The sequence below is a fragment of the Lygodium microphyllum genome, chromosome 2 (genome assembly GCF_053477565.2).
Source record: "Lygodium microphyllum isolate KBCC chromosome 2, Lygodium_microphyllum_v1.1.10, whole genome shotgun sequence".
NCBI lineage: Eukaryota > Viridiplantae > Streptophyta > Polypodiopsida > Schizaeales > Lygodiaceae > Lygodium > Lygodium microphyllum.
The window spans coordinates 150963526-151035614 of NC_141136.1; the positions used below are offsets into that span (position 1 = coordinate 150963526).

The 72089-nt window shown below is 39.6% G+C and overlaps 1 protein-coding gene across 1 annotated transcript; it reads right to left on the reverse strand.

The window, feature by feature from the left end:
- Positions 1–27282: 27282 nt before the first annotated feature.
- Positions 27283–31164, reverse strand: RNS1 (ribonuclease 1). The gene is made up of 4 exons (XM_087666586.1): positions 30997–31164; positions 30711–30860; positions 28418–28610; positions 27283–27774 (listed from the first exon to the last, which is right to left on the reverse strand). Exons 1-4 carry the CDS (start codon positions 31099–31101, stop codon positions 27551–27553), a joined length of 672 nt encoding a protein of 223 aa, XP_087522712.1. The 5' UTR covers positions 31102–31164; the 3' UTR covers positions 27283–27550.
- Between the last annotated feature and the right edge of the window lie 40925 nt (positions 31165–72089).

Below are 72089 nucleotides of genomic sequence, written 5' to 3' on the forward strand. Positions count from 1 at the left end.
AATTCGATTCAAGCCCAAACATCTGCCATATTGTAGTCGAACCCAAAAACATCCACATCCGACATTAATCCCATAATGGGTAGCATGGGGCATAAACCTTGTCAAGTGAAATGCCAGCTGCAAGGAAAATGACAATGAACCAAGAATTGAGCTCTACTCTTTGCTCAAGAAGCATCCGGGAGCATAAAAATCAAAGTGGCATCATCTAAATACATCAGCATGTCATCCCGAGTAGTCAGGAGGACCTGTAGACCATAGGCATAACCAGATTGGAGGTAAAATAACTTGTCAACCAAGGTAGCATGAATCCCAACCAACAATGAAGTGTCCACATCCAAATCAAGGCTCAATAGCTCTCAAATAGCATATCCGGGCATAAACCATGATGACCAAGCATCAATACATCCAACAGGACACCCGAATGTCAACAAAGAGCATTATGCATAAGCCATCCCTGATAAAACCTTGCTGCCCAAACAATGTACAGCAGTAAATCCCTACATAAATCGAGCTATGGAAGCTCAAACCAAGTCCCAAAGCATCTCAAAAAATTGGGCAAACATCCCCAAATCATTTGGGCATCAAATACCAAGCCTCGGGAGCATCACATAAGCTAAGAGCATGACATTTTCTTGCTGTAAATCAACTCAGATCTGTTACAAAAAATTTGATGATCAGAATGTGGCAGATCTAACATCACCATTGCGTCCGAACCATGCCAAAAGCCCAAGTTAGACTCTTAGCTTGCCTAAATCGGGTTCCGGATGTCCGAGATATGATAAAAAATGGGATTTTTGAGCCAGATTTTGAAATAGGCGCAAAAAAACGTGAGCTGCTATTGTGGGGCTTGTTGGTTATGCTAAGGATAAGGGGGAAAATGGAGGCATACAAGGTTCCCAATGAAGCTAAGAAACACCTGGAAAGGGCCTATGAGGGTCGGGGAGATGCGGGAGATGAAATGTTACCTCGAGGGGAAGAAGCCATGGCTGGCATTGAATCTCCAAGCTCTAGGTCTTCAATCCGAGCTGAAGTAATACTAGGCCAAGCTCCACAATCAAGCTTTGATCCAAAGCTCTAATACCAGTTGAAGGGGATGCAATGGCAGTGGGGAAGGAGAAGAGGAAGATGCGGGAGAGAAGAGCACACACAATGTAGGTGCTATCCAACTAAACTGACAGTCTTATTGCACTATCATATTATATATGAATAAAGAATGGACGGTCACAGTGTACATGGGTAGGTCCAGAGGCCTTTTACCCCAACAAGAATGCTATGGAGGCACACTTATATATAGAGCATGATCTTTACAAATGTGGTCCTTAAAGTCTTTCCAAGTAATATGTTCTCAATAGGCCTTTATTACTTGGTAGTGCTCTTGGTAATTCTTCGAGGGGATGTATTAAGATGGCAAGCTCAACATGTGCGAATATTGATAGTGGACTACGTGGTTAAATGGGTTTACATATCTATACTTAGCACATTGATGGTCATTATGATCCTCACATGGCCATTGACTTATCACTTTTTAATGATAGTCATTATGATCCTCACATGGCCATTGACTTATCCCTTATTATATTTAGTTTGTTGCACCTACCTACAACTAGTATAGTTATAGCACCAAACAATTAGTATAGTTAGTTATGCAATGTTTGACTTAGTAGGCCACTTTTCTTTATATTGTATCTTATCTATACTTTGTGTACATTGTATTGTGTGAAAGAAAAAAAAGAAATCAACAAGAAAATGTTTTGGCTTCCATCTCTCTTCTTGTGTTCTTGAGTGAGCTTCCTATTATACGTATAGTGTGTGTTTGGCACACAGCAACTCAAGCAAGTCCCCCCACCATACAATTCATGACATGGTATCAGAGTGGTAATAAGTTGTCTCATTCCACTACTCCTTCTCTTGGATAGTGCCTGGGGAGACCTAGATTGCATACACCAACACATAGCAATTATCTTCATATTGATTGAGTGTGTGAGGAAACTTAAGTTGTCTACATATGAGGTTCACAAGGGTTAAGTAGTGAGCGACATGCCAATCTCTCAGTGGATCAGTACACTCATGGAGATTTGGTGTGCAAACAGAGCACTATACATTATGTAGATGTGCCCTTTAGGATTTTCTACTACTTTTTTGGTGATCTGAGATTGTCTTAGGCCCCTTTCAGATCCACAATGTTACAAATAACAATTTAAGGGTATATTGTGATTTCAAATGTGTCAATTGAAAGTGGATGCGCAATTTACAATTTTTGAATTTGTAAGTTCTAAGGTGTTTTCAAAGAAAGAAACACAAGTTTTATTCACAAATAGCTTGTAGATTACATGTATTGTTGATTAGTTAATGAAAGAGGCTTCTTAGTGTGTTGCTATGGACTTGTTGTAAAAGGTTTCAAAAGACTTGCTTGTTGTTTTTGTATCAATTTTGTGATACTACTAGAGAATAGTGAAAATCCCATCATTGAGAAGTTGGACAAGAATAATTACACATCATGGAAGTTTCATATGAGGAACTTCTTTATTGGAAAAGGCCTTTACAAGTTAATTTCAAATGAAGAAAATGAGCTAGAGCTAAGTAATCCTATGACTACAGTAGAATTAAAGGCATGGAAAAAATGTAATTAAAAAGACAAAAAGATAATGTACTTGATATCTGCAATCATTGATAATGCTATGCTGGGATATATAAAAAATGTAGAAACTTTACATGCAGCTTGGACAATTTTTGAGAACATGTTTTCAGTAAATACAAAGGTATAAAAGATTCAACTCAAACAAGAGTTGAATACTTTGAAAAAAGTGAGGATGTCTGTAAATGAGTATGTTTTAAAAGTGAGAAGCATTGCAAATGCCTTAGCAACTATTGATGCAAATCGTGATGATGATGATTTGGTTTCATTTGCCTTGGGTAGCCTTAATAATGAGAAGGCCTAGAAATCATTTGTCACTTTTGTATATGTATGGAAGCCATTTCTAGTTTTTGATGAGTTGGTCTCTCATGATAATTAAAGAGATCAATATGTAGGGTGAATCATCTAAAAGAAGTAGTGAACATTTACTCTTATTGCATTCAAGATCAGAGTTTTTGAGTGAATTCATCTTCGTGTTGGTATTCTAATGGTGTTGTATCCTATTCAAACTAAGTGCAATCTAAATGCAATGTGTAGGTACTCTTGTGTGGCCTAGTTGCCCTTAATGGCTAGCATGGCACCTTTGAGTTCTATGGTCTTTGCTTTTAGCCGTTATTTGTGGGCTTCCTTGTGTTACACTATTATTTGACCTTTTGCAGTTTGCCTAAGCTCTTAAACCTATTCTAGGTTCATTTGATTTTATTGAGCTATAAAATTGCTTCTCCCACAATAATATCTTTCAAAAAGCACATGATCTAGCAAAAGAACTCACCCACAAGCCAAGATTGAATAGAAAATAATCTTATGATAGTAAATAATTATCTTCAATTATGTTTTCATCATTCTCTTCTCTCACAATATTACATCGATACAATAAACTAATCACAAAAATGGCTCTCTCTCTCTCTCTCTCTCTCTCTCTCTCTCTCTCTCTCTCTCTCTCTCTCTCTCTCTCTCTCTCTCTCTCTCTCTCTCTCTCTCTCTCTCTCTCTCTCTCTCTCTCTCTCTCTCTCTCTCTCTCTCTCTCTCTCTCTCTCTCTCGCAATCACTCTCTCACAAAAACATAATAGAATAATTATCCATAACTCTCTCTTGGTTATGAAGCTACCCTCCAAAGGATATATCTAATTTAAAGAGGTACCAGGATCCCCAGGGAGTTCACGGTGTGTAACTTATGGAATCATGTAAGTGGAGGGAAGGGTTTTTTTTTTTTGAAAAGTGCATAAGTGTATACATTAGGGGTAGTCTCCCATTAGTTTCCCCATCTAATCGTGAAAGGGAGGGAGGGGCAAGGGAAGGGATGTGGGGGGAGGGGGGAGAAGAAGGTATAGAAAAGATAATTTATTTGTTATATTTTTGAAATACTACCTTTTCCATATTCAAGATAATACACTATTAGAAAATACTACCTTTGGAGTGACACAACAACATATCACCTTTAAAGTACAACATGTAATTATTGCGTTAGAAATGTTGTAGTCTTTTAATCTTAATCAATACAAGCATTTGAACAGAATACAAAATCTCATATCTAAAAAAGGGACTACATAATATTTTTAAAAAAATACATCATATAAGTTTAAAAAGGGGGATCATATGACTCTTTCATGAGCCATAGATAGGGGGTTTTCTAGGATTCTTTGATTGTAGATTATGTGTCTCATATACAAAGAATAAACTCTCAAGGACTAGGATCACTAGAGTATCCTTTCATAGCGAACTATTGTTCCTATCACTTCAAATCTTCAACTCCAATCTTCATCTCCTAGTTTCTTGGATCAAACTAGATAGGAAGAGCTTCCATTACCCTATTTTCAAAGAAGGAAAACATTTGAGAGCTTCTTATCCATATAGAGTCCATACATACATACACAAAAGGCTACAAAAGCATATAGGAGCTCACAAAAGCTACAAAGGTAAACAAAAAGTAATAAAATCACATAGTCAATACAAACCCCATATCAACCAATCAAAAGCCATCCAAAGAGTGTCAAATCATATCCAAATACACACTTCCATAACCATAACACCTTAAATAGAACCAATCAAAACCCAACAAGTATCAAATGTAACATGTTAATACATCCTAAACCAAATGAAAACCTCAATTAGTTATTAAAATATATTCAAACTCACCCCAACACTCTCAACATCAATCATGAAAGAGTCAAAACCCAAAAAAGCATGAAAAAATAAGCAATAAAGCTCTAAAAAACTGTGAAAGAGTAGAGTTGCAGCAAGAAAAAAGTGTGCACAAGAGGAAGATAGGAGCTCAAAGTACAAGAACAAAATCTTGTTTACTAAGTTGCTCAAGATACAACTTGGGTACACTCTATCTTCACCTTGATAGTGACCCATAGGCTGTTTATATAGCCTCTACCTAGCTAGGGTTAGGGTTTCCCGTACCCTTCAAGCTATTCACACCCATCTTCCCTCATACACCCTACTTACGGTGTGTTCCTATGCCTATCTTCTAACACCCCCCGTTAATGCCAGGGTGGCATTGAAATACAAATCATGTAAGACATCCCCCCCCCCCCCCCCAAACCAAATGGGATGCCTTTATAGATCAGGCTACAAGAGTGTTTATAGGTAGATGGTTTAGAGGCTCAAAAATATCAATCATCAGATGAATTGGAGGCATAGTTGGCCACCGGTTCTTTGGGTACTTCAGGAATGTTGGGGCATTTACTAGTGATATGTCATGTCTTCTTACATTTGTTACATTTCATTTTTTCAAGATACTTTTTCCAACAGTTGTTTACAATATGCCCTTTTTTCTTACAAAAAGAACATTTAGTGAGAACTGTATGTACCAATACTTGATCATGGGAAGTTGAAGATGCCTAACTACTGGTGCTACCTTCTTTGTGGTTCCTCTTTTCTTCATCCAAATAGGATTGGATGGTACTTTCCAAGGTAGGATTTGGAATGTTGGTAAGAGTGGTTACAAGGGTAGGAAACACCTTTTTCATAGCTTTTAGGAGAATAACAATAGCATCCTCTTCATGGATTGGAGCTTGTACTGAGGCAAGCTATGCCATGAGACCCTTCATGTGAGAAATGAATTTTCCCAAGTCTTCTCGTGATTTATATTCCAAGCTAAAGAATTCAATTTTAAGGAAGATTTTAGTATTTTTACCAGTGGCTCCATAGAGCTTTTCAAGCTCATCCCATTTTTCTTTAGCAGTATTTAGTTGATCAACATGATGAATCAAGGATTCATCTAAGTGTAACATGATGATTGCTTGGGCACGTTGGTCATCCTCTACATCAACCAGATTTGCACAGTTTACAGCTCTAATGCCTTGAATGAGAGGCCAATACCCTCTCTTCATCATCTTGCACTTGATAATTATCTGCCATGGGCAGAAATCTTTGCCATCAAATTTACAAATTTGAGGACGAGCATCAGCATAGGTTGTGGCCATTGGGAAGGTCTTACCACTTGCTAAGAGAAGGGCAGTGTCTAGTCCCTTACAAACTTGCCAATGGAATGCGGAAGCAAATCAAGGACACCCTTACAAACAATTGATATTCAAAATTGTAATGAAGAGAAAGGCTGAAAATCATACATATGTAGTACTTCAAAATATGACTTTGGTGGTCCTTTCTTATGTGCAATCTTCTTACGAGGTTTAATGGTCTTTTTAGGCTTCAATGATGTGAACCTAGACTGGACTTCTGGCTCCTCCTTGTGGTATGGTTTAGTAGATGAACCTTATGTTGGACAAGGATGGTCTATGATTTCAATGCTTGTTGCTGATGACTCCGAGGAGAGTACAATGACACTCATCTCTCTGATTTCATTGACCAAGGTATTTGAAAGAAACCACACATGATATGCAACAAGCAACACAAGTTTAGGATAGGATGGTCTATGTGTTTATAGTTGTACACATAGCCTTACAAAATGAAGTAGAGCACTTAATGATTTTAAATTTCTGATGAAAAAATCAGATTGAGTAAATACCAACAACAAAATGATTGAGCAATGTGCTTTAGTGCTTACAAGCACTCATCTCTAGTTTATGCTACTAGAGATGGTAGATGTCAGTCTTGATGAGCTTGGTGATGCCCTACCAAGTGAAAGAATCTCTGAAATGGAGTTCCCAGATTAGTAACTGACTTTGGAAAAGATAACTCAGTGATTAAAATCACTGTTAGTGACAGCAAAAGATGAAAAAAACCAAGAAGGTCAAGCTTTCAAGCTTGTGGCTATGGCTACAATGAAACCCACAGTTAGGGTTTGATTCTGTGGAAGAAACAGAAGAAGAATTTTAGGAAACCCTCTTGGATGGAGATAGCCTACTTGGGAGGCTATCAAAGCCCCATGGTCGCCATCATCATTGTCAAGATTGTGGGAGAGAAGGAAGGAGTCTCACTTGTAGCTTTCTTGCTTGCACAATAGGGGAATACACACACAGATGGAGGCTGAAAACAATTTTTCTCTTCTTAGTTGTGTAAGCCAAAAGAACTCTCATACAAAAGAAATAAAAGAACCCTATATATGGGTCTCAAACCAAACTCAACTAACTAAGGTGGCATACTAACTGAGCCACGAACTAGAGTAGATAAGGATAGCTGTAATCTAGCTATTATTCATGGGTGGTGTACCAACCGCATCTGCAACTAACAAGTCGGTGACATAAATGCACAATGGTCACCCTGGCATATCACGAGTGGAGCTCGATATCTCAACACTCCCCCTCGAGCTCAATCCTAATTCTTGCACACTAAGGAGGTCTCTGAACTTGCGTAGCTTCTGTGTGCCCAATGCCTTCGTGAATATGTCAGCTACCTGATCCTTTGTACTGACATAAACTAGATCAATAAGACCTAGTAAAACCCTCTCCCGCACATAGTGATAATGCACCTCAATGTGCTTTGTTCTAGCATGGTAACTGGGTTATTTGCCAAGTGTATACTACTCATGTTGTCACAATAAATGACAACTGGCCCATCTGTAGGCTGATGCATATCATAAAGTAGCTTATGCAACCAAGCTACCTCACATGCAGCCATTGCTGCGCCCCTGTACTCAGCCTCTGTGCTCAACAAGGCAACTGTAGGCTGTTTCTTGCTGCTCCAAGTGACTGCAACACTCCCAAAAGAGAACACATATCCACTGGTAGATCGTCTATCAGAAATACTACCATCCCAATCAGCATCAATGTTGTTAAGAAACATGGATCTTGAACTCAGTTTAGCTATGGAGGCTTGAACTCGTAAGCAAGAAACATGAAGAAGACTGATGATTAGATACAAACTTTTACTCAAGTGAATTAGGTTCCAAGATAGATTAGCTTGGACTCATAAACACAATCTTGAGTGGATAGAGTTACAGATTCTAAGTACAAAGTACAATAGCATTCCATCAAAAAAGGTGAACCAAGTACATGCTTTTATAGCTTTCCAACTTCTCCACTGTCCTCACTGTGCATATGGGATTCAGGATAGCTCTTCTTGGAGCCTACATCATTTGTCTATTTCTCAACACCCCCCCTCAAATGATGAGTCCCTACACTTGCTGGCTTTTGCCCCCCCTTCATGATAACATGGCCCGGAAGACTAGCTCATAGGCAGCCTAGTCAAGTTAAAGCTTGAGACTTTACATCTTGGCAAGGGTTGTACAAATCAAATCCACTAAGGAAAAGAAAGATCCACTATAAAAAAAACATATGAAAGGTACAATGAAAGTTCTTCAAAACAATCTGTCAGAGTTGTTGATGGTAGCGGAAGCATATTCTCCTTCTTCTCTTTCTTCCATGTATTGGTTCTGGTGATGATCACTTTGCAATTGTTGGGCTCTCTTCTTGTGGAAACATTCACTGGCTACATGGCCAGTCTTACCACAATAGTGACATGTAATCCGATCCTTGTTGTTGTTGGTGAATCCTCGACCTCTTCCTTTAGGTCCAGCAGCTCCTCTAGTGTATAAGAGGTTTTCCCTTGGGCTAGTTTCTTTTACATCTTTGCTTTTAAACTTGCTTTCTTCATCAAGCAGTGAGTGCTCAATATCTTTGAGTGAGAGACTCGGAACATTACTTAGAGTGGACACAAGGTTCTCATATGGATCCTTGTTTACACTTGCAAGTAGTACGGCTATTGCTTCATCTTCCTCAATATTCTTTTTAAGAGATGCAAGCTGAGTTTTTAAACTCTTAAACTTATTAATATGTATGGTCATAGACGCACTGTCTTTGATATCTAGTTTATAAAACTGCATGAGAAGTTTTACCTTTGAATTCTTTGCTTGAGTACCAAACATTCTATCAAGTTCCTCCCAGGCGGTTCTAGCATTTCTAATGCCAGATATATGATGTAGCACATCATCACTTAATCCCCAGGCAATGATGCCTAGTGCCTTATTATTCATCTTCTTCCATTCTTTGGATTTGAACTGGTCTTCTTCAATGAACCCGTCTTCATCATCTTCCTTCTTGTTATCTGCATCATCTTCAAACAAGTCCCACAAGTCTTTCCGCATAAGATGGTACATGGTCTTCTCCTTCCAAGCATGGAAGCCTTCACCATTAAATTTTGCTATATGTTCTACTTCAGTCATTTTAGAAGGAGGTCTTGCCACGAGAACTCTCGGGCAGTGTCTATCCCTTTACAAGAAGATTGAGATTTACAAGTGATTTGATAATTTTAAAACCATTACATAACTTGAGAATGTTCTTTGAAATTGGAATCAAAAGATGAGTTACTCTTGAGTAACTGAAATATTCAAGTGCCAAGAAGCACTATTTGAGTATCAATAGATACTATATCTTTGAAGATCTTGATATTTTGCTCGATGTTGCTAGGTAATCCTTGAACTTCCTTGGATCCTTCTAGATCTGTAGTAGGCTTCAGAGATAATTTCAGAGTGATCAAGGTCACTATTGATGATGCCAATAAGAAAAAGATAAGGTTGCCAAGCTTTCTAAGTTCTTGGCTATGGCTTCCACTGTTTAGGGTTTCAGACAGCCCTGGTTTTTTTTGCTGTAGTAGGAGCTTGGCGCAACCATTCGAGCTGAAAATTGGATGGGGGATAGGCTATAGTATAGGCTTTAAATGCCCCATACAATCAGGGCGAATCACAGCCTCCAGACGTCGCGCAGGCTGTACGACTGCCACAGGGCGCAGCAGAGACAGCGAAGGCCGATTTCTGTAATGCTGGGCTCTGCGATGGACAATGTCCTGCTGTGATGCGATAGGGAGCTGCGCTGGGAGCAGAGGAAGAGTTTCTCAGTAGACACCTTAAGCTGAGATTGCCTGTATGATGAGATCTGAGAGCTCCACTGAGGATAGGTACAATCTGGCTATGGTGGCCAAGAAGAAGTGTGTGAAGATAGAGTAGGAGATGAACTCAACCAGTTATCTTGAGCTGGGGTTGAGCTATGATAAGCTAGAGAAGTTGGAGAAAGGGCTAAACTGAGCTCACCATAGCTCTGATACCATGTTAAGAAACATGGATCTTGAACTCAGTTTAGCTATGGAGGCTTGAACTCGTAAGCAAGAAACATGAAGAAGACTGATGATTAGATACAAACTTTTACTCAAGTGAATTAGGTTCCAAGATAGATTAGATTGGACTCATAAACACAATCTTGAGTGGATAGAGTTACAGATTCTAAGTACAAAGTACAATAGCATTCCATCAAAAAAGGTGAACCAAGTACATGCTTTTATAGCTTTCCAACTTCTCCACTGTCCTCACTGTGCATATGGGATTCAGGATAGCTCTTCTTGGAGCCTACATCATTTGTCTATTTCTCAACAATGTTGAGAATGTAAGCTTCGGTATTTGCGGGTGTGTATTATGTGAAAGCACTCTTATGTGCTTAAGATTGTATGGTGCATGAATATGGATGAGAGATGTGGAGTAAAGTGTGCCACATAGGGCACACATGTAAAGTGTGGGTTGTATGGTGTCACATGGGGACACACATGGAAAGTGTGAGGCTACATAAATGAGGCCTTATCTCTTCTATAAAAGTATAGCCATTGTATGCAATGAAATAAGAAGAGAACATTTGTTGAGTGTGCATATTGTTTGCCTTCTCTTTGTAGCCATGGAGTTCCTTGTCTATTACAATCCTCCGTGATAATGTATCAATCATTTTGTACACACCATGATCAACCCCACATTGGGATTCTTGACATGGTATCAGAGCCAGGTTCCGATCCTGGGACCTGTGGGTTATGGGCCCACCACGCTTCCGCTGCGCAACTCTGATACCATGTCAAGAATCCCAATGTGGGGTTGATCATGGTGTGTACAAAATGATTGATACATTATCACGGAGGATTGTAAATGTATCCATGCAAGTGTATCTGAATCCCAGTCTCATAAAGTAGTCCATACTGCAATGTGGACTTCACATACCTAAGTATGCGTCTAGCCGCATCCAAATGCGATTTCCTTGGAGCCTGCATAAAGTGACTTACCAATCCAACAGCATAGCTCAAATCTGGCCTGGTAATAGTCATATAAATCAAACTTCCCACTATGCGTCTGTACATAGTGTTGGGGGTAAAGGCGCCTCCGCCGTGCCGCCCCGTGTATTACTACACTGACAGTACCCGCCACTGCACACTGCAGGTGGCGGGCGCCCGTCACGTCACTTTATTCTTTATTCTTTTAGTGACAGTTTGAATAAAGGAAGGCCCGGTCACACATTGTGACTGTTGGAGTTCCCATTTCTTGTCTCTCTCTTTCTTGCTCTTGCTCTCCCGCCATAGCTCGCGTGCAAGCTTCGATCCTTCTCACCTTTCAACTGGTATCAGAGCTTGGCATTCTCTTGCTCGAGCTCGACTCGGTGCTTCCCGACCTTCGCATCGACTCGCTTCACGCATTGGGTCTCCATCCCGGCAGCCATAGCCGACCTCTTGAGCTCCCGACTCTCCCCGGCTTCCCGAGCTCCATCCTGGCCTTCTTGAGCTTCATCAGGGCCTTGCCCTTGAGGTATTGCTTCAGCATTTGCAGGCATTTGAGTGTATTCTCAGATTGAAACAGGGCAGGAACAAAGGGCAGCCACTCTTCTTGAGCTCCATAGCTCATATCTTCCCTCCCCTTTGCATTGGGCCTTCATGGCTTGGTATGTGCCTACCTTGGGCCATCATTGAGCCCCCCATTACCCCCTTTTCAGCCCATGTGGAGCAACAGCAAGTTCAGCACCAACAGGGCAGATTGCATCATTTTTTCCAGGCTGTGAGCACTCATCTACTTCAGCTCCACACTTGGCCATTGCTTCTTGCTCTCTACCTTGATCAAGAGGGCTATAGACTTCATGTTTGATGTCATTCAAGCTTTGGGTATTGGTCTTGATCTTTCGGGGCTGATTTCTTCAGATTTGGGACTGTCATAAACTGTCATAACAGGCTGAAAACAGGGCAGCACCATTGGCATTAGCATTTGTTGCTTATACTCCATTCCGGTTGTGCTTTTTGATGCCCGTATGCGGTCTACATGATGCCTAGTGCCTTGGGAATGTATGCACATGATTATGCCATGATTTTGGCTTGAAATATTGGCTGATTTGGGACTGTTATTTACTGTTATACAGTGCTGGAAACAGGGCAGCCACACTTGGCATTGGCATTTAATGCTTATACTCTACTCCGGTTACCTTGTTTGATGCCCGTATGCGGTCTACTTCCTACCCGGATGTATTGGGGATGTATGCATTTGGTTTGACCATGATTTTGGCTTGAATTTGGGGCTGAAATCTACTGTTTAGAACAGTAAATACATGCTGGAATAACAGTGGGCTGAAGGTACTTTACATGCTTTGGCACTTACCTACCGATACCGGATGTATGCTTTGAGCTTTGGCATGATATCTCTGACATTTGGGGACGACTTGGAGAATATGTATGAGATTATGGGATGCTTTTGAGCTTCGCATTAGCTCCGTCTTCACTGGCATTTGGACCGACTCGGCATGCTCGTGGACCGCCTATGCCTCATGTCTCTGCTTGACAGTTAGGCTTTTGCATTACATGCTTTGGTTCGTGACATATGCTATTTGGTTCGTGTATGCCATACCGACATTTGGAGCTTGGATTTGGATGCATTTGAGCATTCCCGGCTTGATCACTGATCTTGGTTGCTATTTGGATGTCATTGAGTTGACCGAGAGCTTATTTGGTCTTATGTATTGCTTCATGGTTAATACGACCGGTGCTTCATGTATGTCATGCTCTCTCGGATGCGCTTGATGCATTGACAGGGTCACTTATCACTGGTGCTTTCTCTTGGGTTGTTTGAGCTTTTGAGCTCGCTTTGTACGCCTTTTGTGCCAGTGGGAGCATTTTACATGCTTTCTTGACCTTTGACAGTTGCATGCTATTGGAGCACTTACATGTATTTGAAGCAGTTTATGTCTTGAGCAGCTACATACACATTGAGACTTTGGGATCATACTCCGATCTTTATGGATATGCATTGATGTACTCTTGGTTCACAGGATGCTTATGAGCTGAGTCTCATATTTGGATCTTTCTCTTTGAGCAGATACCTATTTGTGTCAGGTTTTGGCAGTTACAGAAACACTTTGCCTAGAGTGTCTGGGGGTGTGCCTTTCACTGGCAGATGTTATTTTGACATGCTTGGTGTTGAGCTCATGTTCTTTTCACTGTCATTGGCCTTGCTTATGTCCGTTTCATGCCGGCTTTGGACCTAGCATTGTTTGCTTGACATTGGATCCTATTTTGGGACAGTTTGCTCTCTAGACTGCATACCTGCAATTTATTACAGCAAGCAGTTATTGGTGGACTGAGGTGTACTTTTCATGCTGAAATATCCTGATTTGGTGTACCGCACCTAGTACTAAGTGGGCAGCAACTTTTGGCACACTTTGCTCACCCTTTGGACCCCGTTTTGGTCATTTTTGGGCAGTTTCTGCAGTAAAACAGCAAGCAGTTTTGGACTGTTTGGGCATTTCCAGCCTGCATAATGGCGTCATCTTCGCATGATAGTGCCATCTTTAACATTACAAAGTTGGATGGTACCAACTACTCTTACTGGAAGAGTCAAATATGGCAGGTTTTGGTGCAGAAATCTCAGATTAAGCCACTTCGGTTGAGTGGGGAGCAGCCTGAAACTATGGACATTGACGACTGGCTTGAACTTGATGAGCTATGCAAGTCCACGATTGTATTGTCTCTCACTGAACAGGTACATTATAATGTATTTGAGGAAGCACAGAGTGCATGGGATCTATGGAATAAGATCAAGAATCTTTATGATAAGAAAAGCCCGGCGAGTCAGATGTACTGGTTGAAGCAGCTTATGGATCTGCGCATGAAGGATAATGCGACTATGTCTGCTCACTTGAGCCAGTTCCATGCTATACTGAAGAACCTGACTTCGCAGGATATCACCTTTGGAGAGGAAGTAACTCCTCTTTTCTTGCTTGGAACTCTGAATGAGTCATGGGATGTATTCCGCACTGCTCTTTGTGCCTCTAGTGCTACTCTAAAATTGGCAGATGTTGAGAGTGCTCTTCTTCAGGAAGAGGTGAATCGCAAAAACTTGGATGCCTCTCGTGGTAGTCATGCTTTGACAGTTAGAGGCAGGAATGACAGGTATGACCGTGGTAATGGCCGAGGCCGTGACTCGCAGAAGGGTCGGTCTAAATCTCGTGGTGGCAAGTCGCGTAGTAAGTCGCGTGGACGCAATGCAAATGTCACTTGTCATCATTGTGGGAAAAAGGGCCATATTAGACCACAGTGTCATGAGTTGCGCAATGAGAAGCGCAAGGATAAGGGGAAAGATAAAGTGCAGGAGAAGTCCTCTGATCGCAGCATAGTACCTGCGAAGTCCAACGTCAAGATTGAGGAAATTAATGTCACGCAGACTGAAGAGTCCGATGGTGGTGATGAGTTTATACTTGCAGCTAGTTCTTCTGATGCTTCACACTTGACTGAGACACCTAGTATGTATGCACAGTGCTGGTTATTGGATTCAGGTGCGTCCTTCCATGTGACGCCTTACCGTGAGTGGTTTCACTCTTACCGTACTGTATCTGGATCAGTCAAACTTGGAGATGACAGGTCTCTTGATATTGTGGGCTGTGGAGATATTCAGTTGCAGTTTTCCACTGGCAGTTCCTTTTTGCTCAGGGATGTACGTCATGTACCTGCGCTTACGCGTAGTCTTATGTCTGCAGGACAGTTGGATGATGCAGGATTTCATGTCTGTTTTGGGGATTCTACCTGGAAGATTACCAAAGGCAGACTTGTGCTTGCTAGAGGCGCCAAGGCTGGCAGCCTCTATCCTCTTGTTGTATCTGGGTCTTCTGTAGACCATGTTTTGGCAGTGGGCTCTATCCCACATGTATCACTTTGGCATGCCCGTTTGGGGCATATGTCTTTGAAAGGAATGAAAATGTTATCTGGTTTGCAGTATCTTCCGCCTTTGGATTATGCATGTTTTGACTCGTGTGATCATTGTCTTTATGGTAAGCAGAATAGGTCTACGCATAAGAAATCGGGTAGGCCACGCATGAGTGAGCCCTTGGCATTGGTGCATTCCGATGTTTGTGGGCCTATGCCTTGCATGTCTATGGGTGGCGCGAAGTACTTCGTTACCTTCATTGATGATTTTTCTAGGAAAGTGTGGGCTTATCCCATAAAGCAGAAGTCCGATGTCTTGGCAGTTTTTCAGAGATGGCTTGCTCTTGTTGAGAACCAGACTGGGTATAGGCTGAAATGCCTTAGGACAGATAATGGGGGAGAATATGTCTCCCATGCTTTTGAGCAGTTTTGTGATGACAGGGGTATTAAGCGTCAGTTGACCGCCCCTTACACCCCACCCCAGAATGGTTTGGCTGAGCGCATGAACAGGACTATTCAGGAGCGTGTGCGCTCTATGCTTAGCCATGCAGGCCTACCCCGGAGTTTTTGGGCTGAGGCAGTTAGTACGTTAGTGCATGTCATAAACCGATCGCCTTCCAGTGGATTGGATTTCCAGGTTGCAGAGGAAGTTTGGGCTGGTAAGCCACCCTCTTATGCGCATCTCCGTGTCTTTGGATGTGAGGCATTCTGCCATGTGCCCAAGGACAAGAGGAGTAAATTGGATCCAAAGAGCATTAAATGCATATTCCTTGGCTATGGTGAGTCAGGAGAGATGGGCTATCGCCTATGGGATCCGCAGGCGCGGAAAATAGTACGCAGCCATGATGTCGTCTTCCATGAAGACAAGATGCACAGGCAGCCTGAGAAGGTGGTTGAGATCCGCAGAGTGATCTTTCAGGAGGAGCCTAAAGCTCCAGCACAGCCAGTAGTACAGCCTGCAGCAGTTCCTCCACAGGGCCAGGATGTTGGACAAGTAGTTAGACAGGCAGCAGAGCCTGCGGTGAGACGGTCTGCTAGAGATAGACGTCCACCTGACAGATTTCAGCCCTCTATGCATTATGTTTTGGTTACAGATGCAGGAGAGCCTTTCACTTATGATGAGGCTATGCGCAGGGGTGACAGTCACTCTTGGGAGAGGGCTATGCAGTCTGAGATAGACTCCCTGCATAAGAATGAGACTTGGAATTTGGTTGCCTTGCCTAAGGGCAAGAAGGCTTTGCCATGCAAGTGGGTGTACAAGCTGAAAAGTACCCCTGGACACCCCAAGCCGGCATACAAGGCTAGATTGGTAGCAAAGGGTTTTAAGCAGGAACATGGTGTGGACTTTGATGAGGTCTTCTCTCCTGTGGTTAAGATGACCACCCTGCGCTTAGTCTTGGCTTTGGTTGCACAGCTTGACTTAGATCTATATCAGATGGATGTCAAGACGGCTTTTCTACATGGGGACTTGCATGATGAGATCTATATGGATCAGCCTAAGGGCTTTGCAGAACCTGGCAGGGAGCACCTAGTGTGCAAGTTGAAGAAGAGCTTGTATGGCTTGAAGCAGGCACCTAGGGAATGGTATCATAAGTTTGATGCCTTTATGCAGTCACAGGGCTACAGCAGGAGTGCTATGGATCCGTGTCTTTACACGAAGAAAGCCCGTGATGGCAGTTTGCTTATCTTGGTACTCTATGTTGATGATATGCTGATAGTAGGGAAAGCTCATGATGAGCTAGATGCTCTTAAATCTCAGCTAAAGAAGAGCTTTGAGATGAAGGATTTGGGACAGGCCTCACATATACTTGGGATGCGCATTAAGCGCGATAGGCATCAGGGACTTTTGTATCTCTCACAGCGGGAGTACATTCATAAAGTCCTTGAGCGCTTCCGCATGCAGGACGTAAAGCCTATTGGCTGTCCATTACCTTCTTATGTGAAGGTATCACAGGCCGATTGTCCGCAGACAGATGAGCAGAGGGCCGAGATGGCCAAGATCCCTTATGCATCAGCCGTGGGCAGTTTGATGTATGCCATGATAGCCACTCGTCCAGATATTGCACATGCAGTTGGTGTTGTGGCACGCTATATGGCTACACCTGGCAGCAGACATTGGGATGCCGTGAAGGGTATCATGAGGTACCTGAAGGGCACAGCAGATATGTGTATTTGCTATGGCAGCCAGGATACAGGGGTCGTGGGGTACACTGACTCCGATTATGCAGGACATGCAGATAGTAGGAAGTCCACTTCTGGCTATGTATTCACCTATGCTGGAGGGGCTATCTCTTGGATGTCCAGGGTTCAGAAGTGTACGGCTTTGTCTACCACTGAGGCCGAGTATGTTGCAGCCACTGAGGCTTGCAAGGAGGCCATATGGTTAGGCCGTCTAGTTGCTGACCTTGGGATTGATGCTACACCTACACTGCATTCGGATTCTATGAGTGCCATTCAGTTAGCTAAGAATCCGGTCTTCCATGCGAAGACGAAACACATTGAGGTGAGGTATCACTTCATACGTGGTGTCATGGAGGACAGGTCTGTTGACCTTGTCAAGATCTCCACTGACGAGAATCCTGCAGATTTGCTCACGAAGAGCCTCACTACTGAGCGCTTTGCCTTCCTCAGGAGGTTGATGGGCGTTGGATGAGATGTCACCTTTCCTCACCTATGTACATTTGTACTGTCTTTTCTTTTTATTTTCTCTCTCACTAGGGCAGATTCGCCTTTAAGTGGGAGGTTGTTGGGGGTAAAGGCGCCTCCGCCGTGCCGCCCCGTGTATTACTACACTGACAGTACCCGCCACTGCACACTGCAGGTGGCGGGCGCCCGTCACGTCACTTTATTCTTTATTCTTTTAGTGACAGTTTGAATAAAGGAAGGCCCGGTCACACATTGTGACTGTTGGAGTTCCCATTTCTTGTCTCTCTCTTTCTTGCTCTTGCTCTCCCGCCATAGCTCGCGTGCAAGCTTCGATCCTTCTCACCTTTCACATAGTAGGGTCTTTCAGAAGCTCACCTACATCTGCGCTCAGCTTCACATTCTGCTCCAAAGGAACTGAAATAGGCTTACAGCCTGTCATCCCATATTTAGACAGCATGTCCAATCCATACTACCTCTGCAAGAGCCGTATCCCACTTGGTGATCTAATCACCTCAATGCCCAAGAAATAACGCAGCTCTCCCAAATCCTTCATCTCAAACTTCTGCTTCAATAGCATTTTCACATGAAGGATATCTTCATCACTATCACCCGTCATAATCAAATCATCAACATATATGACAAGTAGCATAATACCTTTCTCTGTTCTTCTCACATAAAGTGAGAAATCTGCCTTGGAAATCTGACAGCCAATAGTGACAAGATACTGTCCTATCTTGTCAGACCATGCTCTAGGTGCTTGCTTCAAGCCATACAAGGCTTTCTTCAACCTGCAAACAAACTGAGGATGAACAACATGCACATAACCTGGTGGCTGCTCCATATATACCTCTTCTTGCAAATTACCATGCAAGAAGGCATTCTTTACATCCATCTGATGTAAAGACCATTCATTTGATGCAGCCATAGCAATGACTGCTCTTACGGTTGCCATCCTTGCAACCGAACTGAATGTTTCTTCATAATCAATGCCATATGTTTGTGCATACCCCTTGACTACTAATCTTGCCTTGTATCTATTCACAGAACCATCTGCATTGTGTTTCACCTTATAAACCCACTTACAACCATATTTAGGCAAAGGTACCGATTCCCATGTAGCATTTGCTTCCAAGGCATCCATTTCTTCATCCATGGCTTTCTCCCATTTTTCTTTTCCCATGGCTTGCTCAAAAGAAGTGGGTTCTGGTTCCTATATCACTTTGACCATAAAGGCATAGTGAATGGCTATAAATCCATCATATTTCAGCCTATCCACATGATACCTAGGTCTGGTAGACCTGCGCAAAGTAGGTTCACTCCCAGGTGCTCTCAAAACATCCCTTGTCTTCCTTACTCCAGGTGTAACAATAGAAGGAATACCCAACTCATCATCAATGCTCTATTCTGAGCCATTGGATTCACCATCCACATAAGAGTGACCTGCATTCACATCAACCATGGGCTGATCTACCTTCTCTTTTCCTTTTCGTGATACATGCATACCACTATTTGCATTGCTTTGAGAAGATTCTCCTGATCTCAATCTGCCTGTCCATGGCGAAGAATGTGAACCACTTCTAGAGGACGCTCCAGGTCCACTAATATCTTGTGACTACTGCTGTGAATTTTGTGCAGCATTACCATTTTGTGCATCTACATTATCAATCACATTTACTGGTTTATACCAGCTATTCATCTCATCAAAAACAACATCTCTGCTCACTGTAAACTTACGAGTAGAAGGGTTATAGCATCTATACCCTTTTTGCTGCAAAGAGTAACCAATAAAGATGCACTTCTCAGCTTTTGGATCCAACTTGGATCTCAACTCATCTGGCACATGAACATAGGCAATGCAACCAAAAATTTTCAAATGAGAAATATCTGGTTTCCTACCAGTATACCTCTCCTCTGGAGTCATGCCATGTATTGTTGTAGTGGGAGTCCTGTTCATTATGTAGACTGCTGTAGCAACTGCCTCAGCCCAGTAAAAATCTGGCAGGTCTTTTTCATTGAGCATGGCACGAGATACCTCTCCAATATGCCTGTTTTTTCTTTCTGCAATTCCATTTTGCTGTGGAGTATGACTACATGAATATTGCTACTTTATGCCATGCTCCTGTAAGAACCTTGCAAACTCATTTGAGATGTACTCTCCCCCTCCATCTGACCTTAGGCATTTTATTTGCAGGCCTTTTTCTTTTTCAACCATAGCTTTAAGAGTTTTGAAATACCCAAAAACTTCACTTTTCTTTTTCATAAAATACACCTAAACTTTTTTGCTATAGTCATCAATAAAAGTGACAAAATAATGACAGCCTCCAAGAGATGCAGCTTTAGTAGTCCACACATCAGAGTGGATTAATTCCAATGGCTTCTTACTCTCTTGAACATGTCTTGGAAATGGTTTCCTTGCCTGTTTTCCAAATTGACAGGCTTCGCATACCTTATGCATTTCTGCAACCTTGAATTTAGGCAATCCTGCAACAATATTTTGGGCCTGCATTGATTTAAGTCGTTGTACATTAACATGACCAATGCGTTTATGCCAAATATCAATATTTGCAACTACACCGGTCCCATGTGCAAACATTACTGCACTCAATTCAGGCATGTCTGCATCCAACGTAGACATTCTGCCCTTCTTCTTTCCTTTTGCTATCAAGCGACCTTTATTTTTCATATCCTCAACAAAGCATCCATGAGAATTAAATCTGACCTGCAAGCCCTGCTCAACCATTTGACCAACAGAAACTAGGTTTCTTTGGTGATATTCGGGACATGAAATACATCCGACATGTATTTCTTTTTCCTATCCTGCATAGACAAATGAATTTTTCCAATCTGGACTATAGGATGTGCAGTATCATCACCAGTCTCCATAAATCCTGGTTTTTCCATTTTCCTTGCATCCTGCATCCATTCTGCATGACCTGTCATGTGGTTTGATGCACCTGAGTCAACATACCGCACATCATTGCTTTCTTCTACACTTGTCATAGAATTGGTCATGTGCTGTACCATAAACAAATGCTCATTTCTGTCATCACCCTGTCTACTAGAAGATGCATAATTTCCTTGTTGCAATTTTTCATTCATGATGTCATTCTGCTTTTTATAGCAGTCTTTAGCCATATGACCCATTTTACCACAGTAGTAGCATTCAACATTGCTGTTTGCATTTTGGCCTCTTTGCCATCCACCACGACCTCTTTGGCTCCCCCTACCTCTAGAGTTACCACGTCCTCCTCCAAAGGACTGGTTTTCCTGAGTTTGCTGCATATTCTAATTTATACCATGGCCTCCAGATCGGCCTCCTCTACCTCTGCCTCTACCTCTTCCAGCATTTGAGTAGAAGACAGCTTATTTTGAAGTTCCTCTTGAAGAAGATGTACCACCATTTCTCTGCTCCTCAGAAATTAGAAGAGCAATCAACTCCTCAAAATCAGGAAATCTTTCACGGACGGAAATGGATGTTCAGAACTGTGCATAATCCTTTTCTAGACCATTCAAGGTCACAGAAACTAAATCATCACCTTCCACTGGCGACCCAATGGAAGCAAGTGCATCTGCAATCTTCTTCACCTTCATGTGGTAGTCATTGATGCTCATACTTTCTCTTTGCACATTGTGCAACTCTTGCTTGAGTTGCATTTTCCTGGCTTGCATATTTGTGCTATACATTTTTGACAAAGTATCCCATGCCTCCTTTGGCCTACTTACATCTTGAATATGCATAATCATAGAGTCTGAAATGCTGATAGACAGCCAGTACATAACTTTCATGGCTCTCTCATGCCATGCTTTAAATGCCTGCATTTGCTGTTGATTGGGAACATTAGGAAGAACTGGTTCTTCTTCATTTCCTGCAACAAATTCCCAATATCCTTTTCCCATAAGGAAATTCGTCATTCTGAACTTCCATGCTTGGAAGTTGTTCTTGTCAAGCTTTTCAGTGACAATCTGTGAAAGAGAATCAGAAGCCATTACAGAACACTGCAGAAAATTTCTGTCATTGCAAAGAACACAGCTTCAGCCTCACAAGGGCAAACCTGCAAAACTGAGAAAGTGGTATTTGACTACACAGTCACTTCCTAGTGACGATTTTGCATCAACAAGCAACAAGGATGATTCTGTAACACCCAATGTCTTTGCGCACAGGTATACGATGCAATTTCTATAGTAACTTTTCATCGACCTGTAGAACAGTGGTCGCACAGCATAAAACATGGCCTTTTCCTGAGTGCATGCAGAAAACTTTCGCCTCCAAAACAGGCCTCGAAATGGCCTCAAATAAAAAAAACAGAGCAACTAACGGCTATAAGCCTCCCCCCAACATATACTGCCCTCTCGCTACACCGTGAAGGGCATCTCAATCTGAGACAATGCACTCTTGCACTTTCCGGCTGTGCTACCTGTGCAGAGACTTGCTCCCAAAACAGAAAAATGAAAGCAACACTGGTCCTCTTACCAGAACACCGCAAACTTGGCTTGCTTTCTTGAGCTCCTTACCACGAACAAGGCTCTGATACCATGTCAAGATTGTGGGAGAGAAGGAAGGAGTCTCACTTGTAGCTTTCTTGCTTGCACAATAGGGGAATACACACACAGGTGGAGGTTGAAAACAGTTTTCCTCTTCTTAGTTGTGTAAGCCAAAAGAACTCTCATACAAAAGAAATAGAAGAACCCTATATATGGGTCTCAAACCAAACTCAACTAACTAAGGTGACATACTAACTGAGCCACGAACTAGAGTAGATAAGTATAGCTGTCATCTAGCTATTATTCATGGGTGGTGTACCAACCGCATCTGCAACTAACAAGTCGGTGACATAAATGCACAACGGTCACCCTGGCATATCACGAGTGGAGCTCGATATCTCAACAATCATTGCACATGCTACAGGCCGCACCGCCGTATGAACTGCTCGACTGTTCAGAACTACGTTGTTTTGAGAAAACCCGCAATGCCATGCTCCTGGCTGCCCAATGTCGAGCTCTAACTTGCCACCCAGCTGCACCCTGAGGTGGAGAGAAGGTTTCTAGAAGATAGCAGGAGCTGAAATGCCCTCCTATGCATGCAGCAAGTCCACCAAGGTCAGGGGGTCTAGAACAAGCTATGGAGGTAAAGAAGATAGGATGAAAAATGAAGTTCTTCTTGTGCACTTAACTAAGATAGAGCTATGGGAAGCTGAGTAGATTAGAGATGGCTCTAATACCATATGAAAGAGCAAATTTGCAGCAAGAAAAAAAGTGTGCACAAGAGGAAGATAGGAGCTCAAAGTACAAGAACAAAATCTTGTTTACTAAGTTACTCAAGGTACAACTTGGGTACACTCTATCTTCACCTTGATAGTGACCCATAGGCTATTTATATAGCCTCTGCCTAGCTATGGTTAGGGTTTCCCCTGCCCTTAAGGCTATTCACACCCATCTGCCCTCATACACCCTTGCTTACGGTGGGTTCCTATGCCTATCTTCTAACAAAAACAACAAAAAGTGGCCAAAAAATTGAACATTTCAAGCATGCAATATATCCCCACCCTTAGCTAGGGAGCATCCTCATGACCTTGGAAAGAGGAAGAATAAAATACTTTTAGCTAGTCATCCTTCCATCTTTAACTTTATGAACACCAACTCGAACATGATTAAAGACATGATCCCAACCATATGTTCATAGAAAAACTAGGTATTAGAAAATAATGAAAGGAAAATAGAGCGATCCATTAACCAATCATTCATTAGAAGAATATATTAAAATTTTAAAGGACATGAGAATTTTCCACTACATGTCTATCTTCAAAATATCATATACATCTTCTCTTGCATGTACCACCGTAAGCATTACTATATTCAATTGGACCTTCAAATACCAAGATCCTCCATAATATCAACATGTTCAAAGAGGGTAACACAGACACCCACACACATATTACATGTATAAAGAATGCATCCATATATGTACATATACATATATAGAGTTACAATAATGTGAATGGCATCCCAAAAGAGAGAAAATGGGTATTTGCATTATATCTCAACAATCACCTTTGGCTTCCATATCAAAGGTAATTGTTTTAGTAAATTTGTTTACTTTTTTTGAATTTTCTATGTTTATTTGAAACATTAGAATAATTTGACTCCGCATGCATTAGAGGCTTATCTCACAGTCCACAAACATAATTAGATTTTCAAGTTTCTTGTCTATATTATGTTAGAGACTTGTGCTCACACAAAAAGTATAAATTATCAAATATCATTGTCATTTTTATCTAATTTGAGTCTTGCATTTAAGCATGCAGTTCATTCTATGGATGCTTGTATATATTATCAAATATATAGTATATATACATATGAAAATGTTGCTCTGTGCATTTTTTATGTATTAAAGATATTGTGTATATTTTGAGTCCATCAAAAATTTTATGTATATATATACTTGCACATTCAATCTTCCAAAGTTCTATTTTGACTTTTATCACAATGGCAAGCAATAAGATTGTCATTTCCAAGGTGCATAGATGATGCATTAGCAAAGCTATTTACTAATACATGTACAATTACAATGACAATCACCTTTGCATTGTTTTTAATAGTAATGACAAGGCCACCTAGGAGCAATTTACTCAACTTGGCAAGTTGTGTGCATAGAAGTGTCTTTAAGATAGTTTTTTGACACAATAATTTGATATAGCTTTCCACACATCCAATGCCTTATTCTTGGAAATTTGGCGTAGTATGGGTCAAATTACAATGGTGACAAAGACACTGCTCCAACCTTCTCACACTAACCATAATTTTAAGAGAGGGTGTAATTAATGCATCAACTTATACAAATGCATATAGGTAAAGTGCAAGGACAATGCACAACACACAACCGCACACAGGCAATGCAACCAAGCAGTGAAGAGCTAGCAAATGTACACACTATAATTCTCTCATTTTGTACATTTGGTAGTCCTCTAGCATCACCTTTTTGACTGAGTCATAGCTAAAAAGAGGGAATGTTTACTTATTTTTGCGAAATCAAAGTCAACAACAAAGTATTTCCACATGAAAAATGCAAGCAAAGGCATAAAGATAGATGAACATAGCATGTCCACAAGCATGTTTGCAAAAATGGTAGTAGTACTAAAGGAAGCCACTTATATTCCATACAAGCATTTAATTATTATTTGTAGTGTTGGAAGATCATTACTTGTGTTCAAATATTGGAACAGGAGTCATCTACATCAGCTGCTCAATTATCTCAAAGGAGACACAATCAAACCAATGGTAAAGGATTTTGTGATTATAGCAAGAAACCTTCAACTCCTGAAAGAAAACTTATGAGATATCATACGTAGATTACTCCACATAGTACAATTCATGCATAGCAATAAATTTATTATAATGACTTACATGCAAAGAACATTTTGCTACATTTTGGCATTCATGGCAATGCGTATATGTTGGAATAGAGGATTGGGACTATGTGATAAATTTTCCAACAGCATATAGTTATTCCAATCTCCTTGACTTAAACCCTACCACTAGGAGAGACTAGAGCACAAAATATTGATATATAGATCTCTAGAATGCATCTCTACTGGTCCCTTTTCCTCTTACAATAAATGCCAAAAATGTGTTATGTAGCCTATGTATTCAATCATATATTGAATCATTTACCTCCTAGCCCTTACATATACCCTAATTTTGTAAAGAAGCTCAAGTTTTCTATTTAAAAATGCTTAAATAAAGATCTTCAAAAAGGATTATTCTAGAAGAATTATTATCTTTATTTTCCATAGTATCCTATTTGGACCCCGAGGGGAGTGCACCTTATAGAACATGTTAGATACCACGTGAGTTCAAAACAAAGGGTATTTTGTTTAGTACAATTTACAAGATTACATTTACAAAAGGGGTTTTTTAATTTTATTTTGAAAAAAATAATAAGTTTAGTAAAGTAAAAGGGATCGTTTTATTGCCTTATAGCATATAAAGAAATGATGTTTTGTAATATTGTTTGAACAACGTATAGATGATTTCTTATACGTGCACCCTCTGAGATTTGGACATGCTAATCGTAGAATCCAATGGGCTATGCCTAGAACTTGACTAATTGAAATTTTGAAAATAATAAAGTACTTAGAATTCAAAACTATCTCTTTTTTTGTGCTTGTTCAAGATTTTATTCTTGTGACTCTATCTAATGAACAAATTATAATAGACTTGTATTTTAAGGTATCGATCATAACTTTTGTGATGACTTTTGTTGATGGCCTTTAGTTGTATCTAGTGCTAATGAAAAAGAGTAAAATATTACAATAAGAAAATGGTGGCAATGCCTTACATAACAAATTATAAATACCTCTTGATGTATTGATGTTCTTGTGGCACGACAATATTATTTCTTTTTTATTGTGCCTATATAGGTGATAATAAAGATAATTGCACCTTGGACTTTGTTGGATAGGTCAATGAAATATGAAATATTATTACTCATTGATTATGTCTACATGGATGATAGCGAAGCAGATTGTAGCCTCGACTTTGTTGGATAGGTGAATGAAATATATAGTTGATCTATCCAACAAAGAATCTAAGCTATAATTTCCTTTTCTATTTGCTTCCTCGCCCCTACTCCCACACCTTGGATAAGAGCTCCAATCTCAAGGGGTTCATTGTATGTAAATCCTCCATATCATGTGCATTCAAGGTCTATTTCATATAATTTTTAATCTAAACTTATAAATTCATTTAATTATTATTTTTAATTATTTATATTATATAATTTACATATTTTAACTAATTTAAATCATTTTAATTATTTAATTAATTTAATTATTTAACTTTGTACATAAAGTTTTAAATAACCTTTAACACAAAAAGAAAACCAAAAATCCGTTTTTAATTTTCTAATTTCAATGAACCTTACAAGCTTCGTGCAAGTTGAAGCTAAATGCGCAAACATAAGCACTTGTAAAGCTTGTGACAACACAAGGATTTCTTGGGTATATATACATAGCCTTTCAATTGAAAGCCTTATCAAAATGTATTCTACCATCTCTTCAAATGTTGCCATGTCATCCATATGCCTGAATTTTTAGGGCTAATGTTAAAGTCGTCCATTATTTGCAAAATAAAAAGCTTTTCATGTAACATAAAATGTGACATAGGAAAAATTATATAGTTGAAAATCTAGAAATATTCTAGGTGCATGTAATGTTGGTTCCACAAACTGAGCTACAAAAATAGGAAAGTAAAAGATTGGCTTATTACTATACTCCATATTAGCCCATGTCTCATGAAACTATATCCTACATAGTTTGCAAGTATTATTGTAACATAGTAGAAACAATACATTCATTCTAGGATTGGCATGCTAATCAAGTAAATCAACTTGACAAGCTATATGTAAAATAAACTTGATTTTATGAGGCTTCTTAAAATGTAAGCTAGAAAAAACATACCTAATTCAACTAGAGAAAACCCCTGTCTAATGGATTTCAAGATCAATGTTTATTTTTGTTTTCCAATCATGAAAGACTATGGATACCAAAGTAGAATTGGTGTCTTTAGAGGGGTCTAGGAGACAACCTTGAAAATAAAAAAGAGCCCTCTTATGCTATTATCAATACAAAGCTTAAAGTATAGATGATTATGTGCTTTTCACTTAAAATGATACAAATATTATGGTATCGATAATTGAAGAACCCTGTTTACCTAGAGCAACTATATGATTCCATTAGAGAACAAAAGAGATTGTACTAAATATTACTCCTTGAGAGTGCTCTCAAAGCATCAATAGTAAGTTCAAAAAAATTTGAGCTAAAGAGAAGTTAGCAAACCTTGCCTTCCTAGATAGTATCATACATTTGTAATACAACACGAAGCCTCATGTGCAACCAACTTAAAGGCTTTCCAATCATGCATCAAACCCCTCGTATTTGAAAGCTAGAAAGATGGAATCATCACTTCAGATCCACAAGTGGCATCAGGCAACACAGGACATTCTATCAAAGTTTGTGCATCCTTGTCCACGCAAATGTATACTTGATACAATTGTCTTTCGCCTGAAGAATTGAGATTGCATTCAATTCCTGGTGTTTGTCCAATTCCTTGTGCAATAGCTGATACAATGGCACGAAGGCTATATGAACTACCATTAGCTTGTATTCCTGTAAAATAATGTAGGTTATAAACCATTCTAAAAGGGTTATCATAAAAATTGTATTTCACTTTGCATGATGCAACCACTTTTATTGATAGCAATAAGGTGAACATGCAAAAACAAATTATTGTTTATGGAAAACTAACCATGCATATACCCACATTGTTTATATTCAAGGCAACCAACAACTTGATTTTATAAAGGCCTAACCTTTGTCTTTGAACCACTACAATACAATCCAAATCTAGTCAATTAGTTTGATTATTCGAGGTCCGATATGTCTAAGCACGAAGAAGTAAGCCATGTAGCTTTGATCTATAGAAGTTTGATTATCGAAGGATTGGCTAGTCTAGTAGAAGAAACACTATTGGATATATACGAGTGTTTAAAGAAATCTAGTCAACTAGTTTGATTATTGATCTAAGGGTGAAGACGTAAGCCACATAGCTTCAATTTGATTAGCTACTTTAGTAGAAGAAACACTATTGTGTGTGTGTGTGCGTGTGTGTGTGCGTGTGCGTGTGTGCGTGTGCGCGCGTGCGCGCGTGTGCGTGTGTGCGTGTGTCCTATTTAAAGTTCAATATCTTAACTAATTATAAATTCACATGAGAAATACTATATTTCAAAAGATCGAGTGTTGAATGGCCTACCTGCACTTTGCAAAGCCCCCAAAATATCAATGTTTTGCCTTAAGTTGAGAGTTGAGGTAAAGTAGGAATGCTCATTCAACCCAGAACATGTCCCATGCTTAGTCCACTCATGAGACCAAAATTTCTCACCATCACCACTTGGACAAGCAAGTGTCTCCCAAGACTCTTGTAATTCACTTTTCAAATCTGAAATCTACAAATGTAAAGCCACTAAGTTAGAATCTATTGTAGATAAAATATAGTATTTTACTTGTGCTAAATATTTTCAACTAAACAATGTTTGCAAACTTTTTTTTTTCTGCAAGGGATTTGATGAGTTGATGCACATAACACACAAGCAAAAAAATATTGAACTTTCTTAGCCTTCCTAAAGTGAAATTGTGTTCCGTGCATGGGTTTCATGAATATGCATGTGTTTGTATGATTCAACATGTGTTTGTAGCTTTTTCTCATCTCTCTACACGCTTGCATGGTCAAAAAATGATATTATTAGTGAGTATTTAGGCTCATGAAAATAAGAACATTTCTTAGAGTTACTAGGTCAATTTTCTATGATTAGACTTGTGATCATGGACAAAAGAAATGGCACTATTTCATATAGCAAGGAGAGGACCATCCAAATCTTAGCATACATTATTTCCATGCACTACACATATATGTATGTACGAGTCCATGCTTTGTATATTTTATTATGGGTGCCCATTTGAGGTATATAGAAGGTCCAATATCAACACACATTCGTATTGTCAGATGATGTGGAGACTAGCTAATATCACTTCATCACACATTAAAACAACAATGTAACATTAAACGATGTGGAGACTAGCTTTATATCACTTCATTACCCACTAAATCAATGAATCGTTACATTATTGAGCTTCTCTATGATAATTCCATGCCCTTAATTACAACTAGCTTGTAATGACAACCAAAAATTTTCACACAAAGTAAAATCTTATCAAGCATTTGGCTACATGAGCTGAAAACATTACTTTGGCATTTGATGTTTGCACAATTCGGCTTGCTCAAGCATGAGTTGGTGTTGTTGTGTGGTTGGCGTGATTGTGCATATTAATGTAGCATATTGGGTGGGTGTGAATGTGCATTTATGTATGCAAGTGCACATGCTATGGGCTTTGATGTGTCCCTCTTTTGTTACATGAGCATGAAAGTGTGCTCGCTAAAGTCCTTAAAGTCAATCATGTTTGATTGTCACTAGTTGAAAGACATATACAAATACATACACTACTCAAAGGATTGTGACCTTAGGGTCCAAATGTTGTGAAGTTGTGCGAGAGTTGTGCTCAAAGAGTGTGATTCCACCTTTAAATTTTCAAATTTTACATCTTAAACTAAAATCTAAGTCATGAAGAAACCTTCAAAATGTGAAGGCTTTTAGCAGTAAAGACCTTCAAATATGAGCATTTTACCTCTTAAAATTTTCATTGAAAAAGAATTTTGTATTTTAGCTCTTAAAATTTCCAACTGAAAAGGATTTCGCAAAATGCCACCTTTGGGATAAAGGTATTCTCTAGAGAGAAAGATAGACCTACAAACCTGATATTGCTAATGTGGCATGGAATTTACACCTAAGCCACCATGAACTATGGAGCATTGGTTGCCAACTGTATGGTCTCCCAAAGAAGGCATTGGGTATACACTATCCTAGAAATAGGATTGTGACCTTGGGAAGGGGGGTGGGGGTGTAAGGGCTTTGTAGTTATACGATGGTGTTATCAGTGAAAACACTTATATAGGGAATAGTAGTGACTCAAAGCCCTGCCTTGATTCCACTCTATGTGTGATTCCCTATACCCAGTGGTGAACTCTCTTATGTGCGGCGCCATGAGGGTGTAGTCCTGAGATGTGTCTATGTTATACCGTTTCTTTGCTTGAATAATACAAATGTATACCTTGCTCTCACATATCGTGTTACCTATTTGTGCTGTGTTGAGTGCATGACAAATGCAAGTGGATGCATCAAGGGGGAGGAGGGTCTAAAATGCCATTATCCACTCGAGGAAAAGGCTTTCCACACACGTAAAAGGCTGTCTCTTTTATTCATGTTTGTGTGATGGCAAGAAAATAGTCGCGTAAGAACAAAATGGAAGTTACTATGATAGAGAAGCGGTTGAGAGCGGAGACTTCAGGCGAGGTGTTTTAATAAATAGAGAGAGTGTGCTATCTATTTATAAATATAAATATAAATATAAATATAAATAAATAAATATATATATATATATATATATATATATATATAGAGAGAGAGAGAGAGAGAGAGAGAGAGAGAGACCAATGAAGGGTCGTAAGAGCCACCGCAGTTGGTCGGGTAGGAGCCATCGTCGTTGTTGGGCCACAAGCCATGGATAGAGAAGTCAGAGGCGGGCTTTCCAGTGGTCGGGTAGCAGCAGCTCTGCTTGGTGTCGCAGTAAGAGCCAGGCCACTACGAAACCAAGAAACACACACACAAATAACCCTGCCACAATCAGCCCCTGCCCCTACCATTCATGATTCATCCCAAGACAAGCACAGATATCCAGCAGCATTACAACGTCAGCACGCACACAGGCGCCTCATACCTGCTGCACAAAATAGAAGAAATCGAAGCTCTGCGCCTCGCTTTCTGGCAGGACGAAAATGAAGACGCAGAAGAAGGCCGTGGCAAAAGACGAGAAAGCGGCCATGGCGAAGCTTGCAAAGCTCGCTTCGTTCGCTTGTGTGCGTATGTATGTATAGTATGTGGTGCCTCTCCGTCCTGATTTGTTGTAGTCTCCGTCTTGATTTTTGTAGGTGGTGGTTTTTTTTGTGTAGGTGGTGGCCTTGTGCTTGTTTTGACTTTGGGTCCCACCCCGTTCCTCCTACACGGTCTAACATCAGCAAGGGTATATCCCCTTCCACATATTCCTTTCCCTAAGACTTTTGGGTGCACTTTTCCCATTAGCAAAGAGGATCGGCTCATCATGTACCGCTTATATGACATCATATCATAATGCGATTAGGGCACATCATAAGCAATTAGGGCCTCATCATGTCCCATTACAAGGAGCAAGGAAGGATGACGCCCCCCCCCCCCCCCCCCTTAAAACATCATCGCACATGGGAGTAGGGTTTGAGAATTTACACACGAGTAGGGTTAAGATTAAACTCTTAAACCCGGGTAAACATCCTTCAAAAGAGAGTGCTAACAAAGTTTTATCAAGGTTAATGATGTAGCACTCTTCAAGGGGGAGTGCTAACAAAGTGTTAAACAAGGTTAAGCTTAAAGTGTTAAGCAAGGTTAATGATTTTGATTTGTCAATAGTGATGTAAGACTTGTTTTCTAATAAGAAACTATACCATGTAAAGGCATGAATAAAAAATAGTTTTCCATAATATCATGATGCACTTGTCTTCCCTTTGCTCTAGTGCAACACTAATTAGGCACTCTAAAGGCAAATTTACACCAAGGGTAAGTAGGAATAGTGTGAAACTCCTTGCCCATTAGCCCCCAAAAAATTTAAAATAGAACTAAGCCCTAGTCACACCACGTGAGGTATCAAAAGTTTATCAAGGACCAATAAGGTAAAGCTTACCAAGGACCAGTAAGGTAAAGCTTATCAAAAGGACCCTTCCCTCTTTGGACAGTTTTGTCGTATGCTAACTAATGCAAATGTCTTCCACAAATTGCATGATTAAAATGAATATCTATAGGCCAATGCATGCATTTTGAACTACATTATGCATTTTGAAATCCATAATGTAAGTCCCTTTCTACAACCTTTAATTATTATTTGCTTTCATCGAAATGTTAGAGGGACACAGTTTCAATCACCTGTTGTTGCTGGCCAAGCCCACTAGCACAATTGGCATGCATCATTGCAAAGTTGCAATGCTACAACTCACTTGCTTGGCATTTTTGCAAGCAAAGGTTGCTTCCCTTCCACTCGTAAAAATTTCATTAGACAATGCACTTTACACATTATATACAATGCTCTTCTTCCGCTGCAAAAGCATGTGGTGCCAATAATGATTTAATTTTTTAAGCCACTTAAAGCTACAACATGAAGGAGCTCTATAAGGGTCTTAAAGCAACAAGTTGTAAATAGGTAATAGCATTTGTAATTTTGTTGTGCCTAAGCATAGAAATATTTACATGATTAGTGTGTTTTGAGATTCTTCTTTCTTTTTAGTATATCTTGTCTCGCATTTCATAGCACTTAGAAACCTTTTCATATGGCTAAGGAGGTAATGACTCAAATTTGACATCCAAATATTTGCAAGAACATGAGTGATACATCCAAGAGATAGGAAAATGCCTCAATAATATATCCAAAAAAGGATTATAGTAGTTATCAATTTAAAAGCATAAATGGATCATGCCAAAAGAAATAGTTCGGAACCATTGAAAAATGTACACTCATCATGCTTTAAAAAGGACCAAAGAGATATGTACCAATGTGCACATCATAGAGAAAACCTAATGTAAATATGTATATATGTCATAGGTAAGATTTCTAGAGAGATGCATACATCTCACAACGTTGAACATGTATGTTAACTCATATATCTATTACACACATGAACACAATTGGCAATGGCTTAAGGAGACATGTTTCTGAGCGAGAGAGAGAGAGAGAGAGAGAGAGAGAGAGAGAGAGAGAGAGAGAGAGAGAGAGAGAGAGAGAGAGAGAGAGAGAGAGAGAGAGAGAGAGAGAGGGGTCTCCCACCATCCAAACCATGGACCTTTATCTCAAAGAAGAAGTTATTTCATGCAATAGATATGTGAGAGAGGTCTCCCACCATCCAAACAATGGACCTTTATCTCAAAGAAGAAGTTATTTCATGCAATAGATATGTGATTCCTAATGGCTTAGTGCAATGCCAAGAACACTCAAACTTTGCCTAATATCAATCCTTACCTAGTTTCTAGAGCATCTAGATGGGCATAAAGGAGACCAACCACTTCTTCCATAGGCCACAACGCCATTATCCTCCAAGTCCACTACACATAAAAACCCTTCTAGAAGATTTTCATGATTTTGAGCATATGTAACCACCAAAATGTTGGAAAAGTTTGTCAAGACTTGACATCCAAGTTCTCAATTTTAAATCTTAAAAGGTACATCCATTTGTCGCAATTACAAATTAATTCACACACACACACACACACACACACACACACACACACACACACACACACACACAAAGCATAATCCTTGCTGTATTGGTTTTTTGTACGATGTATTTCTCTAGTGTAGATTATAATTTGTATGATGACATTGGCTATATTTTGTATGGCTTTGGCATTATTGCAACACACACACTCACTCTAGGGTATGGTGATGTATGCATGCATGCTCTATACTTCACTCCTACGATTATATTAATTCCCCACCAAGCTTTTTCCATGGCATATGGATTTAAATTGGGGTACTGCAATTATATAAGATATTGCATCCTTCTTCTTTAGCATATCAAGGATTTATGCTCCTCACCCAAATAACATTAAGTTTCCACTACCCTTTTGTCTCGGGCTATCAATCTATGCATGAGCCCTCTCATCCATGGGATTAGTTCAATGGTCTCTTGCCATCGCTAGATACCCCCAAAATAGATTTATACCATCGAGACATAATGGACCTACATTTTTAGCCATTCCAAGCTATGAGGGGAGCTATTTTATGAATGAAATCAAACATCAACGGACTCCTAAAGTGCTTTTATGGCTGAGTTTGTACATGCTACTCTAAAGCAATGCACATCAATGGACAGTCAAGTTGGAATCACTTGTATGGCGGCTAAGTATACATGATACTATGCAAAGATCCTAAGCATGATTAACATCTACTTGAAAAATAAACATAGCATGATTGGTAAATTCTTTGTAAATGGTATGTGGTCTTGTCCATACTTCTCAGTGGCAAGAAGTGCTTGGTAAAGTCTCAATCCCTTAAGTACTTTATCACCCTTATAGCTCATCCTATTCAAATAACAACCATGGCATGTCTGCTTCTTACTCTTGATTGCTAATGTTGGTGATGGTGGATGTAGTCAAGATCATAATGATCCTTATGGTACCTAACCAAATCCCTGGTAGTTGGAAAAATGTGATAACTCTTGATTATTGTATGAGCTCATTTGATCTAATCCTATGCGTGCGTAAGCTACTTGTAAGCATACATTTGGCATACATATGAACTACCCGTTATGCTAGTACCATACAAATCTGTAGTTATTATCTACAGACAACCCCACCACACCAAAGGATTTATAGGAAGCCTCTATTACTGCGATTTTTGCAAATCTGGAACGGCAAAAGGACGCCTACCAATTTGGGTACCAAAAACCATCTATGTGGTTAGTGTGTGGTTTTTTTTTTTCAAAAAGGGGAAAGGCACAATGCATCTGTTCTTGAATATACGAGCTTCCACATCCATGAAATCCCCCTCTTTTTGTCTACATAGGCGGTTTGCTCTGTTGCGCGATATATTGAAGGGGATGGCAACACCAGGTTGCTCTTATGATGCCGGTGACACAAGATAGCATACATTGGTTCTTACAAATCATCTTTCTGGAATGGCTTGTAGGTACCAGGAGAAGCCTCGATAATATATCGTTTAATTATGTGCCAAGTTCTTTCCATTGTGAAATATGCGTTTGACATTGAAATATCATATGGCATGATAGCTTAATATGTAAATTCAAGTGTAGGACTCATTCCCATGCAAATTGTAAATTTAAGATACACTTAATAATGCACAAATATGTGAGTCAATTTTTTCAAAAAAATAAATAGTGACAAATCTCTGGACCTTGAGGGCAGGCTTAAGAGAGGCGACGCGCACTGATGGAAAATTAAGCCCTACCCAATGTTCAAAATTTAAATTTCATATATAAGGTTGACAAACCTTATTGTAAATCATTCCATATGACTAAAAATCAAAGGCTTATCTCTTTTCTTCTACCGTTGCATGTGAGCCAGGTAGAGAGAACTCAGTATTGTTTTGTAGTTGAGCTTGTGAGCTTGTTCTCCTGCTTCTTGTCTCTAACTCCTCCATCTCTTCTTCTCACCTTCCGGGATTTCTCCCTAGTTTGAGAGATAGAGAGACATAAATACTATGACAAAGACTAGAGAGCTTGAGGGGGCTTGAGAGAGAGAGAGAGAGAGAGAGAGAGAGAGAGAGAGAGAGAGAGAGAGAGAGAGAGAGAGAGAGAGAGAGAGAGAGAGGAACTCGTTTCGGCTTGGAGAAACAAGTGAAGGAGATTGACTTCTTGTGTACAAAGAATAGAGGATAAAGAATTGCAAAGCTTGCAAGTGTGATCGATGGGATCGTTTGAGCTTTGGAGCTCATCAATGGACATCTAGACTACAACCTCAAGAGTTCTCTTGATCCAACTATTTTCTTGTTTTGTTCTTCTTGCTTGAGGGGTTGTGGACAGCTATCCATGGCTTTGGAGCTCATCAATGGACATCTAGACTACAACCTCAAGAGTTCTCTTGATCCAACTATTTTCTTGTTTCGTTCTTCTTGCTTGAGGGGTTGTGGACAGCTAGCTATCCATGGCTACTAGAGTGAGTGAGATTAGATTGTAGGAGAGCTTGTGGGGTGAGAGACCACAAGAAAACTCATCTTGAGAGGGCACATAATCAATATGCGTGTTTCCATCTAGATCTGGTATATGGGTGAAGTGGTCTTACATTTTGGTTCTATTATTGGGACATGGTGGAATCTCTTGAGTCAAGTCTCCTATCATCCACTACGAGAAAAATATGCCAAGCTTGAGCAAGATGGGTTTTATTGCCATAAATAGCTTGACGTGGAAACCTCACGCATCCTAGTTAGGAGAGTCAGATTGGAAGGGAACAAATCCATAGTTGTATCACTTTTTGTTTTTAAGAGCAAGATTGGATTGAAAAAGATTGATTGGTTTTACGAAACTCACTTTTTCGATTCAAAAAAATATTAAAAGTTTAAAAATATGATATTAATGCTTGATACAAGCATGGAATAATTTTGCATGATTAGGCATAGATAACCAACCATCGAATCTTGAGTGTAGAAGGGGATTCAAGTTCAATATTTTTTTTATTTTGCTAATTTTTCTTATTTTTCATCTCTCATTTTATGTGGAATCATGGTCATATCATAGGTAAAGCATTAGACGAAAACCTAGGGGAAGTTATTATATATGTATATCCTCTACATCACGTGCATTCATTAAGGCCTATTTATAAATATCTTTATTTACGAGTTTATCTTCAATAAAGCATAGCCATTTTCTATTCAATCTATAAATAACCCCTTTATATTACATCATTCTATATGTAAAAAATGTATACAAATGGTATTTTAAAATCACCTTATTTTGAACCCATGTGATGCACACATATATTCATGAGTAACTTACCCGAGGTGAAAACTAGCTAGTTGCAATCTTGATGGGTATCCCAAAAAGAAAGAATATGAGTGCATGAATAAAACTTTGAGTGATTGTCTTTTATCATTAGAGAACAATGATAAATCTCAATTTTAAGGACCAAGTTTGTATATAAATTGTAATTTCATGATGGTACTCTAGACCCACATAAGAAGGTTACTGACTCTATCAGAAGCATAATGAATATAGTCATGCTATACAGGGGTTGTTTGAGCATGTTTGGTTGAATCAATCATAAGATACATTTTGCTGAAGTTTTAATATGAAATCTACATGAAAATACCAAAATTCCTAAAATTTATTGATTTGGGCGAAGTGGTTGCATAAGGGCTAGTTGGTATGTGACTAGCTAGTCAATAGTAGTCTTAATAGATTGTTTGAGTGTTTTGGCTTATGGATTCTTCAAGAATGTCATTGCTATAGTTTACTATATAGTTTTTGAGAAAAACTTTGAACTTTTGCTAAAGATTGAGTTGGTAGATATCACTTTCAATTGGGACAAAGAGGATGTCAAACTAGCTACAATAGCAGCACCACTAACTAATCTGACCAATTGCTAATGTATTTACGGTTTCAAAGTTACCAAAAATTTTGTTGTGTATAGTCAAAACATGCCATAAACTTGAAAATTTCCTAAATGTTAATGGATTCTAAACATAGGAACTCAAAAAGTTGCATGGCATATAGAGATAGTCTTCTGTAGTGTTGACTAGCTTTTTCTTATGGGGGCAAAACAAGGCATAATTTGAGGAGGTACGTGTTGATTTGCAAAAAATATTTATTCCCATGTTTACATCAATAGGTTTACCATAATTATCATCAAAATATAAATGTTGTATTATTCAGAACTGGGGGTGTCGTTACATATATTTGGTAGGCCTCTCGGGGTACCTCAAAGGCTAGTTTGAGCCCCTAGCAAGACATAGTTTTGCTTGATTTGATGTTCTTCCATTTGCATGATCATTGATAGTTCAAGTTTCATGTTTTTTCTAAAATTTCTCTCACTTTCCATAGCCTTCTCTTACTCATCCACTCAAGGAGATGATTAGCATTTAGGCATCAGAGATGACTAGACATAGTTTAGTGTCAAGCTTATCCTGTCAGTTCTACAGAGGATGACATGCTCTTGATTTGGTGATCTTATCCTTTATGTTGGAGATCGCTAAGTCATCCATAGGGATTCTACTATAAAGTCAAAGGGGGAAGCTTGCAACCATGCGGAATCTCACAGAGATCATGACCTTGAGCTATATCGTAGCACATACCATCATAGTAGATTAGCAAATCACTCATGTGGTTACTTCATCTCCTGAAATAGACCCTTGTATCTTGGGTAAGATTGGATCCCTCTTGGACTTCACAAGAGAAGGGTTCTCCCTCTTGGCATTGAATGTTGGACTTGCTATTGCTACCCACACACTCAAGCTCAACTTGAGTAATGGCTCATAGCTAAGACAAGAATGACTTGGGGTGATCCATCATCACAAACCCTCTTTCAAGACATAGAGACCATTATTTTTGTGTTTCAAGGGGCATTTGCTAGAGGTAAGATGATCTTCTTAGACTCAACCTTACATTTTCAGATCTATAATAAGCAAGTCCATCCATCTAGGGGAGCGATCGACCCATTATGACTTGACACTTGACATGAATATATGAGGCATTTTCCATAGTCTTCATTACCATAGTAAGAGAAATCCCATCTTCTTGAGTAAGGGTAATCATTTGTCTCTAGTTAAGACATTGGTTGTCACTAACTCAATCACATCTAACAGAGATATCAATTATGGCCATAATATTTTCTAAGTTAGCTTTGGCCCTAATAGAGGCATAATCTATAGTTGAGACATCCAAGTAGACTTGAGTCATCTCTCCCCTAGACTCCCTACCACATCAATGCAAGGCATTGTGCCTCATGAACCATTTGGGATGAAGCATCTTTTGATTGTCTAAAGTCAAATCAAAACATCATCATAAGAAATTTATAGGGAGTTGTGACAAGTTGACCCATCTCAAGCAAAGGTTGCTAGATACTCTACACACCCTTTGAGACCATAGAATTGTTGAGGGCATCACTAGATCACAAACACAAGGACTAGTAGACATTGTTGTTTCTCTTGACTCACTACTTTACACATTCAACAAGGAGTTGCAACACAATTTTTGAGACCATAGGCATCCCAAAGACTATATTCAATACGAGAAATGAATATTATGAATTCATTGTAATGTATTTTGGGTTGACTAATACCCCAGCCACTTTCAATAAGTTAGTGACGATATGTTCAAACCCTACCTCAATGAGTTTGTTCTAGTATTCTTCGATGATATCTTAACTTACTCTAAAGAAGAAGAAGACCATGAGGCTCAACTTAGAATTGTATTAGACACCTTAAGAATGCACAAGCTCTATGCTAAGAAGAGCGAGCACATATTCTTTAAAAGACAAATAGAATACATTGGATTTATAATATTCGAGAAAGGGATCACAGTAGATCCAACCAAAGGCACAAGGATGTATAGGAATGGCCACCTCCAAACTTAGTTAAGAAAGTGTAAAGTTTCTTGGGCTTAACTGGGTGGTATACGGTGTTTAGTAAGAACTATGCTTTGATAGCTATTGTTAGGTGTCAAAAATCTTCCCCTAAGTTAACCCAAAATGGACATCTCTATGATATAAAACAGATTCAGATTATGACTAATATTTGCATTTCTGTCTTTGTCATCATGCACCATTGAACATCACTTCAACATACATACCAATTTTCCATTTCATAATTCATTTCTCAATTCAAATACACTTTAAACCAAGACAAGAAACATTGTATAAGACAAATTGAGACACAATGAGATTAATCTGTTCTGTATATTCCACATCTTCTGCTTAGAAAACATCAATTACAAAAATTCCTGTTCTCCTGACTCAGACAAACACAATCATAAATCTCACGACTCCTCCTTTTAACTTCCCAAAAAGATTCATAATCTACTCATGAATTTTCACATCTGATCAGTTTACAAAGGTTTAAAACTACTTAATAGACCCCTAGGTTATGCCTTAATCATGCCTTTAACACTGGCACACCCGATGGTTACTATTTTCCCAAAATAGTAGACCTGAACCCACAAAATCCCTTGAAATCATTTCAGTTTTGAGAATTTCATTCATGCATTCCTGACTGTCAATTTTGCTTTGCCTAAATATCAGTTAAAATTGATTGAATTGATTTCTCAATCTCTACATCACTTTTGCTTTCTTCCTTTCCTCCTGGAACAACTTCAACAATTTGGGTTGCTAAAAATGAATTTGTGTCCACTCCCACCAAATTCAAATCAGCATCTTGGAACTTATTGAGCAAAAATAACTTTAGTCTAAAACCATTCACAAGTTCAGCCAACAATTTACCCTCCAAAATCAGCTAATTGAAATGTTCCTTGCCCTAAGTCCTTAAAAATTATGTATGGTCCCACATACGTGAGTTTTAATTTGCCAGGATGATCGCCCAATTTAGAGTTATATATTAAGACCAAATTTCCCTATTTGAATTTCTTCTTCTTCAAATACTGATTCAGCCATGTAGATCCTCTATTGTGAATTATAGTAGCCACATAAGCACTCTAAAATCTGTCTTCATCCAAAGACATCAACTGCTCCAATCTCTGTTTAAGTGAATCCTCCTATGTTAGTCTATTTGAAACTGCCACCCTCAAAGATGGTACTATGAACTCCAGTGGCACCACATCTTCCATGCCATAGACCAAACTGAATGATGTGAGTCCTATACTGACCTTAAAGGTTGTTCTGAATGCCCACAGTGTTGAATACAATTTCAGAACCCAATCCTTCCTGTTTTCTAAAAAAGTCCTTTTAAGAATTTTAACCAAAATCTTGTTACTGCTCTTAGCTAATACATTAGCTTGTGGATGATATATTGAGGACATTTTATGGCTAATCATATGAGTTTTCAGTCAAAACTTTAATCACCTTGTTAAGAAAATGAACTCCCTGATCTGATACAAGTTCCATTGGGCAGCCAAATCTGGTCATTATGTTATTATATAGGAAATAGGTCACATTCCTTGCCTTATTATCCTTTAATGCAATAGCTTCTACCCATTTAGTACAATAATCTGTAGCAACCAAAATATATATGTTTCCTAAAAGTTGTGCTGCTAGCTTGAATGGACCCATAAAATCCATTCCCCACTTCTCAAAAGGACCCAATGGAAAAACTGGATGTTGCCTCATTCTATCTTGATTCTTTCCTTGGATATCCATCCCTTTGACATTTATCACAGGCCTTTGCATATACTGATGTGAAACTCTGATTACTGTTGGCCACCATAAACCACTATGAAATATTTTTTTTACTGGTTATGTCACCTGAAAAGTGACCTCCATAACTTCTTGTAAGAGCTTCAGTTAACACTGATGCCTGCTAACTATCAGGAACACATCTCGATAATCTGATCCACTCCTCTCTTGTACATGTATCCTTCAATTACTGAATAGGTTGCACTTCTTAATACCAGCTTTCTCTTGTGGTCTTTGGTCATTCCCTCATGGAATATACCTTCAGTAAGGTAATTAAGCATCTATTCATACCAATCATCTGACTTGGTTGCCTGAATCTGAAATAAATCTACATCAGATAAATCATCTGGTATCCCTTCAGGAGGTTCTCCTGACTCCAATCTGCTTAAATAATCAGCAATCAAATGTTCTCTTCCAGGTCTATGCACAATGGAATAATCAAATTCATGTAATAGCAGAATCCATCTAGCCAATCTCCCTGTTGGTTGTGGTTTATTCACCAAATAGATCAATGCATGATGATCCACATAATTATGATTGAATTGCCCAAAAAATAATGCCTGAACTTTTCCAGTGCAAAGATAACTCTAGACACTCCCTTTTAGTAATAGAATAATTTCTTTCTTCTCTTGTCGTGACCTTGCTTGCATAATAAACGGGTCTAAACTAGCCTTTCTGGTTTTCCTACATTAACACAGCTCCCACTACAATATCAAAGGCATCTCCAAACACATGGAATGGTAAACTGCAATCAGGAGGCTGCATTATTGGTGCTACTTGTAACATCTTCTTCAGTAATCTCAAAGTTTTTTCCTACTCTTCTATCCAAACATACTTCACATCCTTCTTGATCAACTTGGTCAATGGAACACAGACATGAGACAAACATTTTAGAAATATGTTATGCTACTTGATCTGTCCGACAAATTTTCTCAATTCCTTCAAGTTTGCTGGTGCCTTGGCCTTTTGAATAGCTGCCACTTTCCTGGGATCAACCTACATTCCTTCTTCTGAAATGATATGCCCCAGTAAAATCCCTCTTTTAATAGCAAAAGCACATTTGGTTGGATTAAGACTCAACCTAGCCATTTTGCATCTTTCAAAGCATAATCTAAGTTGATTAAGGTGATCCACAACCTTCCCAAACACACTAAAATCATCTAGAAAGACTCTCACGAATGTTGTCAAGTATGGAGCAAAGACTTCCTATACCCATTTCTGAAATGTAGGTGGAGCATTTTTTAAGCCAAATACCATTACATTACTAGCATAGACTCTCCACTTTGTAACAAAATCAATCTTCCCTTTGTCTTCTTCTGCCATCAATATCTGATTGTAACCACTAAATCCATCCAAGAAACTATACATTTGATGACCTGCAACTGCATCCAAGAGAGTATCTTGAAATGGTAATGGGAAAGGATCAGTTATAGTGGTTGCATTTAGTTTCATGTAGTCAACACAGATTCTGAGTTTGCCATTCTTCTTTGGCACCACCACTATAGGTGATAACCATATCACCTTCTCCAAAGGATAAATAAATCCAACTTTTAGAAGTTTTTCCAACTCCTCCTTAATAGCCTTTGCATAATTTGGATTCATCTTGTATCTCTGTGAAATAAGAGGAACTGCATCTTTTTTTAGGTTGATCCTATGCATACGAAACCTAGGATCCACTCCCTTCATATCAGTGCAAGTCCATGCAAAAATATCTTTAAACTCCTATAATAGCTGACTCAGATTTGTTTTGAACTAGCCTTCCACATGAACACTAACTTTGACCATCTGAGGATCCTCTACAGTACCTAAATTAAGATCTTGTAAATCATCTTCTTGGACTCTTGCTGTTTTAGTCATTTGCTCCTCAAAAGCCTTTTCAGCCTAAATAATTTGCTAAATATGCATCTTCTCCTCCTGTTCAAACAACTTCTTGTTTATGTTTTCCTCTTCTGAATCTTCCTGCTTACTTTCACTCTATTATTGTGAAGCTTCAAGTTTCTTTTGATCCTTATAATGTTCTAAAATTTTGATCACATCTATATCAAAAATAGGTACAATTGATTCATTAGCTTTAAGGAAAGCATCTTCATCATCATCAACAACTTCCTTCACCATATTAATACCCTGTGTATACAAGGCTCTGGCTTCCCTGGGCAAAGTTGCACTAGGTACCATATTCATGTAAACTTTCTTCTTTCCCTTCCTGATTGTAATTTTAGCAGCTTCCCAATCTTGTTTGACCTTTGCTTGCTTAAACCAAGGCCTTCCCAACAAAATTGGATAAGGGTTGTCTCCTTCATCCATTTTTAGAACCACAAAATTCTTTGGAAAGATAAGTCTCGAAATAGAAATCTGCTGATTTATGAGAATTCCTAGAGGTTGAATCCTCCTATGATATGACATCTTCAGTTGAAAAGGAGCTTCTTCTAACTCATGTAGCTTTAATTTGGTATACAAGAACTCAGGTAAAATATTCACACTTGAACCTCCATCCAATAATGCTCCCTGAATCTCCTATTCCTGAAAATTAATAGTGATTTTGGGTACTTTGTAATCCAAGCCTTCAGCTTCAATCTGACATGCTTCAGGTTCATCCTCATGTTCTTCCTTCTCACTCAAATTTCTGAGTACCTATCTTTTAAACTCAGGGACCAAACTTAAAATCTAATCCATTGTGACAGTGGTATTCCTCAAAACTTCAACTGTCAACTGTGCCTCCCTTATCTCTTGATGTTGGATCTCCTCCTAAATACTTAACTGTATATCATGTATTTGCTACTACAATTTCTGTTGATCATAGTCAGTTTTCTAGACTCTTTTGAATTTCCTTCAAACATCCTTGTCTCACCTGTCTTTGATTCTCCCAATACTGAGGGTGCTTCATCTTCTTATAGGATATAATAGGATCAGTCACATACTTTCCACATGATCTTGTAACAACCAAAATTGATGCTGATTTTTCAGGAATCTCCTCCACTTGTATGCAATTTGAACAATCACACTGGACATGCAACACATTGAGATAGTCCCCTTGTTGTGTCTGCAACATAGGTTCATTAACTTGCATGGCTTCCTCCACAATGACTACATTAGCATGTGGTGGCCTATTCTGTTGTGCCTATGCAGGTGGTCTCTGATTGTTATATGTGATAATAGGAATACCTCTCTCCTCTCTATGTTTACACCACAATGAATAATTGGGACCCTGTCTGTTATTCATTCCTCCACAGTATGTGCATGGGTCATCATTCAGATTACCATTTCCTTGAGGATTAGGTGGTACCCAATTATTTTTCCCCTGAAATCTTTGAGGTGGACCTTCCATTGCTCTATTTCTGTCTGGTTCTACTGCATTTGCAGCTGGTGCATTTGCCCTTGGCACTTGCTGTCTTGGGTTTGCCCTATTGTTAGGATTATTCCAACAAGTAGCATCTGTGTGCCCATGCTTCTGGCATGTGTTACAATATGGTTTGTCCTTTTTTTGAGATGTTGACATTCCCATACTCTTTAGAGTTGCATTAATTTTTTTATTCAGGTTTTGAGACTTGCTATTTGTCTTTCCCTTTCCATTTTTGTCCTTCTTTCCCCTAGCTTTACTTCTCTGCTTCTCTTTCCTTTTCTTCTTCTTGCTTCTAGATTTCCTTTCTTCATCTTCTGAATCATCAGAATTTGAATCTGAACTATCGTCTTCTAAATTGGAACCTGAGTCAGACTCTGAATCTGAGTCTAAATCCGAATCTGTATCTGAATCTGAATCACTGCTATACTTCTTCTCTTTGATGGTTCCCAACCTTTTCTCTGCTCTCCGGTAGCTGCTACCAACTAAGTAAATCCTCCTGCAACTCCAGGAATATCTATATTGGCTATTGCAATTCTCAGGGATTCCCTCAACCCATTACAGAAATATTCCCCCAACATCTCATTTGTTGGCCTTTCATTGGGTGCAAGTCTTCCATTCAAATCTAAAAACTGCTGTGCATAATCCTCCACAAGGAGCCTCTTCTGTTTCATTGTTTTAAGCTTCTTCAGAATATCAGTGGGTGTTTTCCACCTTCTGAATCTTGCCAAAAATGTTGTTTGTAATGCTTGTGTATCAGCAAAATGGGATGCACCATACTGTATAAACCAGTTCATAGCCTTACCCTCCAATGTGGCAGCAAATTGCTTCTTTTTCACATCAGCTCCATACAATGCTCCTAGTCCACTTGCTTCCCATTTTGTGATGAATTGAGCTACATGGGCATCAGGGTCTTCCTTTTTGGACTCACCCTTGAAGTTTGCAAATTTGACTTTGAGATTTGCTGGATTAGGGGGTTGTGCCATTGATCCTAGCTGTTGTGTTGCTACAACCTTTCTTCTTGCTGGTGTTTTAGGAAATGGTTGAAACCTTAGTTTTATCCTTTCCTATCTTTGTATTTGTGACCATGCTAACAGTCCCACAAATCTGTTTCTGTTTCTCTCCTCCTCACATGGTGTAACCTATAATTTCTGATCAGTAACATCTCATGTTGCATGACTATGACCCACTTCTTCAGTCTGTACTTCCTGATCTTTCAGATACCCTAAATCCAGGATATCCACCTGACTGCCATTGATGGACCTCTGTTGTTATTTCTTCTTTTGTTTCTCTTCATGTTCTAATTTTGCTTGCAGCTTGGTATAATAGGTTCCAAAGCCTTCACCCTTGTATTTTTCAGCAGGCATACACCATACACCTGTTCTGTCAATCAGATTATTCTACTGCTGAGATCAGGATGCACAATGTTCACTGTGATGACTTGCATAGCCACATTGAGTTTTCCGTCTTCCCCTGACTATATGCCTCAAACTCCTCTTGTTCTGTTGTCCAATTCTGAAACTCCTATAACAGAGCCTGTGCAAAAGATTCATGTTCCTCCTCTTTAGTAGTCCAATTCTGAAATTCCTCAAGCCATGAATCCATTTCTAATTGTATTCTTTAACTCATGAATCTTATGCACCTTTTCCATACTAAAACATCCCGCTTGATGCCCAAAGACTCATTTGCAGGATCGCCAAGTGTTAGGTGTCAAAAAGCTTCCCCTAAGTTAACCCAAAATGGGCATATCTATGATATAAAATAGATTCAAATTACGACTAATATTCGCCTTTCTGTCTTTGTCATCACGCACCATTGAACATCACTTCAAAATATAGACCAATTTTTCATTTCATAATTCATTTCGCAATTTAGATACACTTTAAACCAAGACATGAAACATTGTATAAGACAAATTGAGACACATCGAGATTAATATGTTCTGTATATCCCACATCTTCTGCTTAGAAAACATCGATTACCAAAATTCCTGTTCTCCTGACTCGAACAGACACAATCAGAAATCTCATGACCTCCTTCTAACTTCCCAAAAAGATTCATAATCTACTCATGACTTTTCACATCTGTTCAGTTACAAATGTTTAAAACTACTTAATAGACCCATAGGTTATGCCTTAATCATTCCTTTAACAGCTACGCACCTTATCAATCTACTCAAGAAGCAAGTTTTTATTGTGTAGACTCTAATTGAGAAATTAAGTTTTGAGAGACTCAAGTAGAGCCTTGTAACAACTCCTATCTTGAAGCCTTCAAACTTATCGCAAGTGTTCGAGGTTGTGAGACTGATGTAAGTTTTCTCACATTGGGTGGTGTACTCATGTAAGAGGGGCATCCTATCGTCTATTCCTAAAGAAAGCTAAAAATTAATAAAAGCAACTATGCTACCCATGACTTAGAATTGCTAGCTATCATCCATGCTCTCAAGTTGTGGAGACATTATCTACTTGGCAATAAATTTACCCTAGTAACATATCACAAAAGTCTCAAATGGATCTTTACCTAGTATGATCTAAACATGAGGCAAACAAGATGGAATAAAGTCTTTTGAATATGACTTTGAAAGAAAGTGCAAGCCATGCAAGGAGAATGTAGTTGCAAATGCTATGCGTTTCAAGGCGTTCCTTAATATTATCATCATAGAAGAATCCTCTAGAGCAAAGACATTAGCTACTATGGTATAAATGCTAAGTAATCCCATCATTCAAATAGCAAGGGAAGGAGTTGGAAAGGATCCTAAGTATCAACAACAAAGAAAAGATGTGCAGATAGAGGATCAAGATCCTAAATCACAGCTCAAGTATTGAGATTTCTCTATTGAGGAAGAGCTTGTGTACTTTAAGAAGAGATTATGCATATCTCCTAGCCATGATCTTAAAAAAAAGATACTATGGAGCCACATGATTCTCCATTCTTGGGACATCCTAGCTACGCTAATACCCTCAATGTAGTGAGAAAGAGCTATCACTGGGAAAACTTAAGGGGTGGTGTACTAAGGTATATCAGTGAGTGCTTGAGTTGTCAAAGAGTGAGAGAGCTGAGTACGTTAAAATGCTAGGCCAACCCCCAAATGAAGTGGAAATTCATAAGCATGGATTGCATAGTACGATTGCCTTCAATTCAAGGAGGTTACAACTCTATCAAGGCAATTGTAGACCTATTCACAAATGTTTCTCATGTTATTCCAGTCAAAACCAACTATATAGCTTTTGGCATTGCAAGGTTGTTTGTTAAGCAATTGAGATTCTCTCTTTACTTCTCAATTTTGGAAAAGTGTATTTGAAGCTACTAGCACACAACTATGTTTTAGCATAGCTTATCACTGACAAAGTGATGGAAAAAACAAAGGAAGTCAATTTACTTTCCTTAATTTCTTTGGTCCGACATTGAGGTTAGAAGCCTCCAAGAAGATACTAGAGGAGATGGAAGAGCAATTTTAGCCATAAGATAAGATGTACAAGCTACCAAGGATCGTCAAAAAGCCTATGCTGACCTTGGGAGACAAGAACAAATCTTAAAAGAAGGAGACATGGTGTTTATCCAAAGAAGATCTCGCTATCATTGGGAGAATTGGTGTTCCTTCATGTTTGTCCAAAGAAGATCTGTAAGAAGTTGGAAATAGTTAAAATGTTGATAAAATGCCATGTCACACTGACATTGGTATATAAGGAGATAAGTTGTAATTTTTCATATCTTTTTGACAAATCAATACATTTACAATCTTTCTCTCCCTTCTTGCTCACAGCTTCTATGGCTTCTTCATCTTTCCTGTCTTTCTCTCTCTAAATCTAGTCTTTCTCTCTCCTCGTCACTCTTATTCTCTCTCTTCCTGCAGTCTTTCTCTCTCCCTGGTTCTCTCTCTGACAAGTGGTATCAGAGCCTTGGTTCTTGGTCCCAATTAGTCCCTCATTTTACCTAGTTACAACTTTCTAGTTACATGGAATTTTGAGTCACAGGTACACAAGTACGGGAGCAGTAGGGGAGTTTCCAAAGCATCTCTGGACCACAAGGACTGCATGCAGGAGCATTAATGGCAGCTTTCTTGGGAGTTTACACCTCTAGACCACAAGGACTACATGCAGGAGCATTAATGGCAGCTTCCATGAAGACCACATAGACCATGGCAGCCTTTCTTGGGTCTTAAATGGAGTTTGGACCAAAAATGGAGGCAGACAGACAAAGATGGCCTCCATTGCTTTGCATAAAGGTGTTACAAAAGCAGCAAAATCGTGTGCTTCTCTTGCACTTAAATAGGGAATCAAAGGTACATTACACAATGTTGTTGCTGTAGTTCTTAAGGTTGAACGCCCTAAGCTCATGGTTTTTTGCTAAGTTCTGCCACAGCTGTGATTCCAAGCTTAGCTGCCTCACTTTCTCCTCTAGTTACAAGTTCTTCCTCTCTTGCCTTCCTCCTCCTCCTCTTGTCCTCTCTCCTTCTCTTTCTCTGATTTTCGCTCTCTCGACAGGCTCTTGCTTTTGGACGGTGGCTGCCTCTCGCCCTCTTCTACTTCGTCATCATCATCTTCTTCCATCCAGCTTTGCGGATCTCACCAGAATGCTTCTGGCCTTCTGCTCTTCTCCATTTCCCTTCTCCTCTCCCCTTCTCTCTCTTTCTCTACGTCTTTCTCTTTCTCTTTCTCAACCCTAGCCCTCGCAGGAGACAGCCTGGCCTTCCTAATCACATCAAGGAAGGATTTCGAACACGCTCAATCGGTTAAAGACAGTTCTCCGCGAGTACAGTTTGTGCCATTCCGCTATCACGAAGAGGTTAGACAGACTATACGAGTGCGATCTCTTTTAATCCATGTATACTTGCACACTTGCACTCTTCAGAGTTCTGCACACCGGACACACATCAAGGCATCCCTCACACTTTTTGCACAGGCAGAGATGCCTGCAAGGCAATAAAAGGATGCACACTTCATCCATCTTGCACACCTTGCACTTCCTTTGTTCTCTCATCATCATTATCATCATCTCCCTGCTGTCCCGGAAGCTATGAGCAGGATCGTATGCTACTGCCTGTGAAGAAAAGCTGCTTCTCCATTCTTCGAGCCTCCCATTTCCTACCTCTATATCGCCATTCTACTGTAAGAGGTCTCGATTCAGCATTTGAAATGCATTCCTATGGAGCTCGATGCAGAAGAAGAGCTGCTATTAGACGGTTTTGTTATAGAGATCAGCGGCCGGTGTGCTGATGTTAATGGCACAGTGGTGTCTGTGCCTATTTTTACTTTGGCACATCCTGTGGATCCTGTACCAGATCTTCCCACAATAGGCCGTGATGAGAAGGAAGTGGAATGAGAACCCCGGGACACCACAGTAGGCAAAGATCGAGAAGTTGGTGAAGGTTCGGAGTTTGGTAGATCCTTTAGGCAAGCTAGACGTGTTGACAATTCAAGCCATGCCGCATAGTCTTGGGATCAGGGGTTGCTGGAGATGAATTGGTACCTGCCTCCTTGGCCTCCTACTTCAAGGATTCAATCGTCTCCATCGTCGTCATCTGAAAGTGTTACACCTGTTCCATGCCCGAAAGGTTTAGACAATTTGGAGATTACATTCACAGATACGGTCGAAAAATTGGCACGATCAAACCATTTCCTAAGATGATTTCAGTAGAGTGGGATAGCATGCTATTTTGCCATTTCCTATTCCCATTTTGACGACACACAGAGCAACACCATTGCTACAGCAGTCGACGGTCCCAGGCATTGATGACACACAGAGCGACACCACCGCTATAGCAGTCGACGGTCCTAGGTGTCTGAAAAGCTGGAGAAGGAACTGTAGCACAGCTGTTGCATGCTGCATAGACTTGTGCCTAAGAACCTCCATGTCTAACGGCTGAAGTGCTGGGGGATTAGGATTGGCATTCAGATCCAGTTCTGACTGTCGTAATGATCAACTCGCTCCCTTCTTAGAGCATCTTCACGAGCCTCAGCTTCCTGCAATTTTCTCACTGCAACACCATGTTTGCGAGTGGCATCTGCCTCCAAGGCATCTGCTGCACGCAACTTTGACTCTGCTGCTGCAAGAATCTTTTGTTCAATTCAGTGATCATTTCTCTTGCTTGAGAGAGCTTGTCTTCTTCAGAGACCTTCATATCAGCAGAGTCTGCTCGCATATCCTTTAAAGCCTTTTCTAGATCTTCAACACATTGCTTCTCAATTGCCAGAGCTTTCTTTAGATTCTCTTCACATTGTTGTGCCTCTAGAAGGGATGTAAATTTTGCTGCATGCTCCTTCCTTAAGGTTCTTCCTATATCTTTAATTCTGAGAACTGAGGATCCAAAACCCCAGCACCAGGCTGTGCCATCTTAAGCTCTAGAATTCCTGAAGGAGAAGCATCGTCAAGTAGTGCTGAAGGGGCCTGGAAGGAAGAAAAGTGCCAAAGCAAATCACTTATCAAATACCCTGCCGAAAGAAGACTCTTCTCTCTGCTTTGTGACATCCTATTAGCTGTGGTAGAACAACAGGACAATACCAAAAGCTTTATCCTGTGTTAGAACAGACTGTTGTGCTACTTGCCTTGCGGCATAAGGTTGCCCACGGCATTGGTTAAAGCTCTGCCCTCTGAGATTGTTGAAGACCTGAATATGAATTATGCAAATGGATACCAGTCTTTCTGCAACCCTGGCTTCTCTGGTTCGAGCTGTTCTTTGTTTTGCTGATCTGGGGGATCTGTCCATGTGTCCAATAATGGAACTCCACTGTATAATCTCGCCATCTCTTTGGCATTTCTGGTAAAGGTTCTTCATCACCTGCAGATGAACATGACGATGAGGATGAAATGCAGAAGCTGGAGCAACTGGAAACACTTTGGATTGCATTTGTGTGCCCTTTTGAGCTCCATATGGTGTCAAATTTGTCCTCATCTTCTTGATCATTATAGCTTTGTTCTGTTGTCCACTCATTGCAGTTAGAATAAGATCTAGCAGTCCTTACGCAATGTTCAGCATGCTCTCTCTGGGTAATAGTCACCCAATAGCTTCAGTAATTGTACTATGGCAGAAAAACCAGGCGCTCCCTTTTTCAAAGGACCTACATCCAAAATGAGTGTGCATTGCTGGATAGTAGATGGCATGTAGGCTAGGCCGACTTCCATTGTGAAGACAAAGTACCTAAAGAACTGCTTTTGAGTTTGACTGCTGGCTAAATGCTCTGGCAACATCCTTGAAAATAGGGTCATTACAGTGCTAACCAGGGAGCAGCCCAAACAGGGACAAATTTGGAAAAGTTGCTACAGAAATTAGTAGCATCATTCTAACGACAAAGGAACAACTGGAAGTGATATAGTTATCATAAGCTTCGAGTGGAGCCATCAAACGTCTCTTTTGGACACATATTTCTTGAGCTAGAGCCTATTTGGTACCGGCAGTTCACTAGCAGTTTACTGTGGACAGTTCTGGAAATTCTTAAATAGAGAGGGGTATTGCTATTCCTAAATTCAAACCAGGATTTCTAATTGATACTAGACATCCTAACATTTGAGTCAAGCTATCATACACCTTATTTGGACTTCTATTTTTCAAGGAACAACATATCTCTTCAACTTGACTGCAATGGCAGCTGAGAACAATAGCTCCAGCTCTAGTGAACAACGTTGGCTTCAAACACAAGCTAATATCGACAAACTTGTAGTTTCGACTTAACAGTGTATTGCTCTTATAAAGGCATATATGGAAAAAATAGCAAGACCTGAATCAAATGCTTATGCTCATGGACAGCATCAATATGCTGATGGTACACCTGAATCAAATGCTTATGCTTATGGACAACATGTATATGCTGATGGTACACACTATGATCCACATGCATCTTATGAATATGAATAGCAACAATATGCAAATGAATATGAGCAGTATGCAAGTACATCTGGACAGCATGTTAATGCTTATAAATATGATGTACCATATCATAATGCAGAGTATCATTCCATTGAACCTTGGCAGCAAAATGGTTACTATGATCAACATGCTTATGCTTACGAGCATCCATCTCTTCAGCAAAATAGTTCTTATGGACGTAACAGAAATGGTTATGCTTATCAGTGCACTTCTAGCTTTGATCAACAGCAAGCAAGTGATTATGACCAACACAGTGGGATCAATGATCAAAGGCAACATGCTTATGTATATGAGCAGCAAACATCAATAGAAGCAAACGCATATGCTCAACCAAACTGTTCCTCTGATGTGCAGCAGGGCTATTATCACCATATGCAGTATGAACAGCATGAGCAATATGGTTATGAGTATGGACAGCCATCTGTTGTACATGATGAGCATGGACAGCTATCTGTTGTACATGATGAGCATGGACAGACATCTGTTGTACATGTTGAGCATGGACAGCCATCTGTTATACATGAATAGCAAGATGACTATGACCAGCATGTCAAAACTATTATAGAGCTGACCAATGGTGATAAACAAGTGTGTAAATTGCTATCTAAGGCTAAACGTGTTAGACACCTTACTAGTGATACAATACGGGAACTACATGCTGCGGGCTTATGCTATCGTTGTGCTAAGCCACTATCTTGTAATCACCAAGCCACATGTAGGGCAAAGTCTACCAAAACAATCTTGCTATTTGAATATTATGATGTAAATGATGGAGAACATCTTGTTGAAGACCATTCTAGTATGAGTCCACAACAAGAAGTTCAACAATAAGAAGTTCAGTTTAAGAAGGCAGATTATGGACAGCATGTGGATTTGGAGGACCATCATGCAATGGAGACTTTGTTAGTGAGTACCATCATGATGATCGTGCTTCCAGCAGTATTTGATTTTGATCTTATGAAAGTTGATCCAATGCATGGCAAAGATACAACTTTTCCTTTTGATCCGGGAGGCTACAGGAGGCTGATTTTGACCTCTTGTATAGATTAGTACTACTATTGAGTATTAGGTAATCTTTTCCTTTACCCCTTGTAATGCTGTACAGAGTAGTACTCTGTTCTATCCATCTCCTCTCTAGCTTGTTTCTAGGTTTGTTTTTGAGGACAAAAACTTTTGGGAAGGGATGGATTGTAAGAAGTTGGAAATAGTTAAAATGTTGATAATATGCCATGTCACACTGACATTGGTATATAAGGAGATAAGTTGTAATTTTTCATATCTTTTTGACAAATCAATACATTTACAATCTTTCTCTTCCTTCTTGCTCACAGCTTCTATGGCTTCTTCATATTTCCTGTCTTTCTCTCTCTAAATCTAGTCTTTCTCTCTCCTCATCACTCTTATTCTCTCTCTTCCTGCAATCTTTCTCTCTCCTCTGCAGTCTTTCTCTCTCCTCGTTCTCTCTCCCTGGTTCTCTCTCTGACAAGATCTCGCTATCATTGGTAGAATTGAATAAGCTAAGACTGAGATACTATGGACTCTATAAGATTCTCAAGTGTCTAAGGACCAACCCCTACAAGTTACAACTCCCTGATTACTTAAAGATTTATAATGTTTTCCATGTTAGTCTACTAAAATGTAAGGTACACAATTGCGATCATATATTGAATGATAAAAATTTTATAATGCCAAGCCAAGGAGTCCTTGATCTTCAAGGAGAGAACCCTTGATGTGAAGGAGAGAGTCCTTAGGAGTAGAACTTTGAGGGAATTCATTGTCTAGTGGAAAGACTATCTTGAAGAGGATGCCACTTGGGTTGACAAGGAAACCTTAGCCAAACAATATCCCTGGTTTCTTTCAAGATGAGGACATCTTGATTCCCCTAAATGGAAGAGAACATAACATTTTGAATGTTAATTTATATTTATATATATATATTTTTAAAACAAGAAAACATAACAAAAGATGAGTGCCACCTACATCATCTCTAAAAGTCACCATCATCATCATCATGTCACTTGTCATCCTCAAAGCTATCAAAAATGCAGATCTAGAGCATGGAAGGAGCTATGGGGGATGAAAAATGAATATACAACTCATGATGACATAGACTTAGATAGACTAACTATTACACAAGTGAATTAGGTTCCAAGATAGATTAGTTTGGACTCATAAACACATTCTTGTGTAAAATGGACAATGACACCGACAATGACACAAACTGATAGTACCATTACCTTGTTATGAGTGTCAACAAAGTACATGCCTTTATAGCTTTTTAGATAGTACGGTTCTCCTCATTGTGCATATGGGATTCTGAACATATCTTCCTAGAGCATACATTTTTTGTATATCTTCTAGCCTCTTTAGGGCATACATCTAGCCTCTATGGGCAAGCATCATTTGCTATTCTCAATGCCCCCCCTCAAATGATGAGTTCCTACACCTACTAGCATTTGTCCCCCCTACATGTAGATGTGGGCCTAGAGACTAGCTCTTTGGCAACCTTAGTCATGTCAATCTTGAAGCTTTACATTTTCGGTAGGGTTTGTTGCACCCACTATGGGAAGCAGATCCACTAAGGGAATATGAGATCCACTATGGGAATATTCTTTGTTGTCAGCAGCGGAGATTTCTTTATCTTCTTCATGCTTCTTTTGTATCCATTTCTTTTCTTAATCTTCTGGGTATCTTTGATCTTCTTGCACTCCTTCTTGGTCTTCATGCTCTTCATTATCTTGTGCTCTAGTATTCTTTGTGAGGTTCTTTTGGTCTTCTTTCTTAGTGAGTTTGAGATGGGTACATTGCTGTGACTTGACATTACATTGGATTTTCTTTTGAGATCATACAACATGTCCTTCATTTTGATTGCTTTGTCACTCTTTACTTTGCTTGCAGCTTCTTTGACTTTGACTTTTCTCTTCTTGTCTTCCTCAAGAAAAGGTATCGTTATTTTTGAGGTAGCAGAAATGTCTTCGAGGTCTTCAAATAAGATCATTGATTGCTCTTCAAAACAAGTAAATCCAACCATCCCTGCAAGTAAAACAACTAGTTCTTCCATGTAGTATAGATTAGTAGTATGATTCATGTTACTCTTCATGAGAAACATATGTTTAAAATTCTTCATGCTTAGAATTCTGTGATAGGAAATTAACTTCAAATGATTCGCAACCCAGATGATCTTGACTGTGCTAAAAAATCACAAGTGCCAAGAAGCACTAAATTAGTATCAAGAGATACTAGTTGATGTCAGGCTTGATGATGAGCTTGAATCCTTCAAATATTCATAGATCTACCCCTCCTTTGGTGGCTTGATGTGAAAATATTGCTGAGAGCTTACTAAATCAAGTTATCAGAGTGGCAAGAACTTGGTTCAAGTGGCAAGAGTGAGAAAAGGTAGTGTTTTATGAGTTTCAACCCAAATGGATATGGCTTCTTGTTTAGGGTTTGAGGACAAGGGCCTGATCTTTCACTTATTGCAGCTCACAAAGAAGACCATTTTGAAAAGGATTTGAGTGGGAGAGAGCTTATGTATGGAGCTTCACTTGCCCTATGAACTCGGTGAGAATCGTGCTGTGTATATGGAGAGCAGGTCGTATGAACAGGCGCACGCGCCAAACATGTAGTAATGACGAATTTTGGAAATACTGGAGCATAGAGTGCTCAATGTCATGAACTGTTGTGTCAAGAAGTTGTGCTTTGAGTTAATGAAGAGATCCACAGAAGAAATCATGAGATGAATACTATAAGATCCAAGAGCTCAATTGGCTACAGGTCCTGTTTGGCTATGGAGGACATAGAGAGCAGAAGTTGACACAATTGACAATGCTCAGCTGCATATGACCTAATGTTGAGCTCTGAGGTGACAGAGAGGAGCTCCAGGAGCAGTAGAGATCTCTAGAAGAAAGATTATCAAGTTCTTGTTTGGTTGAAGAGATCTAAGAGCTTCAAGCAGAGTGGTTATGGCTGCCAAGCAGGGCACTGAGAAGAAGGGGTAGGATATGGGGTTCTAGACTTGTCTAACTGAGCTCGAGCTGATGAGAGTGAAACGGAGGTGGAGGAGTAGTGCCATGCCTGACTGCGCTCTGATACCATGTCAAAAGTGCAGATCTAGAGCATGGCAGGAGCTATGGGGGATGAAAAATGAATATACAACTCATGATGACATAGACTTAGATAGACTAACTATTACATGAATGAATTAGGTTCCAAGATAGATTAGCTTGGACTCATTAACACATTCTTGTGTAAAATGGACAATGACATTGACAATGACTCAAACTGATAGTACCATTACCTTGTTATGAGTGTCAACCAAGTATATGCCTTTATAGCTTTTTGGATAGTGTCTTTCTCCTCACTGTGCATATGGGATTCTGAACATCTCTTCCTAGAGCATACATTTTTTGTCTATCCTCTAGCCTCTTTAGGGCATACATCTACCCTCTATGGGCAAGCATCATTTGCTATTCTCAACAAAAGCATGCAACCACTTGATTTGCACGTTGATAGCAAAGGTGGACGACATCATTCTTAGAGTAGAAAGCTTGCAGTCATATGAAAGAAGGCCTAATAGCTTAGTTCACACACGTTGAGAAAAGCTTGCATAGAAGCAACAAATCACACTTGATAGTTGGCTATTTTAAGGCTATATAAAGCTTTAGTAGGAGGCTAATTGGAAAGGAAGTTGCAAACCACATTACCTTGGGAAGGTGGCCATAGTATACATACATACATACATACATACATACATACATACATACATACATACATACATACATACATACATACATACATACATGTGTGTGTGTGTGTGTGTAGAGAGAGAGAGAGAGAGAGAGAGAGAGAGAGAGAGAGAGAGAGAGAGAGAGAGAGAGAGAGAGAGAGAGAGAGAGAGAGAATGAGAAGAAGGAAAGGGTGATAGAGGGGAGAAATAGAAGAGGGGGTATTGAAGAGCTACGCAGAGAATCTCACTCACATCTATAGTTCTAAGGTTTATTCTCATATTCTACCAAATTACTTACCACTTGCTTTGCCTAACCCAAAGTAATATCCAATTGTCTCTACCATTCTTTTCATCTTGTGTCATCACACCAACTTGTTCTTATCCTATCTACTATCCATGGGATCCTTCAAAGATTTTTTCATAGCCTCATCACTCAATTTACCCCTTCTAAAGCCGTCCCGATCTCTTAAACCCTACTCACACTTCCCCCTAAAAATGTATTCCTACTTCCAAAAAACCCATGTTTGAAGTTCAAGTCCATGACAAAGACCAAGGAGGGAGAAAATCTATCGAAGCATTGTCAAAGATGGCTCCTAAATGTAGATATTTAGGAGATGGACACAAGATAGTAGCATGTGCCAATGATGCCCCATCCCACAATCTACTCTTTTTGTAATAATCTTCTTTTTTTTTTCAAAACTTTTATATATTTATATTTATGGTTAAACAAATAGCTTAATAACTACTGGGTGGTCCGGGATCATTACGGATACCTAGGATGCCGAGTAGAGAAATTAACATTGGATGCTTATGAGGAAAATTTGAATGAAATTAACCTCCCATGATAGCACCTTTTTTCACATGCTTAGACTTAAATAATTCAGTTATTTTTTATTAAGAAGAGAATCATGCAATTAGAAACAATGTTACTAGGATCTTGCTAGGACCAAAGGCTTAGGATTAAACCTCAATCAGAATAAATAAACCATGATAGCCAAAACAAGGCACCATTGTGCCTAGGCGGGACTAGCTCGACAAAAAAATACTCAAAATTCATGACCGTATCATTGGAACCTATGTTTGTAATCTCTCGACCTATTAGGCCTGTATGCACGAGAGAATTTTTACTTTTTGCATTAAAATGACTATTTTGACAAATGTTTGTGGATTTTTTCTAATAAGGAAAAGTATTTCAATATAGGATAAAAACATGATTAATGCACTATGCCTTCTCCAAGGATAGTTGCGTGGGCTCTGGACCAAGGGAGTTGGATTTTCTACTCTAGATTGCTAGGAAAAGTGTTAGATGGTGCGAGAGATCTCTTCGTAGGGACCGCCATAGGTGAGGAGGTGCCAAGGAGCTAGGGAGCTCTATCTATAAATCCTTGGGTGCTCTAGGGGTGGCCTATCCCCCCCCCCATGCAAGCCAAGGTGGATCTTTGGAAAGGTTTGACATTAGCTGTGGACGAACTTCGTAGTTTTATTTTTGGCCTTTGGGTAGAGTCTAGACACAAACTGGAATGAAAATAAACATTGAATAAATATACATTTCTTTTTAGAAAGATTGTATTCTTGTTTGTGCTTAATTTTACATGAAGAACTTATCTTAAGAGGTTAATTAAGGAGGCTAGTTGCCATGTGTCAAACTAAATTGTGCTAGGCATAATTAGCAAACTAAAGAAAACCCTAGAGAGCATTGGGTGGCTAGATTCCTAATGAGACTTGCCAAAGGAAAGGTGGTGTCAATTCACCGAGATGCTTTCACCACAATTTACACATTAGTTTAGGAAATCTAGAAAGAGTCAAACATTAATTGTCCTAGCGGGTCATCAAATAAAATCTAACTAGTGCTATTTTAAGGGACTAAAATTTGAGACTTTACCCTATAGATAGAGAGGTTGATGCACATCACTTATTTCTCACTCTCTTTGAACCAAGTGTGGCAATGGCTTGCTTGGGTCCGAGGGATGATAGCAAAGCTATCACCTTAGAGCCAATGCTAGATGGATAATATGAGACTTTTAACATTAAAAGTTAGGTTTCCATTTCACATCGATCCTTGTGGGGTTCAAATAGAGCTTCCCCTATGGGGTAGACTTGAGTAGTTCAAGGTTATAAATGTCTAGTTATTCTGATGAGTTCTAGATGGCAATAGTCTTGATTATTGCTTGATAGGCTACTAAAAATACATGCTATTAATGTTCAAAGTAGGTAGGCACATTACACCTAGTATCAAAGTAAAAGGATTGAGCATTGTTTGCAATATTAGATAAGAATTAAAAGAAATTCTCATGAATCACATCACTATTATTTGATGAAATTTTTGCTAGAATGACAGAGTGTGAAATCATTTTCTTATATTTTGGTTTGTGTTTACATAAGCTATGCACTCCTCTAACTTTGGATGGAGAGAGAAATTTATGCATATTTTAGACCAACTCTATAATCCTTCTTGATGTATGAAGAAGAAAGGCAAGAGACACATAATGGGGTATATTGCTTCATTATTACTAATTGACTTCCATAGATTTGTACCAATCTCAAAATATTGCAATGGATGGAAAATCTAAAGGTTGTTAATATATTTATTTTTGAGGATTCTAGGGTTAATCCAACTCTTTTTACAAGAGGATGGCAAGTCAGTCTAAATTGTTACATATATGAGAAAGTAACCAAAGTAATTCCGACCGATAGAGTTGTTGTTTTAGGTCACTCTTGCCAAAATAATTATGATAAAGAAGGTTATCCTAACCTTTCCTCAAAGTACAAAATCCTAAATGTATTTGCCAAACCTCCATCTTGCAGTACCATTGATGTATCCAAATCTCATGGGTAGAACTTCAATATAACTCCATCTATGATGTAATGCCTCTTGTTATTGGTAAATAAATTGAATAAAAGATATTTCATTTCTCTTCAACCTATGTAAAAATTATAATTTTAAAAAAAGAAATCTTAAGTTGACATATGGAGAGATTTTACACACATGTATTAAATGAGTTTTTGCATAGTTTTCAATCCCAAGACATTATGCCTATCATTGATCTTATCTAATTGCAAGACAATAAATTTCATTTTAAGCATATCAAACCTATAGAGTTTGATGTAAAAGAAAAAGGTGTGGAAAAAAATGTGAAAGTTTGGATATAGTCTATAGAAGACTATTGTCACGGTGCATGGAGGACGAGTACCCTTAATTAGGCCATGTTGGCCAAGCCAAAGCTAATAGGGGAAGTGCGTCCTTGGTGGAAACAATGGTGCAGAGACATTAGAGTCTCGAAAGCCATTGCTACATGGGAACTCATAAAAAAAGTTGTACATGGGAGGTGTCTTCCACCTTCTTATTTTTCCTCCAAGATGAAAAAGTTCTTTGAACTTCACTAGCTAGGGTTGAGCCTAGAAGCATATTATTCCCCATTTGTAACCCTTCAAAAGTATGTTGCCAAAAATGCTTCAAAAAATACATTTTTTTCAATCATGGGATTAAGAAAAGGGCTAAAGAGAGTTTGCCACATGTGAAAGAATATGGTATTCTTGTCTCCTCTTTTTTGGAGATAGTAGAGTCCACTTCGTGATTCTCTACTCCTTTTTAGCCAAAATCTCCAAATTCTGACATGTTTTGGTAGTCTCGAAGTCCTTATTTTTGGGGTAAAAGGCCTCTAGGCTTGCCCGTGTACACTGTGACCGCCCATTCTTTATTCATATATAATATGATAGTGCAATAAGGCTGTCAATTCAGTTGGACATCACCTATATTGTGTGTGCTCTTCTCTCTTGCATCTTCCTCTTCTCCTTCTCCAGTGCCAATGTATCCCCTTCAATTGGTATCAGAGCTTTGGATCAGATCTTGATCATGGAGCTTGGTTACTTCAGCTCGGATTAAAGACCTAGAGCTTGGAGCTTCAATGCTAGCCATGGCTTCTTCCCCCCGAGGTAAGATTTCATATCTCACCTCTGGGGACCTTGTATGTCCCCCATTTGCCCCCTTATCCTCAACATAACCAGTAGGCCCCACAGTAGCAGCTCGCGTTTTTTTGCGTCTGTTTCAAAATCTGGCTCAAAAATCCCATTTTTTCTCATATCTCAGGCATCTGGAACCCTATTTAGGCAAGGTAAGAGTCTAACTTGGGGTTTTGGCATGCTTTGGATGCAATGATGATGTCAAATCTGCCAAATTCTGATCACAGAATTTTTGTGATAGATCTAAGTTGATTTACATCAAGAAAATGACATCCTCTCTTAGCTTATGTGATACTCGCAAGGCTTGGTATTTGATGCCCAAATGATTTGGGGATGTTTGCCCAATGTTTTGAGATGCTTTGGGACTTGATTTGAGCTTCCATAGCTCGATTTATGCAGGGATTTACTGCTGTACATTGTTTGGGCAGCAAGGTTTTATTAGGGACAGCTTACGCATAATGCTCTTTGTTGGCATTCGGGTGTCCTGTTGGATGTATTGATGCTTGGTCATCATGGTTTATGCCTGGATATGCTATTTGAGAGCTATTGAGCCTTGATTTGGATGTAGACACTTCGTTGTTGGTTGGGATTCATGCTACTTTGGTTAACACGTTATTTTACCTCCAGTTTGGTTATGCCTATGGTCTACGGGTGCTCTCAACTACTCGGGATGTTATGTTGATGTATTTGGATGATGCCACTTTGATGTTTATGCTCCCAGATGCTTCTTGAGCATAGAGTAGAGCTCAATTCTTAGTTCATTGTCATTTTCTTTGCAGTTGGCATTTCACTTGACAAGATTTATGCCCCATGCTACCCATTATGGGACTAATGTCTGATGTGGATGCTTTTGGGTTTGGCTGCAGTATGGCAGATGTTTGGGCTTGAATTGACTTACATTTGAGAATTTTGTGGAGAAGTTTGCATTTGGTTGGCTTATCACTTATACAGCATGGATGCTATTTGGCCCTTAATGCCCCAATTATGGATCTTCGATTTACTTGGATGTAGATACATGTTTTGAGTAGTGCTTGCTCCATTGTCTTGGGAGTTGGTTATTGAGATTTCATTGCTCATTGATGCTTGGTTCTTTTCAGGTTACTCCTTAATCACTAGACTTCTTGATAGTGCTTGGGTTTATCAGTTATGGCTTTGTTGCTTCTGTGTTGCCTAGCTTCTATGCTAGTTGGATTTCTTTTTCCCATACAGGTCAGAGAGCAGTTGCTCTTGATGCTTACCCGGCTATGCACTTTGTCTACTTTCATGTAATTTACAGAGCCACTTATTTGGATATTGTTGTACATATACTTGGGCTTCTCCTGAAGCTTGACCATTGCAGGATCTTATGCCACTTACCGGTCTTGCATTGACTTAGATGCTACTATGTGGTCTGATGTACTGTAGAGTCATATTTGCCATTATGGTTATGGGCTGATTTCATGGCTGAATATCATATGATCTTTTGACAGATGTCTTATGCTTTACCATACTATGGTTGGTTATGTCATGCAGTTGGCTATGACTCTTCTTCATGCGGTGTAACGTTTTCGCTTAACCACTTGTGGGACACATCTTAGCAGCCCATCGGGAGGGGAGTCTAGAAAGCGCCACCTGGCACTTGCAAGGAATGTCACAGGGTTTGTGATCTAGGTCTTCCGGAGTCTTCCCCGAAGCGGAAGTATCCGGTCGTTCCCACTTAGGACCGACCTGAAGTCAAGGTTTCTTTCCTATCAGCCAAGTCTCTAGGAAGTAGCTAGCGTCGAGCTCCAGATGACCCACTTTGAGTAGAAACAACAGAGTCGAAGCAGATTTATGCTGCACTTTGTTCATAGAGAATGGGAAATGAGAGGCATGCACCGCTCAACCTCTCTGCCCGTAGGGCATAGTCCCATTTCGGTCCCCTAAAACGGCATGAATCGGGTTCTAACTTAACAATACCTAAAGTCATCCGATGGTAAATCCTTATGAGAAGCCTCCCAGTTCTCTGGGACCACCCAGCCGTAGGATTGACCCGTTGGGGGATTCCGTCCACCCGCTTCCCTTGATAGATTTAGTTGTCTAATTAGGTCCTACCACATTTATGTGCGAGATTTAAAATTAGCTTCGTTAATTAAGCCTTTTAGGGCATAGAGTTCGTTCATGTAATTTACAACACATGCACAAAAACAAAATAAGAAGTCCTTTTATCAAACAAGTTCCTTAACTTATCTTTAAGTTAATATTTGTCTCCTGCCCATACAGGAGAATTATGTATCCCTTCTGTCCAACAGAAGTACCAGGTCCAAATCACACGTCACCGAAATTTCCATCCTTTATCTAGAATAGGATCTTCCAACATCCCAGACATTGGGCTCACGGGGATCTCCAACTCCATTCTAGAAATGCAAGGGGTGTCCAGAGCTCCACTTGACCCACAAGCGGTCTAGAAGTGAGATGCCATTTTCGTGGTTGACCTTTTCACCACACTCGACCATTGGCCTGTGAATCAAGCAATGCCCTCTCAGGATAATCCGCGATGTGATCTTGGAGATGATCCACGCGTGCAAAATATCATTCCTTAATTAATCCTATTAAAATTCAAGCATAATCAAAGCAATCAGCCCTAATATCATCTTCTAGAAAAACATTCCTATATTCCCATGGCAACTTGTCATTACAGACCCCTGCCATTCATTTGCCATCAACACAAGCCTTGGAATATTTATCCAAATCACAATTCAACAATCCCTTGATTGAAAGAAAAACATTTAGGGTGTTGTTCAATCAACCAACAAAACTAATTGTATTTTTTCCAAACAATACAATAATAGATGCGACAATAATTCCATCACATTTTCACTCTCCCCCTTGGGGCCAAAGAGTGGAATTTACTTAATATTCCCTCCTTTAGCCTAAGGCATATGCTAAACATTCCAATACTATACATGACGTAAGTCCTATCATTCCAAGGCAAATTAATCAATCTAGCAAGAGCATTTATGCCTCTTCTCTAAGTGACAATTATCCTTTAGCATTTTCCTACTATGCAAAATTTTTTGTTGGCTTTATCTTCCTTTCTCCTAAGGCAGGGAGTCGCATGTCATCGATGTAAAGTTTACATAATCTCTCCCATGTATGTACCGTGTATATGCATTTGCAAATTTTAAACAATATTATCATCGGTAAAGATTAATCAAAGACTCATTGATGCTCAATACTTTAGTGTCCCATATGTTGCTTATGCTATGCATGGATTCATCACATAGCAACTAGGTGTAATTTAACTCCATTTGATACAAGCACTTTACAAACTTCATCTTCGAATATTTGTAATACGATTTATCCTTTTCAATGACCTATTCTAGCACTACAAGGTACGAAGCCTAATGCATCTCTTGCGAGTATTAAAACAAGCATCTATCAATTTTAAAATACATTACTTACGACCGGTATTGCAATTGGATTGATACTGATGCCTTCGCCCGAAGCTCTGTTGCTGGTTGTAGGATTGTCATCCGCACGCAACATTCTTCACTTGGAGGCCATCGTTCGCAAGTAGACTCAAGAGATGAAGAAGGTGGAATAGATTCGAGATGGGAGAGCGAAAGAGAAGATGGTTAAATCGAGGATCGCGATAGAGGGAAATTGTGCAACCTCTTGGGGTAACTCTTCTCTCTCTCTCTCTCTCTCTCTCTCTCAAGCTCTCTCTCACAATCTCTTGGAGGGGTATACTCTCTCTCTTCCTCTCTCTTGTAGCCTTTCGGGGTCTCCTTATGCTCCCTTGTGCCTCCCCATGCCTCATATTTATAATGAATTAGAGAGGAGGGGATAAGTTTGAGAACAAGAGTGGAGGGGCTCTTAGAAGACTCAGTGATCTGATGCTCAGATCATAAATCTGATGGTTGCATTGGCTCCAAAAGGGGGGTAAAACACCAAGACACTTGGTTAGAAAGCTCTTAGTTCGCTCCTTCTTTTCTCTATTCGAAGTGCTGTCTACTGCCTGTAGATTGCGATCGCGGCGCGCGCAATTTTGCCAGTCACTTTTCTTTATTTCTCTTTTTATAAAATCTCAAAACTAACTAAAACGTCACTTGTCTTTTCTTTTAAATGACTTTTAGTTCTATCTTTTTAGAATAATATCTAAAATATAATAATTTCCTCCCCCCCCCCCCCCCCCCAAGAATCTAATATTTTTGGACCATTCAAATTATACACATTAATACTAGTGATTAATATGGCTCATAAGTCCCGTTCACATTGCACTTTTCATGAAGGGTGGCTATAATTCTTCAATCCGAGAAAAATGTCAGATTTATGACTCTCAAAATTTTTAAATATATTTTTAATTGAATAAAAATTATTAGCTATTAATGCTAGTCAGTTTTTACCTTAGTTAGTCTTTAGTTAGTAATCTTATTAATTGACTAACTAACTTTCGAACTAACCAACTAACTTTTATTGCGTGGAAATATTACATGTGAGAGCTTTTGCATCCTTGGTTGATGCCTTTATGTCCTCTCGTTTGTTGAGGTTTCATGAGCCTTTGCAACATGATTCTACCACTGATATACTTGCAGATGATTGTCTTTATGAGTAGGTCCCCTCCGTTGGGATAGCCCTTGACTGCTTGAGCTCCGTGGATGCTATGGATAGCCCTATTCATGATGACTTGGATTCCTTGTCGTCTTCTACAGGTTCTTCTACTTTAGATGTTGCTTGCTTCCATTGTGGGAAGCTTGGGCATGTTCAAAGAAAATGCTTTAGACATATTAGAGAGCAACAGAGATAGAGACGGACTCGACATGAGTAGAGAGTTAGAGATACAACAGATGCAGCAGGTGTTACCACTCTTACTAGTGGTGAGGTACATGCAGTTACCCATGATGATGCAGTTGAGCATGTACTCATATCATCTTGTTTCCCTACATCTTACTTGCTCAGTGATCAAGTCTATGCATTTGATTGGCTTTTGGACTCTATTACATCTTGTCATGTTACCCCTCATAGAGCATGGTTCTCTTCTTACACAGAGGTTGACAAATGCATTGATTTGGGCATTGAGTAGTCTTATGCTATTGTTGGTACAGGGGATATACACCTAGCTTTGCCTAATGGGACATCTCTTATACTCAGGGATGTTTTATATGTTCCCATGCTTATTAGTAAGAGCTTGAATTCTACCAGTCAGTTGCATAATATAGAATATACTATTTCTCTTCAGGATAGGTCATGGAAGATCTATCGTGGTTGCTTGGTTTTGGCCAAATGTTCTAGAGTTGGTTCTCATTACCCAGTGCATGTCTCTCATGTGGGAGATTCTATGGTTGTAGTTATTCGGATACCACATGCATTGTTATGGCATTATCACCTAGGCCATATGCACCATAGAAAGATGGAGATCTTGTCTCGTTTAGACTCATTGTTGCCTCTTATGTCACTTACAGATCTTGATGCTTGCCCTGATTGTACTCTTGGTCCCTACATATCCCCCTTGGCTTATGGCAATCATATGAGGCATGCTCCTCTAGATCTTGTCCATTGTGTAGTATATGGACCTATGCCTTTCCAATCACTTGGTGGAGCATCATACTTTGTGACATTTGTTGATCATGCTACCCACTGTGTTTGGGCTTTTCCCTTTGTGCAGATTGAGGATGCTGCAGTTATGCTTGACAGGTTTATGGATTCTTCTGGTAGCAGGCCTAGGTGCTTGCAGATGGATTAGGAGAGTCATGCTCTCTCTCCTAGCTTTCGGACCTCTTGTCAGCAGTATGGCATTGATTTCTTGTGCTCACAATATTATGGGATTGCTCATGGCATGTGCCTGACCTTACAGGAAAAGGTTGCTTCTATGCTTACCACAACTAGGTTGTCTTATGGCTTGTGGATTGACGCCCTTATGATAGCAATCTATTTGGTTAACAGGACATCGTGCTTGACCTTGGATGGTATTACACCCCATAAGGCATGGAGTGGCATGCAACCCTCCTATGATTACTTGAGAATATTTGGCTGCCATGCATCTATATGCATGCCACATGAGTCTATGTCACGTAGATGTATCCTCCTTGGTTATGGAGATGGTGACTTTAAGGCCTACAGATTATGGGATTTGGATGCCCAATAGGTCATACACAGCCATCGTGCTATCTTCTATGAGACGTAGACACCTCTCAGGACTCTTGATGAGCATTCAATACACTTTATGGCTGATTTTACAATAGCTATAGTGCCATTATAGCAAGCTATTTATGATGAAAATGAGGCACTTATTGGCCCAGATGACATAGCTATGCATAGCAGTCAGGGTCAAGATGTTGATGATCAGTTGGTCGTGATGCCAAGAGGCATATTCCATGGTGGATTCCGTGAGGTTTTGCGGTGGATTTTGTAAAATATATTTATTTTTTGGGGCTCGTACACAAGGTGGATTCCTTATGCGAAAAGTTGATGGGGACGCCTGTCTTTTTCGGGTGTCACTTTAATTTAATGTGCAAGTGGGTGATTCCGTAGCGGGTGATTCCACAAAATACATATTTAAATTAATGGAGGGTAATGAGTTTAGAGTGCGCACTAGTATTAAATTAAGGTTAGAACAGAGTTCCAACCTATTTATTTATTTTGTAACTGAAGACTTCTAGGTAATCACTTTTGTCTGTTTAATTTTATTATTTTCTAACAATTGTGAATGCTTCAGTTGATGTGTAGAGCAGACGACGGTGGCACTGGGAAGCACTGGGCGATAGCCTGTATTCAAGTTATTTGGAAGAAATTATTATTTTTGATAGGCGCGTGTCTTAGGTGTGGCGCCAATATTTATTTTGATACGCTTATTTATTGAAGCGCTTGACATATATTTATTATTTTGTATGCGCATGGGCGCATGATTTAAATATTCATTATTGGTAATTGTATTTGGACACAGCTCGACGCCCAACCGCTTTATTCTTTATTTGGACAAAAGCAAACACAAAAGCTAAAGCATGCTAATTGTAAATTTGGGCTATTTTTTAGCTTGAAGATGAATAAAATATTAAATGCATGCTTTGTGGAGTGCTCACACAAGGCATGGGGGGAGATTGTACCCAATTGGTCTTTTCGCTTTATAACGTGCAAGTCTATTCTCTTGGATTTTGATAAAAAAGTAGAGCTCTTTGTTCTTGGGGACCTTTCAACGCTTGCTACATACGCATAGGACATTTGATTTGCACATCAGTGGTATCAGAGTGAAGCTGAGATTCGAGGGCTTCCAATCGCTTACCATCTCGCACAAAGGCGAAGCTCTTAGAATGATCGAGCTCTATAGTCAGACCGTCAATACTAGCGTGTTCCTAGTGGTGAAGAACCCCCTGCTACGCAATCAGATCGCGAGGGATCACTCTCTGGAGGGTGGAGGACCACCAGTAAGCTCTCTCATGAAGACGTTTTTTCTTAGAAGACACAGATAAGAAATTTTCCATTAGTTTGATTAGAAATCTTAATAAGCTTTATTAAAAAGCTTAAGCCTTAATTTCCATCGTTAGCGGTGTAAGAAGCTGGGAATACTTAGAATGCTATTAACATGCCATGTCACATTGACACTGGTATATAAGGAGAGAAGTTGTAATTTTACACATCTTTTTGACATATCAATACATTTACAATCTTTCTCTCCCTTCTTGCTCCAAGCTTCCATGGCTTCTTCATCTTTCCTGTCTTTCTCTCTCCAATTCTAGTCTTTCTCTCTCCTCGTCACTCTATTTCTCTCTCTTCCTGCAGTCTTTCTCTCTCCTCTGCAGTCTTTCTCTCTCCTCTTTCTCTCTCCCTAGTTCTCTCTCTGACAAGTGGTATCAGAGCTTCAGTCTTTGATCCATTATTTTCTTCCATTTTCACTCCTATTTTCCTATTTCAAAACAAATTTCAGACCAAAAAATGGTACAAGACAGTGACTAGTGGAGTGCTGCAGGACAACTACAGTTAGCAAATGACTACATCTGGAGATATCCAAGGTCAGATATGGCGAGTAAAGGCTTAAATGGCTGGAGGTCATCAAATTTCATGCAAAAATGGAGGTAACTAGGGTAAAGAATGGTTAACCGGGCTTAGTTACAGACTAAACTACAGTTACTTTTCAAAAGAGAGCTTCTCTTCTCTCTCCTTCAAGCTTTTGGCTGAAGCTTTCATGGTGGATGTCAAGAATCTTCACAAATATCTCTCTCTCTGCTGAATATCTCACTGCCAAACCATGGGGCAAAGAATCTTTGTTGCCTAAGCTACAGGAGGAGCACCATAGTTGATGCCTACTGCTGAAGATCAGCCCAGGAACTGCTCGAAAATTGCGCCGAAAATTGCGCTGATCCTCCTGCCCCTTCTCACTGCTCAGCTGCTCCAAATTCTCAGCTCATTGATCAAAGATTCTTAAGGCTTCATCAAACACTTGAGTTCATCAACTTTCAGCCCCAGGGGAACTCTCATCAGCCATTCCTCTGTTCAAAACCCTAATACACAGCAGGGCAGCCATAGCCACAGACATGGAAGCTCAAATTTCTCAAGATTTTGGACTTTCCCGACCTTCAAGGCTTCTCTAAAGCTGAATACAAGCTGGATAGACTTCAAGATTGAAGACATTGAAGAGATTTCAGCCCGTGCATGTCAATGAAGCTCAAATGGAAGGAATATTTTGGGGCTTTTCATCAGGGAGCTTGAATCTTTGAAGTTCAAGTGTTCAAGCAAGACTGGAGTATTGATCTTTCAAGGATTTCATCATATTGAAGCATGTATGGACTGATTTCATGGAGATTTCAAGCTTTATGTTGGATTCATGGTGGATTATGAAGAACTCTTGCATCAACCGGGTTAAAGCTGATATCCATCATCATTTTCAAGCTTAATGGAGGTATTTTCTTTTGCTAATCTCTGAAATCTCTCAATAATCCTATTACTAATGGCTTTTCCACTTGTTGATGAGAGGTTATTGATCAATTAATTCACTGGATTGATCAATAGATCAGAGAATAGTATTAATTTTCTTCAATCTCAGCCTATTTCATTGAATTCCTTTTGATTCAAAACCATTACTCATCTTAGGTAACATTTGATCAGCTTGATGCATAACCTTGATCTGTTTTGTTGAAATTTTCTCTTATCCAAGCTGAAATATTGTAAAAGGGTAAGTACTAGCAATCAGTGAGTCACTGAATTGCATAGGTAAACCCTTCTCCCATCTCAAGTTTTCTTATCTCAATCAATTGCATCTCATGAAAGGCTGAATGGATATTTTTCAATTGCATATCATGCTGATTGCTTAGCACACTAGCCTCTGCCATGTTGATATTCCCACCAAGGAAAAAGGTGGATGCCGGGGGAGATAGTGGGACAAAAGAGAGGTGACCCTCCCTCACTATCGAAGATCCCGAAGGGGTGCAACCAACCGACCCGGGGGGAACTTTGCCCACCTCCCGGTGATTCGGAGCCCATGTAGGGAGCCCGTCCTGCTGTTTTATCCCTCACACAGGTACAGCGAGTGGAGAATTGAAGATTGAAGACTTTCCAACGACTCAAGTACCTGCTGGAGTAAAACAGGGTAAAACAGGGCATTTTCAGGTTACCCACAGGGTATTTACAGGTGGATACAGGTACACCCTTTGATACTGAAGTACATGTGCAGGTACTACAGGGTACCCACAGGTCCTATATACCCCTTTGCAGGGTTTGGTAGCCATTTGAGGTTACTTTCTTGCATTACAGGGTCAAAACAGGGCACTTACAGGTCTAAACAGGGTGCAGGACTGGACAGTTCAGACTCTGAAATTCAGTTATAGAATTTTCTGTCCTAAACCTGTTATAGCGTGCTATAGCTCATCTCGAAGAGGGCATTGTAAGCTTCGATTCGCACAAAAAAGTTTTGCAATCGGAGTTTTCTAGCCAAAGTTATAGCCGTTTTACTGACAGGGGGTACTGCAGGACTGCACTAGTATGGCAGGGCATAAAGGCAAAAATAAGGTCCAGGAGGACTATGCATAGCAAATCAGGGATTCTATGATGAAAAGCACACTTCAAGAGAACCCTGAAGAGCATCAACAAGGAGAGATTAGTATTCTCAATGACGCTTTATGTGCCCATGAACTAAGACATAAGGAACGTCATGAGGCTATTTTGTCAGCAATGGAGCATATGATTTTATCATTTGGTCAAACAAAGCTTACAATGGAGCAAATGGTTTTATCTCATGGACAAACGAAGTCTACGCTTGATAAGTTGATGGAATTAACTACCCAAACCAAGGCTTCCATTGATAAATTAGTAGAATCCAATGCTCAACTTATGGCAAAATTTTCTCAATTGATGCCATCGCAAACGGGATCAAAAGAAGTTAATGAGAAGGCTTGTTCAAACAGTGACCCTTCAATCCCACTTCAGCCATCTAACCAAAATAGTTATGGAGATGGAATCATTGGAAGAAGAGGTATTCCAAATAGTCAGTATGAAGTAGGGGAAGCTTCACAAAGGCATGATGACTATTTGGGTAGTTTGAACGGCACCAATACTCAAGCTTTTGGACTGCATACTCAGCATTCTAGGGGTGCTTTACCAACAGGGAGATTACAGGGTAATTCTCAGCCACCTGTTGGAAGATTTCAATCTCATTTTGGGGGTTCTGTACTTAGAAATTCTGATCAGCTAGTTTTGGGACAGCAACCTTTCCATGATAGAGAATTCAAGGATAAAATTGTTTTATCCAAATTCAATGGCCAGTCATCTTCACCATCAAAATTAGAGGAATGGACTTCTAAGATGGAGTCTTATTTCGACATATTTCCTAAAACTGATGATATGAAGATACATTTTGCCTCCCTCCACTTAGAAGGATTTGCTCACACTTGGTGGAGGTATATCAAGAAAGAGAATGTACTTATTGAGAATTGGGAAGCTTTCAAGGCACTTATGGCTGAAGTCTTTGTTTCACCTCTTGAAAAAGAGAAGTTAGAACGAAGATGGTATAACTTGGAACAAAGGAGCCTAAGTGTAAGAGAATACACAAACCAATTCCTCAACTTGACCATGTATGTAGAAAACATCAGTGATGAGGCCAAG

Coding starts and splice junctions, on each gene's coding strand:
- RNS1 (XM_087666586.1), bottom strand. CDS start 31,101: ATGGCCGCTTTCTCGTCTTTTGCCACGGCCTTCTTCTGCGTCTTCATT. Junction 30,861..30,996: donor TCTTCTATTTTGTGCAGCAG/GTATGAGGCGCC, acceptor TTGGTTTCGTAG/TGGCCTGGCTCTTACTGCGA. Junction 28,611..30,710: donor GCTCTTACGACCCTTCATTG/GTCTCTCTCTCT, acceptor TTACATTTGTAG/ATTTCAGATTTGAAAAGTGA.